Below are 62,659 nucleotides of genomic sequence, written 5' to 3'. Positions count from 1 at the left end.
CGATTTATACAGGAAAATCATGGCGATTAACAAGGTTGCCCAAACCTTCGCATCCCGCTGTATATAGCACTGACATCTCTGCAGCACTTTGCAGAGTACATAGTCATGTCACTGACTGTCCTCAGAGGAGCCCTCAATCTAATTCTACTCTGGTTTAATTTTCTACCATATTATTATTATTATTATGTATTCATATAGCACTGACATATTCTGCAGCACTTTACAGAGTACAAAGTCATGTCACTCACTGTCCTCAGAGGCGCTCACAATGTAATCCCTTCCATAGTCTAATGTCCTACCATATTATTATGTATTTATATAGCACTGACATATTTTGCAAACACTTTACAGAGAACATAGCCATGTCACTGACTGTCCTCAGGGGGGCTCTCAATCTAATCCTGTCATAGTCTGATGTCCTACCATATTATTATTTAGAATTTATATAGCCCTGACATCTCCTGCAGCACTTTACAGAGTACATAGTTATATCACTATCTGTTCACCCAGATTACACCCCAGTTCTCCCCCCCCCCCCCCCCCACTTTTTACAGGCATTTATTGTATGCTTATCCTGCCCTGTCCTCACACCACAGTCACCCTCCCTTTACACATACTAAAAATCACGATCGGATTTACATCACAAGAGCCTATAGGCACAGACGTCCTGGCACCTTAGACTTCTTCCCCCATGAACCTAGAAACCCCCACAAAACTGCACCGCAAGTGTGCCGGCTGGCCCCGCTGTCACTTCTCCCTTACTTCCCTTACCAGTCATAGGTAGCTACAGGTGCCCTTAGTATTAGGTAGCCAGAAGTACCCTCAATACTAAGTAGCTAGAGGTGCCTCCAGGTATTAGGCAGCTAGAGGAACCTCATACCCCCTCCCATAAGGCACAGTGAGGGGCATTGCAAGGGTTACTGGCAGCATTGGGAGGGTGTCTGGCAGCATGGGTCATATCCCCTCCCATAAGGCACAGTAAGGGGCAGTGCAAGGGTTACTGGCAGCATTGGGAGGGTGTCTGGCAGCATGGGTCACACCCCCTCCGATAAAGCACATTAAGAGGTGGTGGGAGTGTGACCAGCGTGATAGGTTTTGCCGCCTTCCACAAGGCACCGTGAGAGGGGGAGAGCAGATTCAGGAGCCCAGCGTGTAGTCTTACCTATTAGTAAAGAAAAAATCGAATTGACATTTGTCCACGGCTGTGGAGTTGGAGTCGAGGAGTCGGGGTCGGCAATTTTGGGCACCCAGAGTCGGAGTTTGAGTCGTTGATTTCATAAACTGAGGACTCTGAGTCGGGAGTCGGATGATTTTTGTACAAAATCCACAGCCCTGTTAAGTATTAGAATAAGGAGTTGGAGTCGAGGAGTCGGAGCCATTTTGGGTACCCGAAGTTGGAGACGGAGTCGTGGTTTCATAAACTGAGGAGTTGGAGTGGAAAGATTTTTGTCCCGACTCCACAGCCCTGCATTTGTCATGTGATCACTGGCTGCTGAAAAGAAAATGTTACTTAACCTTGAGCTGAGCTCATTCAGTGTACTTTCTGTGGAGACAGCTCTATTCACGGGAAGGCAGCGGGTGTGTGGGAGTCTATGGCAGCCAGCACCAGAGTGCTACTGCACCAATCTACTAACTAAAGGTGCATACATAACTTTGGCTGATGTCGCTCATCGGGAATTGGGACTTGATCTCCTTGGGCGGGGCTGCACACACGAGTCAGCTGTGTAGCTGATGAAACGCTGTGTTGCTATGGGGGGGGGGGGGGGGGGGAGGAGGGAGAGAACAACAAGCAGCGTGTGTGAAGTCACTGAGAAGCGTCGCTGGGGGTGAATAGACCCACCCAGTGGATCGCTCACCAGTTGGTGGTCCCTCGCTGCCCTACACATGCCTGATTATAGGCTGACTTGGATGTTATTGGCCACCGCAGCTGACTTAAAGAGGAACAGAAGTGAAAATAACATTATAAAACTGCTTATTTTTTACAATATTAATTGAAGTCTGGCGTGTGTACGGACCTTCAGCATTCCATGTTGTTAGTTTCTCCACTCACTTGGTAGACGCCCCTTTCAACCATTCTTGTGGACCCACAATTGTTTCAAAATGTTTCTGTGTCCGGCAGTACCCCGATGTCCACACACCATTTAAAGTGGATCCGAGATAAACTTTTACTCATTGCATAATTGTGTTCCTTTCCTATTGTTTTTAGGGCATTTCTCAAGCCAAATACTTTTTTGTTTTAATACTTTAATTCCCTATAAACTAAACAAGCCTCACCCACAGCTTTTCAGGGTGCCTTGGCATTTTCAGACAGTAGCAAGGGCTCATGGGAGCTCAGTCTTGGCAGGCAGGAGGAGGGGGAGGTTACTAGCCAGAGATTTCAGAGGGGAGGAAGGAGGAGGAGGGGGAATTAGGTTTTCACAGGCTGAGTGCTGGAGATGCAGATCAGCTTGCCTGAGTGTAATGTTTACAAACAACACGGCTGCTCTCATTGTATCCCAGGAAGAAATAATCCTATTCTGTTGAAGCTGTTTGCAGCTAGATTTGCTGTGTAAATTATCTAAACTTTAGATAAGCTATATAGACAAGTTACTTGTTATAGTTAGTTTTTCATCTCGGATCCGCTTTAAGACCTGCGGCTAGTTTTGCCTTTTTCTGTCTTGACCTTTTTCTCTTTTTTTTTTTTTTTTTTTTTTTGCAGGGACTTATAATACATGACTTCTGATATTTGCATATTCTTCGTGTCGTCTCCTGTGAATTCCTCAGCTGGCATGTGATGACATGTCTCACGATCGTCAAACACTGAACTTATTCTGGAGAAAACAAATCCTCTCAGAGCCTTTCAACTTTTTTCACAGAAGAACTTAAAACATCTAAACTTCCATGGGATGTGGACACAAGTTGCTGTGTAAAGAATCTTTTAAGTGAACAATAAATTGTGCCAAAAGCAAAGCAGGTTTTGGACCATCAGACTGTGTCCTGTTGTCCTTCACGGTTCACCATGTGGCCAATAACTGCTCTTTGCCTTCGCTTGTTCGTCATCCACCGCCGTCGCTGGTCTTCAATTTTTGTGGTTGTCTCTTCCCTTCTTCTGCTGCTTTTCCTCTCTCTCTCTGGATATCTCGAAGTGTTTTTTTCTCGGACGCTGCCCATTTTCTACCCTAATCCTACTCAGTTGTCTCCTTCTCGGCTCGCTAATGTTCCGTTGCCGCCTTTCCTGCTTTCTCCTGCCAATGCTTGCTCACCGCCACCTTTGCTTCTCATCTTAGTGTCTAGCGCCCCATCTCATAGAGATAGACGGGACGCCATTCGGCAGACCTGGGGCAGCCTGTCCTCCTCCACCGCTTCTTCTTCTCTTACGCTCTTCCTCCTGGCGGTTCCAGAAACGGCAGAGGAGCGATCTGCCCTGGTGCACGAGGCTGTCACACACGGAGACATCATTCAAGCCAATTTCACAGACTCTTACCGAAACCTGACGGTGAAAACTCTGACTGGGTTCACCTGGGCTTTACAGAAGTGCCAAGGGGCTCAGTTCTTGCTTAAGACCGACGATGACGTGTTTGTCAACACCTTAGCCCTGGCTACCTTTCTCAGACCGCAGAGGGGCTTGCTTTACTTTGGTCGAGTACACTGGCATGCCGCGCCATTTCGGGACCCAGAGAACCGTCATTATACATCCAATCAGATGTTCAGCAGCAACTATTTCCCACCCTACTGTAGCGGAACTGGCTACGTTGTGTCTCACGATGCTGCTGGTCACATTTTACAAGAAGCCGGAAGTGGCCCATGGATTACAGTTGAGGACGTGTATGTCGGTATCTTGGCCAAGGCAGCGGGCGTGGCACCTCAGCATGTGGCCAGGATTGCAGGCTCTGCATCAATACCTCACAACATCTGCTGCTACAAAACCATGTTTACTTCCCACCAACTGACACCACGAGGCATGCGAGAGGCCTGGAATATGCTGAAAGAGGCCAAAGACCACTGGTGTCCTCCCCTCACCCTTCTCTTCTGTAGGACCTTCGGGCAGCCGCTAGACAACGCCGGGAACGGAGACAATTAACTGCTGCTGTACCTCAAGACAGCTATGAATTTGCTCACTCCTTGCAGGAATTATATGAAATGTCTTATTTGGAAAAAAAGAAGTTTCCGTGTTGAACAGATTTCAGGAACAGGGCAGGCAGTGGAGAAACGCCCTAAGAACCCCACTGGTGACATTGGCGCCAAAATCTAGCCCCTCCCCCTTTTTACTTTTCCGTGATGTCAGTGTAAACATTTTATTGCCAACAGTAATCATGGAATGTTCTGTTTCCTATTTACTTACTTGTGTTGTTGTCCATATACACATATTGCATGCATGAGGTGCACTATTGTAAATGTGAATTATTTATAGTTTTTTTTTACCCGTGAGGACAATATCGACCATCACAACTACTGATATTTTTGGTGTCTTACTTAAATCAATCAGAATTGCTCTTGGGACAGTGAAATGGTACATTCTGAGATGATCTACACTTCGAACAAACTTTATTTATATGTATATTATTCTCAACAGGCCACCTTGGCGCTTTTATCCACTGTTTACCAATGTATAACGTATAACTGTATGCTTCTAAGAAATTTCAGCGCAGCTATGGGTACTTTCTTCTGTGATTGTTTGTAAAAGAAATTCTATGATGTTTAGTTTTGTCTGTTTGGCAATGGAAAACACACTTTATTCTGTTTTTATGATACATGTGGAGTTTGGGATAACACAAAGTACAGAACCAGTGATGGTCAATGAGATGCAAATAATTTTGAGTTGATGCAGCACTATGCACTTTTTGCATGCAAATTTATGCAGCGTGAACATGAACCAATCAATTATGTGGTATAACAACAGAGGCGCCAAGTAGAGTAAAATTAGTTAAAATTGTTAAAAAGGGGGAAGTGGGTGGACTCACCTCCCTTCTGAAAAAATGGCCAGACAACGGGCAGGTTACTTCAAGTTTAAAGTAACATTTATTATGCGCTCCAAAAGTGCAACGCGTTTCACGGGTAACAGTCCCGCTTCTTCAGGCAAACAATTTTTGGAGGGAGCAAAGTCGGGTCAAGAGCCAGATATAGCGCCTCTGTTTTCCCGCCTGCTTATCCAGTGGTTGCCTTGGAGGCGACCCGTCCTTGTGAGTATAACCATTGTGTGTTTGCATCAGACATCACCTCATTAACATACTACACCATATTGGGCTCTCGGTTCTCCCCTTTTCTTTCAAGCATAAACCAATCAAATTCTGCTCAGATAAAATTTAGTTGGTCCATTTTCAAGCAGAATCAATTTGCATACAAAATTTCCATCATCCTGCAGCACCTTGAGAATATTTGCATCTCATTAACTATTCATACACAGAACCGATGGGGTTCATTTAACGAGGCTGGGTTCACATAGGTCTTAGCGTGAAAGGCTGCATTTTATGTCATGTTTTATATGTTAATGTTGTGTGCGGTTTAATGCGTTTGCATATACAAAACACGTATGCATTTTCCATGCGGTTTTTATATTTTCATTTATGCAAATCACTTGGAAGACAACAGGAAGCGAAAATACAGTAAAAAAAATGTTAGGGAAAAACACATACCATTGCCTTCCCAATGACTTTCATTATGTGCATTTCCTGCATATTGTGCAACAAAACCAGCGGTTTTAAAAACGCATAGAAAACGCATTTGCGTTTTTATATGCATTTTTTGTTACTATTCAGTTAGCCGGGCGCATCCGGCAAGTGGCGCTAATAACTATTCCTCCTCCAGGACACCATGGATAGTAGGGAAAGATGTAACTCTGGTGGAGTTTTGTTGCCACCTAGTAGCATCCACTAGGCGCATCGCCCGGCTAACGGAAAAGAACCCATTTTTTCCTATGGCTCATAGACTTTAATTAGAGGCAAAAACGCAGCGTTTTCCGCAACACTAGCATTTCTACTAAGTGTGCATCCAGCCTAAGGCGGGAGAGCAGAAGGGATACAGGAAAACTTGGGCTCGATTTTTTTTTTTATTCAAGGGAACCTTAACTGAACGGAGGGTAAAGACTTTCAATTACCTGGGGCTATTACCAGCCCCCTGCAGCAGTCCTGTGCCCTCGGAGCCGCTCTGGAATCCTCCGGTCCCCCGCTGTCACTTAGTTTCGTTTTTGACGACTCACTAGTCGGCCGACCGCCCGCCATGCGTATTATTGGACGCATTCCCTACTGCAATTAGCGCAGTTGCGGACCGCAACACGTACAAAAATACGCGTTGCCGCATTCCGCACGCGTAGATATGTGGCAACGCGTATCTTTCTAGGCGTTGCGGTCCGCAACAGCGCTAATTGCAGTAGGGAATGCGTCCAATAATACGCATGGCGGCCGGCCGGTGAGTCGTCAAAAACGAAACTGACAGCGGGGGACCGGAGGATTCCAGAGCGGCTCCGAGGGCACAGAAATGCTGCAGGGGGCTGGTAATAGCCCCAGGTAAGTGAAACTCTTTACCCCCCGTTCAGTTAAGGTTCCCTTTAAAGGGAATACTATCGATTAATGTATTTTTTTAAAATGCTGTATGTTACAGCACACATTACCACAAGTACTAGAAGCAATTTCCTTCCTCACACAGCTCTGCCTCTCTGCTGTAAAATCCTCTGTCAGTTTTAGATACAAAAGTGTCAGGCCTAGACCATGTTTCTGCACAAGGGGGTTGCTATCAGCTATTGGCTGCCTACACTGCAAACAGATTTTGAATCGATTTCACAATGAAACCTATTCACAATCTGTGGAGCTGCCGCCGCCCACTGCATACATTACCTGATCCGGCCGACGCGAGTCCCCCGGTCTCTGCTCTGGCTTCAATTTACTTCCTGTCGGGGGAAGTTTAAACAGTAGAGGGCGCTCTGTTTAAACTTCCCCCGACAGGAAGTAAAGTGAAGCCAATGTCAAAAATGGAGACTGCACACAAATGGCTTCAGCGACAAGCTGTATTGAAAAGCATGTAGAGGCAAATACACCGTGAATGTCTCTACTTGCTTTTCAATACAGCTTGTCGCTGAAGACATTTGTGTGCAGTCTCCATTTCTGACATTGTACTACAGTTGAGCAGAAGTGGTGCACCTGCAGGAGGTTCTATTCATAGGCCTACAAGGTGGGTGATATGTGAACATTTGAGCTAAGTAAAGTGAAGTTACTCAAAGCCAAGCACGGAGAAGAGACAGCTGGGACACGCGCCGGTGGACCAGGTAATGTATTGCCGCTATCGTCGGTCATTGGAACGCCGCTATCAACGCACTCCTGACCCGCCGGCGATCGAGCCAAAATTTCCACGCGGACAGATTGGGATCGATCAGTTTCGGACAGAAATCGGTCGATCGGTCAGCGCTTGCGCATAGATTTCACAGCAGATTCGATCACAGTGATCGAATCTGCTGTCTATCGGCGGAAAATCGAGTAAGTGTATGGGCCAGTGTTGCCAACTCATCCCTTTAATTACTGACACATATAAATTATACAGGTTTCGTGGTTAGGTAGATGCAGTTAAGGCACTGATTATGTGTAAGTAGCCCCAGAACCTGTATAACTTAGATGTGTCAGTAATTAAAGGGATGAGTTGGCAACACTGGTATGGGCACCTTTATTCATATGGTGGTAAAAAGGTTAAAGATTGCAGCAATGTGTGTTCCTAGTCTTCTGTTCTCTGATCCTGATAATGCCTTTGTAAACAATGTCTCTCCCTCTCATAGCAGCCTATGAATTAGATGCAGCCTGCAATGTAACTTCTCAAGCAAGCCAGTCAGTCAGTAATAGTGTATACTCCTCTCCCTGCTAGTTACATTACAGCAATAATAATCCCCATCTACACCATACAATTTTTTGTGCGATTCGATTCAATCAGACATGTTGGATCGGGATTCGATCGGTAGTGTGATCGATTTGCCATTGCTTTGCAGTGACATTCGACCGCAGAATCAAATTCCGATCAGACATGTTGGATTGAATCGAATCGCACAAAAAAATTGTATGGTGTAGATGGGGCTTTAGAGATCAGTTACCGGTTACCTCCTCAGATCAGCCTCCTCCTCCTCATGTCTCCTGCATGCTGTGACACTTTACTGTGTATATTTGTGCTCAGTGTGATGAATATAGGATGATTTTTAAGCAGGGAGACAGAGAGAGAACTGGGTGAATAAATAAAGTGCCCCAGCACTAGTGGTAATGTGTACACTAATATAGAATATTAAAAAAAAAAAAGTTGTTTTAACCGCGGTGTTAAAGTGAACCCAAATTAAAAATACAAAATTTCAGAAATAAAATCTATTTTCTAAATTATAATAATAAATAGCAGCCTTTTTTCACCTGCATGATGACAAATATAAAATATTTTACATTTACTGGAGAAACCCCTCCCTTCCTTTCATATTGCCGGGACAGAATCCGGCAAACTGGTGGAGTAGATGGTGTCCGGCAAAGGAGGAATTGCTAATGGCTGCCACCTGTATAACCCTAGTTATGCAATGAGGAGGGTGAAAAGCATGCCCTGAAATGCTCATAGGCTTGAAGGAGTGTTTATGTATCTTTGTATGTGTCAGAATGGTGCAACTAAATATTTTGAATTAAAAAAAATGTTTGGTTTGGGTCCGCTTTAAACCCCCCTAGTGGTCAGGCCATTTTTTTTTTTTTTTTACAAAATGGGCCACTGTAGCTTTAAGGCCTCGCTGCAGGGCTGTACAACTCAGCACACAAGTGATTCCCCTCCCCCTTTTCTGCCCACCAACAGAGATTTCTGTTGGTGGGCTAGATCGCTCCCAGGATGTTTATTTATATAATTATTTATTTGTATTATTTTTTTTTAAATAACTTTCCCAATTTTTTTTTTATTCTTTCCCTCCCCCAGCCGGCCGATCGCTCTGTCTCCCAGGGGGACAGCCGTGTCACGCAGCTGTCCCCAGTATAGCGCTGCCTTAGATCGCAGAGCTGTACACAGTAAATAGACGGGTCTCCTAGTGGCGATCGACACTGGGAGGCTGATAACGAAGTGGAGCTCCGTCATTCAATCATGTATGCGTGCACATCGGCGCGCGCGATCCCCTGCAATCTCCGCCCCTAGGACTTGGCCGCCGCTATTACACCAATCAGCGTGGAGCGGTCGGTAACAGGTTAACTGATAGTGTTCCTTTAAGTGGAAAGTTTTTTTCACCATCGACATAGTTGTGCTTGCGGAAAAGTTAGTAAATAGACTGCATTCAATAGTGAAACCTTTTTAAATAACCCTGAGGGCCCATTCACACTAGAGCGTTTTGCATCGATTTCAGCAAAATGCTCAATCGCTAGCGCTTTTAAAAGCGCTTGTGTAATGAAACCCTATGGGCCCGTTCTTACTTGGGCGATTTTCCCTAATGGCCACAAATTGCCCAAAACCGCTAAACGCAAACGCGTAGCCTGTACTATTTTCAGCAACATTGCAGAATCGCTTTTGTGGTGATTTTAGAAATCGCCACCGTTTACAAAAAAATTGAAGATAGAAAAGTATGAAAACTGGAATGACTGTTTCTGATCATGTGATTGAGATTTTCAGAAAAATCGATCACAAGTGTATGGTTCTTCTGATTATTTGATTAAGCGGAAAAACTGAATAGATTTCATGCTGCAGCTTGCATGCAAGCTAGAATTGTTTCTGCTAGTGAAAAACAACAGAGCAGCTGGAATAATGAAACAATACCAGTTGCCCGGCAGTCCTGCTGATCTCTTTGGTTGCAGTAGTGTGTGAATCACACCAGAAACAAGCATGCAGCTAATCTTATCAGATTTTAAGCAATACCAGTTTCCTGGCTGTCCTGCTCATCCTCTGCCTCTAATACTTTCAGCCATAGCCCCGGAACAAACATGCAGCAGATCAGATGTTTCTAATATTATTGTCAAATCTGATTTTTTGGATTTGCCAGAGATTTAAAAAAAAAAAAAAAAAAAATTTGCTATGCCAATGAAAATGGATGGAGATGAGCCCACTGGAGCAATTAGTGATTCAATGTTAAAAGATATTTAAAGAGGCACTACAGCGAAAAACTGTAAAATTTTAAATATTTGCAAACATACAAATAAGAAGTAATTTTTTTCCGGAGTAAAATGAGCCATAAATTACTTTTCTCCTATGTTGCTGTCACTTACAGGAGGTTGTAGAAATCTGACAGAAGTGACAGGTTTTGGACTAGTCCATCTCTTTATAGGGGATTATCATGGATATATTTATTTTCAAAAGCACTTAGTGAATGGCAGTTGCTCTGTCCAACTGCCAAAAAACTGTGTTGGGAGCAGGGAAGCTGGCCAGCATCATTGTTTAAATCCTTTTTAGGGAATATCTTTATAAAGAAAAAAAGCCTTGCTGAGAATCCCCTATGAAGAGATGGAATAGTCGAAAACCTGTCATTTCTGTCAGATTTCTACAGCCTACTGTGACAACATTATAGGAGAAAAGTAATTTATGGCTAATTTTACTCTGGAAGAAACGTACTTCTTATTTGTATACGTTTGCACATATTTAAAATTTTACAGTTTTTCGCTGTAGTGCCCCTTTAATGGATAGTGTCTTTTGTAAGCTACATTTCACTGTATAGCACTGCACTATGGCTGGTATATTGGTTGAGGTTATAAAATGTGTATTGTTTTTATTAATAAAATTATTCTAAGTACAGTATGGTCTTCCATGAATGTGAATTAATCAAAACATTTAAAATTCAAGCTTTCGGGTATCGAAGTAAGGCAGATCTGCATCTCTTTTCCCAATTAGCTGCTGCTTTCCCATATCTGACCCCCCCGTCTCTCTTTGTGCTCCTTCTGGGTCTCTCTGTGCCCCAAACTGCAGCAGAGCTGGATATACCTTGTAGCAAGAGTCCAGCAATACCAGTCTATCCAGTTCACCTCCTGCAGGCTCTAACGCACGGCATGCTTCCTGTATGTCATGTGACATACAGGAACCAGGAAGTATGCCGTGCACATGAGCTGGCAATAGAGAACGGACAGTGTTGGACTCGTGCCGGAAGGTATGTCCAACACTGCCGATGTTGTGGGCCGAACGTGCTAGGACTTGGGGGAAGTTGAAGCCGCTTCTTCAAACTTGCCCCACGCAGAAAACGCCGCTTTGACAATTCTGAAATCGTGAACACTGTAATCGCAATTTCGATTTAAATTCAATAAATCGGTCAGGCCTAGTGTGTAGTAGGCCTTTGTCAACTATCCAATGTGAACAGAACAATGCCTATTCAATGGGAAAGGCGTGGCATAGGTGGAAGGGAGGCGTGGAATATTGTCCTGGACTTAGTAGATGTAATAAAGATAGCACAATGCCTTTTAGCAGTACAGCAACCAACTTGCAGGACCAGTTTAATACAGAATGTATTTTCCCGACAGCAGTACAATAACGAGTCTATGCTGGCTATGACGTCACAGTGAGAACTTCAGCAAAACTGAAAAGCTGTAAATAAAAAAATAAATGGAGACTAGTGATAAAAAATAAATACTAGAGATCGAGTAAAAACAAGCAAGTTGGTCCATTCTCTAGTATAAAACATCATCCACAGAGCAGTAAGAATGCACTAAGGCCTCTTTTCCACGGACTGTTGATAGGCAGTGAAATGCCTCTCAAACACTCATAACTGCTCACTGCTGCCTGGTAACTGCTTGCTGAGCACACAGTTCAACTGTGGAAAAGAGGCCTCACTCTACATTTTGCATGTAAGGCACACAGCTAGGAATTGGGACAGCGCTTTTGTTCCAAACTGCATACAACTATCATGCAAACTGTAATGATTAACCTCCTAATGACCATCTCTCTAGTCATTCATCAGTCCCATAAAGGGACCAGCACTCATATACAGGTTAACCCTTTAGCAGCCAATTTATTTAAAGGCTTGCAAGTGCACCAGGCCAATTTATTTTTAACACATTTTTTAATTTCTTTATTTGTTACATTTTCTTGCTTGTAATTAGGACTGCTGTAATGTGCATTTATGGCCACTTGTCACTAGGAGGCAGTGTGAGACAAAAAGAGTACTTCTTTTAGTTTCTATATCCTCTGCTAGCAGAGAGACGTCAAAGCATTCCAAGAATTTACAGCACAAGTTCTGTCAACTGTGCGCTCATCTCAAAGGAGAGAACTCTACTAAAGCTGTGAATGGGTTAATTCTTCAGACGACCCAAACTGGGATTTATTCCTTTCAGTAAAAGGATCAGTTTTATTAAATTTGAGTTGCACAATTCAGAAAGAAGAAACAAAATTAAGAAGAGATTTATTATGAAACATATATACAAGGGGGAGGCGGGGGGAGGGATGGGGGAGTGCAGAACAACCTCACCGCCCACTGGCTCACTCAGCTCTACTGAGAGCCACACGGGTCTATAAAGACAGTACACAAGTGACACCCCCATCCGACTGGCATCACACAGCCCTCAGGTGTCACCAACTCCACACATAACTTCCTGAACCTATCTTCATGTGTCACCACACTCTACGCATCACTTCCTGAACCTATCTTCATGTGTCACCACACTCTACGCATCACTTCCGGGACCTGTCTTCAGTTGTCGGCACACTCTACGCATCACTTCCGGGACCTGTCCTCAGGCGTTATCAGTCTCTGGGGAATGTCTCTTCACCACACTCCTCGCATCACTTCCTGAACCTGTCCAGGGTTGTGCGCTGCTTCTGCTCGGTGTCTGTGGCGTTGCTCTTCTCCTTTTGCTTCCTCTCGTGAGCTTGCACGCTGCGTTTGATCACCGCCTGCAGGAATACAGTGAATGGAGTGTTATGGGATGTACAGGGCTCAGCTATTACTATTATATTTACTATGTTTATAAAGCGAACAACATATTACGCAGCGCTGCTATAGCCATATACAACATAATGACAGCAGCACAGCCTGAAAGATTGCGTAAGTTCTACATGAATTCTAAAGAGAAGGTGTATAGCACAAGCGCTAATCTTAGCAGTGCAGCTTACCTAATACCAGGCAGTCAATTGTATGAAGAAGTCAGCGCTCGTTCCCTGCTAATCTCGCGAGGGCGCCATTCGGCGTTAGGCGGGACCCAGAGCGCCACTCTCCCATCAGCGTGAGGAGAAGGTTTCAGTGCAGGACTTCCATCATTTATAATCCTAAAGACTGAATGTTACTCAGTCTTCAGACCCTGGAAATCCTCCAGCTGGGTTCAGGTAAGAGACTCAGATAGGTGTCCCTTCTATCTGCAATACAACCCCGTCTGGCTGCTGTATCTATAGCCTGCTACATACCTTTCTGATTGGCTTTCACTGACCAATTTCACCACCTCCATATAGGTTACGAGAGTTTACCTACACAATCTGTTCATGGTACAGTAGAGTCTCGGTTTTCCAGCACTGACGGGTAGGCCTGAACGATTTTAGGAAAAATTGAATTGAGCGATCACAATTTTGATTCAATTCTCGATTTCCTTCAAATCAAGCTTTGTTCCCCCTCTGTGTCTCTCTGTCCCGTCTCTCCTTGTGCCCCCTTTATCTGTATCTGCTCTGGGTCTCTCTCTCTCTGTACCCCCTCTGGGTCTCTCTCTGCGGCCCTTCTGCACCCCAAGCTGCGGTAGTGCTGGACATACCTTCCAGCAAAGTCCAACGATGCCCGCATATCCACTTCTTCTCCTGCAGGCTCTAATGCACGGCATACTTCCTGTATGTCATGTGACATACAGGAACCAGGAAGTATGCCGTGCACAAGAGGCGGCAGATGGCGACAGAAAGCGGACAGGGTTGTGTTCGTGCGGAAGGTATGTCCAACACTGCCGATGCTGCGGGCCACACTCGCCGGGACTTGGGGGAAGTAGGAAACCGCTTCTTCAAACTTCCCCTATGCAGAAATGACGTAATCGCGATACTCGCCACCTTGACAATTCTGAAATTGTGAACTTGGTGATCGCGATTTCGGTTTAAATTTGATTTATGATCAGCTGATGCCAGATAACTGTGCTTAATTGCTTGAGGCTCAAATTTAACCACTTGAGGACCGCGGTGTTAAACCCCCCTAAAGACCAGGCCATCTTTCTGCAATTGGGCCACTGCAGTTTTAAGGCCTCGCTGCAGGGCCGCACAACTCAGCACACAAGTGATTTTCCCCCCTTTTCTCTGTTGGCGGGGTCTAATTGCTCCCCACCTTTTTATTTTTATAAATATTTTTCAATTTTATAAATTAACTTACTGTTTCTCCCCCCCCCCCCCCCCCAGGTCCCTTCCTCTGCCTGCCTACCACAGGGATCGCTTCTTGTCACATGGCTGTCCCCAGTACAGCCCAATCAGACAGTTACCGCTGGGAGACTGAAGGCGGAGCGGAGATGCGTGCGATCTCCTGCTAGCCCCATAGAAGGCCGTTCACACCAATCGGCGTGGAGCGATCCTGGGGCCGCCGCCACGTTCACGCCAATTGGCATGGAGCAGTCGGCAAAAGGTTAAAAATAGGCCCAGCTAATAGAGTACTATATGCCCCACTATATACATACCATCAACTCTATTAAATGTTAAACTACAGTAACTGAATGTATATTAGCATTGGAGGAGCCATGGAGGCCAGTCTCTAAACACAGCAGAGCCCATAAACAGCCTGAGAAGTTGTCCTTCACCACGGCAAGTACTGTCGGTGATTTGTGCTGGTTGGTCGAGACTGATAATTGAGTTCCGGATAACCAGGACCCTACTGTATTCACAATCTATTGCCCCTCATATTACATGGAAGTGGTCAAATTGGCCAGTCAAAGTTGGATGTGTGTCCCAGGCTTATAATATGGTCCCTCCCTTGGAGTTTAGTAATGTCTGTGGTCAGAGCAGTGTCCAATCAGGAAGCAGCTGTGTGTCACGCATAATGGCTTCCCCTGGTGGAACCCTGTGTAATGATTGGACGCCTGTGTGTCACACACTCACCCGCATCTCCTCGTGGGCCACCTTCTTCTTCCGCTTCAGGATATTCGCTGTGGAGCTTCTGCCCTTCTTCTTATGTCGGGGAGCAAAGCGGGTCTTCTCATACGGATCAAATCCCTGAGAGGGGAACACAGTGACAAACATCAGCATTTCTCTACTGAGGATGGCAGAAATTGCTTCACACACTGAAAGCATGTACACAGTTTCCAAGACTTAAAGAAAATCTATAGGAAAAAAAGGGCCCCCTGGGGGGTACTAACCTCGGGAGGGGGAAGCCTCTGGATCCCAGCATGGCTTCCCCCGTCCTCCTCTGTTGCCCTGCCAGGACCTCCTGAATCGTGGAGAGGTAAATATTTACCTACCGCAATCCAGCGCAGACGCACTAGCCGCTTTTCCTTCAGGTGAAGGCGGAAATAGCCGGACCCAACTGATCTGCTCTAGTGCGGATACAATCGGGCTCGACTATGCGGAATTCTCCCCCCAGTGCACTCTGGAAGACCTGCTATATTTTGTACTGGCTTTAGTCCTCTCAGTAATGAACAGAGATCACCTGCCAGTACTAAAGGTGTCGCTGCCTGTGATAAATGTCAGAATGTAAATCAGAGACAGGAGAAAGATTTTTACAATGGGCAAACACTGACTAAGGTGTCAAACACAAGGCCCGCGGGCCGGATGTGGCCCTCCTTGCCATTTTATGCGCCTCCCCAGAGCTTCAAATGTGCATAATTGTAATCAGTAAAAATGACAGAACGCCGCCTTCCCGTCCAGAGGAGCTCACCAGTGACAGTGTTTTTAGTTGAAACATTGTCAGTTTGAGGTGGTTGCAGCAACAACCCATGGCACCCCCTAGCAAAATTGGGAACCACACCCCCTTGTGTGCCTGGCTCCACCCCCACCACCACTAGACTATGGGGGAAGTGAAGGCTAGTATCTTGCCTTGTGCCACACTTCATCTTGGTCCTTTTCTGCTGAAGCAGCACTGGGGCACTTAAATACTAATGTCAATGGGAATCCATTTTTCAAAAATAAAAGTTAGATACTTACCCAAGCAGAGGGAAGGCTCTGGGTCCTAATGAGCCTTCCCTCTCCTCTCCCGGTGCCCTCCGTGCCGTTCAAATCCCCCGCCGCAGGGGACTTCAGGAGCAGAGTCCTCCTAAAGACAAGCGGCTCCATACTGCGCATGCGCGTTTACACGATAGAGGGCGCTCTCGCATGCGCAGTACGGAGCAGCCTGTCTTCAGGAGCACTCGGGCTCCCAAAGCCTCCCTTCGGCAGCGGAGATAGCAGCGTTTGACCGAATTGGTTGAATGCTGCTATGGGGGATGCTGAGCTGGAACGGGCACCAGCAGAGGAGAGGGAAGACTCATTAGGATCCAGAGCCTTCCCTCTCCTTAGGTAAGTACCGACTTGTTTTTTTACAGGGATTCCCATTGACCTTAAAGTATCACTGACCTCGTTTATAAAGAAAATTATTTTAATGTTGTTTTTTTTTATTAGTTGTGCTGTGACATAAGAGAGTCACAGCACTTTTCTCCCCCAGTACTTCCTCCTCTGCTAGTCATCAGGAACTCCCCCTCCACTCGCTGCTATAAGTTCCTATCTGCACAGCGCGGTGAGATCTGCTGCAGCTAGGCACTTACTCACCTCCCAGAGATCCAGCGCTGCAATTCTCCCTCTGTCCTCCGGGTGGCGCTGTACCCCTATAGTGAGATCGTCCTCTGTCATGACAATCCAGAGCCTCTTTGCAGCCTCCGTGGAAGCGCTATCCAGCGCGAAACGGCCGTCAGGCATCCTGTGCCCAGCACCCACCACCATCCACGCCTCCTCTCACAGGGTATGTGTTTTCTCACATTCATGTTTGCAAGATGTTGCTTTATTGCATGTTACCCACGCCATATTGAACAGAACACTTGCAGCAGTGCCGGCTTTCCTGCTTCTTTTTATCCATTGCCATTTGGTGTTTTAAGCTTGAGCACGCTGAAGAGGTTCCTGAGAAGGAGTGTGTGCTTCCATCCTCCTGTGCAGTCTGCATGTCCTTTAAGCTGAGCTGTGCATGTGTTATCACTGTAGTGCCAACCACTTGCTTTCTTTTGTCTCTAATCCAGAGCCTCAGAGGACCGGAAGGAGAATGGCTGCCAGTGTCTGGATCCCAGGGGAGGTGGGTAAGAAACATTGCGATGCTGCGCTGCCTCCCTATACCTCCCCCGAGCCAGGCTCGGGATTACCGCTCCTGGCTTCTTATTTCCACCCTAAGCCTGACTCGGGGTTACCTCCGAGGAGGATAATAAACGTTATTACTTGGACTTATTGAGGCTGGAATCTTATATTATTGCCTATATGGATACGTTTTCTTTTTGAATTAGTACATAAATCAATTACATTAAAGGCACGTACACACGCCATACCGCCGCAAATGACGGGTCTGTCAGACCCTCCCGCTGGGCAGACGTTCAGCCAACAGTAGCACGTGTGTACGCGCTGTTGGCATACTGATAAGGCTGTTTCTGAACGATCCGCTCAGCGTACACACGTGCTACTGTCGGCTGAACCTCCACCAAGCGGGAGGGTCTGACGGACCCGTCGTTTGAGGCGGTATGGCGTGTGTACGCGCCTTTACAAGGCAACAGCTATTGCATCAAGAACTTCAATAAAGATAGCATTTATGTTTGTACATGTAGATGTAAATATTGTTTCTTTATAAAATACATTTACAGTATATTTACTTAAAGGACTACTGTAGGGGGGTAGGGGTAAAAAGAGTTGAACTTACCCGGGGCTTCGAATAGTCCCCCGCAGACGTCCTGTGTCCACGCAGCCACTCACCGATGCTCTGGTCCCCGCCTCCATTTCACTTCTGGAATTTCCGACTTTAAAATCGGAAAACCACTGCGTCTGTGCGGCCGTGTCTTTGTTCCCATTGACGTCACCAGGAGCGTACTGCGCAGACCGTACTGGGCCTGGGCAATACACGCTTGATGACGTCAGCGGGAACGAAGGGACGATCGCGCAGGCGCAGTGGTTTTCAGAAGTAAACTGGAGGCGGGGACGGAGCATCAGTGAGTGGCTGCGTGGGCACAGGACATCTGTAGGGGACCATTAGAAGCCCCGGTAAGTTCAATTCTTTTTTTCCCTCCTACACCCCCTACAGTACTCATTTAAGGGCTGGTTAAGACAGGCTTTTGCAGGACGGCTGCGGGCGGCTCATTTAGCCAATGCTAAACGCAGAAAAGCATTTGGCATTGGTTGCCGACGATTCATGGAACCAGTCGGACGTAGCCATCTTGGACGCTTCATGTAGTGTCTGGGATGAAACGACGGGATCTACCAAGCGTTTACGTAAACGGCGCAAAAAGGCTATCCCTGTCATTTAAAAACCCTCATATTTATTTGAATAGAACAGCAGTTGATCACCTTCAAACAACGTTTTTTCCGCCTGCTGAAAACGCTGTATTTACTGCTCATTTGCACCAGCTCTTACCTATAATGCTGAAACCATACAAGAAAGAATTATCTCTTATCCAAATAAAGTGGATATAAATTTGCATGCACCCAAGACCAAGAGCCAATTCTTTCTTTTATGATTTCAATGTAATTATTGCTGTCATGGTGCCTGCTAATAGTTTAATGAATATATTTAATAATGTAAGTGTTACTATTATTTATTGTTCTCAGACACGTGGTTCCTATTGGCAGTGATTATCTATCATTGCGCACAGCCTTGAGGTTTCAAGTTAAAGTGGAGCTGAACTCTTGCACAGGACAGAGGGAAAAAGAAATGCACCCTGTATGTATTTAGAGAGATTAGCCTGTCTAATTCCCTCTCACCTGTGACTAATCGTAACTGTAATTTGATCTCTCAGCTGTGTCAGCTGTCTGCCTCGTTAGAGCAGCTACTTTGTAAACACAGGATGTTAACCCTATGTCTGCTTCAATTAAAGCAAGAAGTAGACACACTGCAGATTTATTGCAGCATGTGTATCAGCTGTAACAAAGAAATGTTTTCCTTTAAAGGTTATTATGCTGTTGCTTATCCTTTAGAGCCGGGAGGAAGTTCTGAGTTCAGGTCCACTTTAAAGAACGAGATGAAGGAAGATGAAAGAACACAAAATTCAGAATAAGGAAATAAAATGACGAGGCAATGCGTACCATTCTCTCCACCTGCTCTTTGCGTCTCTGCTCCATGGTGATGGCGTCCACCTCTCCCAGCTGCGTTGGGTCCAGCGTGATAAGGTCCGGCTGGATCTGCGGACACAAGACAAGGTGTCAGTCCCGGGACACCAACCTGCCACCAAGCTGTGTCCCTTCAGTCTCATGTTTGCACTGTAGTCGCATACATAACAATGCAGTACATGATTCAGGATACACACTTTTACGGTAATTTTACTGGTTTCAGCATCAGAAACACTTCCTATATCTATATATTGCTGTATATTGGTATAAAGCCTCACCCTCCCAGTGATGTTTAGCCTAGGCTGTTTAGCTATGCAGAATTTTCCACCCAGAGCATTCTGGGAGACCAGGTATATTTAGTACTGCCTTTAGAACTCTCAACAGATAAACATTTTGCAGAGATCCAATGTCAATACTAAAGATGATGCCACCTGTGATACATTTTGGAATGTAAATCAGGGTGGTAAAAATGTTTTACAATGGGCAAACGGTGACTAAATCATTTACACTCTGGGGTCCGCCCCCTGGTATGAAGCCCCTCCCACAGTGATGCTGCTTGTTGGAATCTAGACTCTGGGATCCACCCCCTGGTATAGTGCCCGTCCAACAGTGATGCTGCTTGTTGGGATCTAGACTCTGGTGCCCACCCCCTGGTATAGTGCTCCTCCCACAGTGATGCTGCTTGTTCAAATCTAGACTGGGGTCCGCCCCCTGGTATAGTGCTCCTCTCACAGTGATGCTGCTTGTTCAAATCTAGACTGGGGTCCGCCCCGTGGTATAGTGCTCCTCCCACAGTGATGCTGCTTGTTGGAATCTAGACTCTGAGGTCCGCCCGCTGGTAAAAAGCCCCTGCCACAGTGATGGTGCTTGTTGGAATCTAGACTCTGGGGTCCGCCCCTGGTATAAAGCCCCTCCCACAGTGATGCTGCTTGATGGAATCTAGAGACTCTGGTGTCCTCCCCCTGGTAGAGTGGCCAATCATACTTCCTGAAGTCTCTGACTTACCATTTCCAGGCCGCATACAATTTGCATGCAAACCTGACTTCTGAGCATCTCGCTGCCCATCGCTACTCGATATATATTATACACATTACCTTCTCCAGCAAGGCTTTGACCTCCCATTCCTGCCTCTGCTTCTTGCTTTCATACGGGTTACACTCCAGACCATCGAAGTTGGCCTCACCCGCCCCTGTCACAAAGAGAAGCGGATTACAGTGATGGGAAATGGCATACAGATCCGTATAACGGCAGGTTAGGAAGAGGTGGAGGAGAATAAAGATAGTGAGAAACTCGTGATACATCTGACAAGATACGTGCAAATATAATAAGGCTTCCGCATGGTGAAATCTGTCCAGTGCATCATTATGCAAGGAGATTCTCCTGGGGTACCTCAAAGCCACAATAATGGCCATACACTAAAGGCAGCCATACATCTAGGGATGATGATGGGCAGATTCCACCAAGAGACAAATCTCTCTCTAATTGAATCAGATTAGAGAGAGATCTGTCAGCTGCCCATACACCACAGGCCAATTCCCGATCAATTTCATGCTGAAATCGAACCGGAATCATCAGAGTGCGCCGCATTTACTGCTGTCCCCTAATCTTCACTGCCCAGACCTTCGTCCATACACGCGCCCCGTGTGGTTGACGGCAATCACGTCAGGAATGAAGGATCGGTGGACAAGTAATAAATAGTGCAATGGGCACCATGGGGTTGAACATTAGGGGGGGGCAACATTGGAGGTTTTGTCGTGTACATTGCTCATCCCAATATCGATCGCCATTATCCCCTCGCACCCGATCTAGCAAGTCAGCCCTACATCTTGCAGCATGTCCAGGGCCGGATTTACCATAAGGCACCCTAGGCACGTGCCTAGGGGCGCCTGGTTGGCCAAAGGCGGGGTAATTCATGTCCCTTTAAAATTGAAACCGTGAAAAATGCAACACTAATGCAAGCGCCGCCCGCCGCCTCCTCCTTGCACTGTGATCCGGCGGCCGCGGCCACAACTACAGTGAGGGGCGGGCGGCTAGTGATAGACACACAGTCTGTCATTATGTGCCGCTCTCCCCGCCCACCCTATTCATGCCTGCACGCAGCGCTGCAAGTGAACAGCAGGCTGCGTGCATAGGCGGCGGGGGGCGGAGCGATTGTTCCTCTGTATTGCCGGCTGAAGTCCTGGGGCTGGGAGCGTGGCTAACCACGTGGGCGGCCAAGAGGATGTGGAGGGACTCACCGGCGAAATTAGCCTGCCTGGCTGTGCCCAGAGCCATGATGGAAGGGGATAAAGAGGACGAATACAGCAGCAGCAGCACAGGTAGGCAAAAAGCTCTGCCCACTGACACCTCTCCTGTCCATTAAAGCTGCCAGAATCTGTTATCAGGTGACAGACGGGGAGGGAGGGATGGGGCGGACGAAACAGCCCTGTAGGTAGGACTGTAGGAGATAGCCCTGGCCTGCACTGTATAGTTACAGCCCCGCCCCGCCCCCTGTGTATACTATCGGGGGCTTGAAGCTGTCTGCACACGTGTGTGATAGTCACAAACAGCAGTGTGTGACACAGTGCCCCGTGGTCCCTGGAGACTGGAGAGTGAGTGAGACTGACTTGCTGCGATAGGACACAGACCAGAGAGAGGGAGAAACCCACAACGTTAGTGACACAGACACTTAGCTTTTAAGCAGACAGAGTAAGTGACTGATTGCTAATGCAGACCTGACACCCCCTCCTTTTCCTAGCAGAGACTACAACAGACAGTGTCCCCTGCTGAGACAATCCTGTGATGCTTCCCAGTGTTTCCATAGGGCGATATCGCAGCTCTGTTCAGCTGTCACCTGACCTGATAAGATGTCATTGCTGCTCTGATCAGGTGACAGATGGTCAGTGCTGCTGAAATTGCCCTATAGAAACACTGCTGGATTCCAGGTTGTAGGTGTCAGATTGGGAGGGGGACTACTTGATGGTGTAAGGGAAGGATTTCGTCAGCAGGCACACAGGGGATGGGGGAGGGGAGTAATGTAGTCTCTCAGTGGGGAGATCAGTAAGGGTTAAATGATACCTTAAATATATCTTTAAATTCCTGTGTACATGGGGGTAATTGTGTATACGTTTACTGCACCTCCCTGGACGGGCGTCTGTCTCCATTTGCCTTTTATCCTCTCAATTCTAAGGGTCCTGGTCAGCGCCCTCTGACCCGGATATACTACGCTGCAAATGCACAGTATGTCTGCTTGGGCGCCTTTTGACTGCGCAAGCTCGGAAGTCTAATTGCTTTATGTGCACGCTGCCGCACCGAGACATACTCAACGGACGTATTGTGCATGCGCAGAGTATTATGTGAGGGTCAGAGGGTGCCGACAAGGACACATAGAATGGGGAGGATAACAGGCAAACAGAGGCAGAGGCTGGGCCACAGAGGTGCGGTAAGCCTGTGCATAACTCCCCCCACACACAGGGCATCAATTTGAGGCTATGTTTCAGATTAAAGTATCCTTTAAGGCTGACCTGAACTCTTGAACAGGACAGAAGATAAAACAGAGAGAAGTGCACCCTGTATGTATTTAGAGAGTTTAGCCTGTCTAATTCCCACTCATCTGTGTCTAATCACAAGTTGTAATTTGATCTCTCAGCTGTTTCCTCTGCCATAGCAGATAAGCTAATTTGAAAGCACATCATGTTAACAAAATGTCTGCTTTCATGGAAGCAGGAAGTAGACACACTGCAGATTTATTGCAGGATTTGTATCAGCTGTAACAAAAATGTTTTTCTTTAAAGGTTATTATGCTTTTTTTAATTTTTTACAGCAGAGAGGATGTTCCTAGTTCAGGTCCGCTTTAAGGACTGATGAGGCTCTTATTATAATAAGTCACAAGTAAGATCAGGTCAGCACACTGTTGTCACAATGCAGTGTTCCGTTTATTGTAGAAGTCGACAAAGACTTCTGCAATAAACGGAACACTGCATTGTGACAATGGCGTGCTGACCTGATCTTACTTGTGACTATAGACTTTAGGGTAACGTGGCTTGGCACCCAGGTCTAGCACCCAACGTACGGGTGAGGTGTGCCACTTCAAAATCCGTGCATATTATACTGTCACCTGTAAGGATCAAGCTCAATCCTTACTGTAACATCATGTGAGTACACCCAGTGTGCTGTTTCTATAAAGTGGGGAGGAGGCACGACGGAGCAGTTTCCCACTGGCTTGGAGGAGGGGATCAATGTACCAATGTACTGCCTGCCTGTCACTAGGACTGACCGATCACTACCACCCTGGCAAGCGCACTGTTCAGCCTCCCGTCTGAAAGAGACCTCACCGATTTAAATTTAACTAATCAAATGCCACTGCAGCTGATTTTGATTAGTCTAACTTTCAACCTGCAGACTATTTGCAACCAAATTTGCATCAACACACCGAGCATCCATATTGCCTACCACCACCTTCCTATCATTAGAATCTACCCATCACTAAAATCTACTTAGTACCTGCCTGTAATTGGAAACTGTGTGTTATTAGTATTACTTCCTTGTGATTTGTATTACAGGTATCTGCTTGTTGCTGTTAGTAGACTATCTTTGGTAAAATTCTGCACGCCATTGGCAAAATCTGCATATTGTTCGTATTCTCTACTTGTCTTGGGTAGTATCTTGAGTAAAAAAAGGGGCGTACCTTGGGGGGTGGCTTGTGCTGGTGGGCGGGGCTTAGGGCGACAGAGCTTCTGTGCCTATAGGCTCCTGAGCTGTAAATCCGGCCCTGAGCATGTCCAACCTATTCATGCAACTAGTTCCCGCCCCAAATTGGTTGCTTTGTTGGTCGGGCATGCACTTGGCGGTACAGTTTTTCATCCGATTATAATCCTGATGTATGGCCAGCTTAATAGGTTGCAACTAGATTCAAACATCAGATCGATCCCTGTTTGATCAAGTCTGATCTATGAGGGATTGAATCCTTCCACACAATGATTTTAGCATGAAATGTATTGAAAATCTGTGGAGGCAGGCCCACAGCCCCCCCCCCCCCCCCCCCACCTCATCAGTGGAGTCAACTCTCACCTGTCCGCCGGGGTGCCTGCCCCGCTGTCTTCTCTCCATGCCGTGGCGCCTGTGGCATGTGACAAGCGCTAGAGGCCAAACACTAGAGATCCGGTGTGTATGCTGCCCTTAGTTTGCCTTCTAGCGCTTGTCACATGACACAGGCACCCTGGGAAAGAAGACACAGGGAGGAGCACCGTGGCATAGAGCGAAGGTACGCCGGCGGAAAGGTGAGTCTTGGCTCTGCTGCCAGCACTCTGCATCGGTCAAACCCAATTGAACGCTGTGCCCCCGACCCACCGCCGATTGACGAATTTCTGCCAAAACATTTTTTTTAGCAGTTGATCACAATGATTGAATCTGCCAGATAGTGATGGAAAAAGAAAATCAGTGTATGGCTGCCTTAACTAGTAGTCATGCATGACTTACAGCAGACCCTCAAGGAAGCCACCTAGCTCAAGTACTATGGCATACCCCCCTCCCCGCCCCAATCTGAAGCCCTCTCATATCAGCACAGCACCATCTAGTGGCTGATGAAGAAAGTGCCTCCCATTTCTGCTACTGGATGCTGGGGAAGCCAGGTTTCTGTACCTTTGCAAGAAGCATTCCTGACAGCTACGATGTGGAGAGAGCTAATAGTTGTCCAACACGATGGCAATTGTTAGAACTGTGTGGACTTCAACATGTGAGATGTAACCAACCTGGTACGAGCATACTGGTGAATCCTCCGCCGTGGCCAATCCCCAGGACATCCTCGTAGGGGCAGAACTGCAGGCCATGGATTGGCGCCTTCACAGACAGACACATGTAGGGGGAGCTCGGGGCTTCGAGGTGAGTGTCCTTATACACCTGGGGACATATCGGAGCACACAGGTCAGCTCTGAGCAGCCACAGAAGACCTCTGGTTCAGGCGGGTGTTTAGTCACAAATGTAGCATTCATTTCCTTTACGATTTTCTGTTTTCAAGGTGTCATAAAAACATTGCTGACTAGTGTATAACTGACATATAATGATGCAAGAAATGTTCTGCATTTCCCAGAGAATGGTCTCAATTCATAAAAAGCAGTGCGATAAAAAAAATCTGGGAGGGAAAATACCGCACTCGGTATTTTCCCGTCGGTGTGCTAATTCATAAAGATTTTTCCCAGCTGCCTTTGAAGGTCGGTAAATAACCGCAGCCCATTGAGCGGTAGAGTAGAGCAGTGTGGCAATATCTCTCTTTTGCCCTGCACAGATGACTCACACAGACGGCTCTCTGCACAGATGACTCACACAGGCGGCTCTCTGCACAGATGACTCACAGACTGCTCTCTGCACAGATGACTCACACAGACGGCTCTCTGCACAGAATACACACACAGAGGGCTCTCTGCACAGATGACTCACAGACTTTCCCTGCACAGATGACTCACACAGACAGCTCTCTGCACAGATGACTCACACAGATGGCTTTCTGCACAGTTGACTCACACAGACAGCTCTCTGCACAGTTGACTCACACAGACAGCTCTCTGCACAGTTGACTCACACAGACAGCTCTCTGCACAGTTGACTCACACAGACAGCTCTCTGCACAGATGACTCACACAGACAGCTCTCTGCACAGATGACTCACACAGACAGCTCTCTGCACAGATGACCCACACAGACGGCTCTCTGCACGGATGACTCACACAGACGGCTCTCTGCGCAGATGACTCACACAGACGGCTCTCTACACAGATGACTCACACAGACGGCTCTCTGCGCAGATGACTCACACAGACGGCTCTCTACACAGATGACTCACACAGACGGCTCTCTGCGCAGATGACTCACACAGACGGCTCTCTACACAGATGACTCACACAGATGGCTCTCTGCACAGATGACTCACACAGATGGCTCTCTGCACAGATGACTCACACAGATGGCTCTCTGCACAGATGACTCACACAGATGGCTCTCTGCACAGATGACTCACACAGATGGCTCTCTGCACAGATGACTCACACAGATGGCTCTCTGCACAGATGACTCACACAGATGGCTCTCTGCACAGATGACTCGCACAGATGGCTCTCTGCACAGATGACTCGCACAGATGGCTCTCTGCACAGATGACTCACACAGATGGCTCACACAGATGGCTCTCTGCACAGATGACTCACACAGACGGCTCCCTGCACAGAAAACTCACACAGACTTCGGCTCCCTGCACTTTGCATTGTTAACACCTCACCAGAGGTGTCGGTATCTTGTTAAGTCATCACCAGAGGTGTCGGTAACTATCGTCAGGCTTACTGCTTGTTGAAGGCTTTATGAATTGACATTTGCTGACACTGATTTGTGTTGGAGGCAACTACACCCAAGTCAGTAATTTATCTCCCTGGTCGGTAATTGTAGCTTTTCATGTAGAAGGTAGAAAGGTAGAAAATTCAACAGAGCGTGCTAATCCCATCTAATCTGCTCCCGTTACCATTCTAGGAATAGTCGCACCAGATGGATTGAAATACGGTGAGCAGACTGACGCTAAGGATTGGTCGCAATGCTGCAGACAATATTTAATGTGACAATCACTCATCAATCCCATATTACTAGGCCACGGTTGCCATGCAGGTCTCTTGCACTATAAACTTCTGGAGGCAAATTCACTGTGTGTGCAGTAAACGGTTACGATAGGTTGGAGGTGCCCATACATGTGTAATCTCGATTGTATGTACAATCGGTAAACTAAAAATATTGATTTCACTCTGGAAATCGGGTAATTTCACTGCCATCACTCTCTCTGAAATATGACCGAGTTAAACCTTCTAGTATTAAAGTGGTACTTGGAACCTGTCTTACTTCAGTTCTGGAAGTCCGATTGGTCCAGACACCTCTCAAAACAAGTGCCACGCTCAATCCCACGACTTGTGCAGATTTGATGGGCCTAGGGGCTTGCTATGCCATGAATTATGAATAAAATGTGCAGAAAATATGAATATTGGGACTTTCTGGGTCACATTAATCAGCTGCTTCCAGAGGGACTTTGATAAGTGTCTTTTGCTGCTCTGGACAAAGGTGTCAAAAATGCAGACACCATTCTCCCAGAAGCTTGGGTTTTACCATTCCTGTCAAGCAGAAACTAGATTGATGGCATCGTCACACAGCAGGGGGACTATGTTCTTCCAGGAGCTGAAAGGGGAATAGGGCTGAATTAGCTCCTTCTGGCCTCTGATGTACCGGAAGCTACAAGTAAGGAAATGTTTGCTAGCATTTGACCAGGAAGAGGGGGACTGTGTTAACCCCCAGCTGCCCTGCTAAGCCTTTTTCCTACCTGCTGTCACTTTTTAATAGTGGCTACAGTGAAAATTGTATAAGGCTCTAACTCTCTTATTTGGAAGAATAAACGTTTATTCATCACGTCTCACAATACAGCCGTCTCCTATTTAATCCCCTTGGCGTTATGATTCTTTCCGGATTTTAGGGTCTAAAGGGTTGCAATTTATTTGCATGCTTTTAGATCCTAAAACCTGGAAAAAATCATGCTGCCAGGAAGTTCTGCAGCAGCCCAGCACTCACTAGGCTAATTATTAAGATAATAACACTGTACATACACAGTGATAGGAAAATACTCCAAGGCAGCTAAACAGTTGGACAGATAAACAAGTTTGCATAGATAAATAGTTGGACAGCCCAGCACTCACTCACCTCCCTGGGATCCAGCGCTGCAGCTTCCCTCTGTCCTCCGAGTGGCGCTGTAACCCTATAGTGAGATCGCCAGCTATCGTCATGACAACAGACGGCAATCTTACCAGGAGGAAGCAGAGCCTCGAAGAAGAGGAAGAAGAATGGCGTCCGACGTTGGGATCCCCCGGGAGGAGAGTTAAAATGCCCGCTGTGCACATTGCTCTGCACAGACCTCCCGGCGGCTACCATGAGTTCAGCTCGGGGATACCGCTCCTGCCATGTTTTTCCTACCGAGCTGAAATTGTGATTACCGCTAAGGAGGTTAAAGAACACACTGGTGGAGGGGCCCTAGATGATATGATACTATGGCAATATAACATGGATGAAAAGTGTAATCTCTTACCTTCTCGGAAGAACAAACCATTCATTAATGAAAAAAGTATTGTTTATTGCTGCACCAATAAACAATACTTTATCCATGAATGAATGGTTTGTTCTTCCAAGAAGGAAGGAGATTACACTTCTCATCCATATTATATTATATCATCAAGGGAGTCACCACCAGTGAGTTTTTTAGTATAGTCCATAACCCAAGGGGTGTTCTATAGTCCCTAGGACTCACAGGCCTCACAGCTAATCAAGGAGAGCGACCGACCAACATCTGCATTTACATATCTGGGATACCGAGCGGGGACGGTTATATTACCACAGGCTCTAACGGTGCTTGCAAGTCTTGCAACCCACCTTTATGAGTATATTACTTATATGTGTGTAAAAAAAAAAAAAAAAAAAAAAGCAATGGAAGGATTATCAATCAGCCATATGGAGGGAGGTAAGCAAATCATTGACATAACCGGTCAAGGTGTTCAAATCTACTGGAAAAAAAATTGACCCTTGTGTAACCACCTTTAAAGGACACCTGGAGTGAGAGGGATATCGAGGCTGCCGTATTTATTTCCTTTTAAACAATACCAGTTGCCTGGCAGCCCTGCTTATCTCTTTAGCTGCAGCAGTGTCTGAATAACACCAGAAACAAGCATGCAGCTATTCCAGTCAGAGCACCTGATCCGCATGCTTGTTCAGGGTCTTTGGCTAAAAGTATTACAAGCGGAGGAACAGCAGGAAAGCCAGGCAATGTGCATTGTTAAAAAATAAATAAATATGGCAGCTTCCATATCAATCTCACTATAGGTGTTCTTTAAAATCACTTTATCGTTTTAGGTTTACTCTATAACTGCTGCGAAAGGACCTGTGATTTCTGCCATTACTCATAAAAAGTGAGTTCAGTGTTCACAGCCCTAGGTTACCTGCACGATATTTCCTGTTGCTGCTGCCAGCAGACCCCGCTGACTGTGGCAAAGAGATCCCGCCCCCAGAGGCAGGCCAAAGGAAGTCAGCGGCTTGTATGTCCGAAGGTCGTAGATGGTCAGTTTTCTGTCCAAGCCGGAGGAGGCCATGTACCTGCAGGAGAGTAAAGAGGTGTATAAGACAGAGAGGAGGAGGCCATGTACCTGCAGGAGAGGAATGAGGTGTGTGAGACAGGGGGGAGGAGGCCATGTACCTGCAGGAGAGGAATGAGGTGTATGAGACAGGGAGGAGGAGGCCATGTACCTGCAGGAGAGGAATGAGGTGTATAAGACAGGGAGGAGGAGGCCATGTACCTGCAGGAGAGGAATGAGGTGTATGAGACAGGGAGGAGGAGGCCATGTACCTGCAGGAGAGGAATGAGGTGTATAAGACAGGGAGGAGGAGGCCATGTACCTGCAGGAGAGGAATGAGGTGTGTGAGACAGGGAGGAGGAGGCCATGTACCTGCAGGAGAGGAATGAGGTGTATAAGACAGGGAGGAGGAGGCCATGTACCTGCAGGAGAGGAATGAGGTGTATAAGACAGGGGGGAGGAGGAGGCCATGTACCTGCAGGAGAGGAATGAGGTGTATAAGACAGGGAGGAGGAGGCCATGTACCTGCAGGAGAGGAATGAGGGGTATGAGACAGGGAGGAGGAGGCCATGTACCTGCAGGAGAGGAATGAAGTGTAGAAGACAGGGAGGAGGAGGCCATGTACCTGCAGGAGAGGAATGAGGTGTGTGAGACAGGGAGGAGGAGGCCATGTACCTGCAGGAGAGGAATGAGGTGTATAAGACAGGGAGGAGGAGGCCATGTACCTGCAGGAGAGGAATGAGGTGTATGAGACAGGGAGGAGGAGGCCATGTACCTGCAGGAGAGGAATGAGGTGTATAAGACAGGGAGGAGGAGGCCATGTACCTGCAGGAGAGGAATGAGGTGTGTGAGACAGGGAGGAGGAGGCCATGTACCTGCAGGAGAGTAAAGAGGTGTATAAGACAGGGAGGAGGAGGCCATGTACCTGCAGGAGAGGAATGAGGTGTAGAAGACAGGGAGGAGGAGGCCATGTACCTGCGGGAGAGGAATGAGGTGTGTGAGACAGGGAGGAGGAGGCCATGTACCTGCAGGAGAGGAATGAGGTGTATAAGACAGGGAGGAGGAGGCCATGTACCTGCAGGAGAGGAATGAGGTGTGTGAGACAGGGAGGAGGAGGCCATGTACCTGCAGGAGAGGAATGAGGTGTATAAGACAGGGAGGAGGAGGCCATGTACCTGCAGGAGAGGAATGAGGTGTGTGAGACAGGGAGGAGGAGGCCATGTACCTGCAGGAGAGTAAAGAGGTGTATAAGACAGGGAGGAGGAGGCCATGTACCTGCAGGAGAGGAATGAGGTGTAGAAGACAGGGAGGAGGAGGCCATGTACCTGCAGGAGAGGAATGAGGTGTATGAGACAGGGAGGAGGAGGCCATGTACCTGCAGGAGAGGAATGAGGTGTAGAAGACAGGGAGGAGGTGGCCATGTACCTGCAGGAGAGGAATGAGGTGTAGAAGACAGGGAGGAGGAGGCCATGTACCTGCAGGAGAGGAATGAGGTGTATGAGACAGGGAGGAGGAGGCCATGTACCTGCAGGAGAGGAATGAGGTGTATGAGACAGGGAGGAGGAGGCCATGTACCTGCAGGAGAGGAATGAGGTGTGTGAGACAGGGAGGAGGAGGCCATGTACCTGCAGTAGAGGAATGAGGTGTATAAGACAGGGAGGAGGAGGCCATGTACCTGCAGGAGAGGAATGAGGTGTAGAGGACAGGGATAAGGAGGTATCTGTGTAATGGGAGTTAGCGTTGTGGTGAACTCACATTCCTTAGAAAGAAGAGCTGGCACATCCAAAGTGAATCTTTATTGGTTCCATGTAAAAGCATATGGCCAATGTTTCAGTGCCATGTAGGGCCCCTTTTTCAAGGCATTATTTGCTCGGAGGCAAAAATCTGTCTGCCGCTGCACAAAGACTCCTGTAGAGAAAGTGGGAGTCAGACTCCACTCTAAACACTCGCAGTGATGTGTACTCATCTGGAATCAGCAGCCAGCCAGGCTTTTTACTTCCAAGAAAACATTGCCTTGATAAAGGGGCCCTACATGGCTCCGAAACAATGGTCATATGCTTTTACATGCATTGAACAAATAAAGATTCACTTTGGATGTGCCAGCTCTTCTTTCTATTGAACACTACTTAGAGGGCGTCATCCCTCTTTTCCAGCTGTGGCACGCCTCTTAAAGACAAAGGGTTTGATCCTTTAGTGTGTGAGAGACAATACAACAAATGTAATGCACTTACATTCCCGTCTTATCCACGCTCAGAGCTCGGACAGCTCCGCGGTGGCACAACATCTTCACCAGAGGCTCCTTCATAGACGGGCTCCACAGAGTGACAGTCCCTGGTGGAGAGAAAGCAGAATGACAGGACAGCGGATAAGTCACACATGGGCCTGATTCGATTATAATCAGATTAAAATCAATGCCGCAAGGAGCATGCCTGATTGACGTTGCAAACAATTCAGGATGAAATTGGTTGCATGTATTGACCGGACATGCTGTAAGGTGTAGGGTGTACGTGTACAAGGGGGTGTGTGGAAGTAACAGCGTGCAATATCAGGATGAGCGACAAACATTACGGAACCCCGACGCAGTCCCTTGCAACCACGTGGGGTGTGTGTAGACAGTGGCAGTTAAAGTATTCACGCACGGGCCCATGGGGGGGGTTTGGGGGCTAGCATATTTTACAATAAGGGGACAGAACCGGGCGGATGGCAAGGTGATGTTACCAGGCCAATTCCTGTAAGATGTCATTCTGAAATTGATCAGGAATCGGCCTGTGGTGTATGGGCAGTTGACAGATCTCTCTCCACTCAGATTCAATCAGAGAGATCTATCTCTTAGTCGAATCTGCCCATCATTGGTAGATGTATCACCACCTTTAGAAGTGGAATTCTGAGCTTCTCTTATCTAGAAGTCTGAAGCAAGTGACTCATGCTGCCAGCTCACATTTTAGATCAGTGAAGGCGTTATGAGGACCTTGCCTTATCAGCAACTATGAAATTCTCATGTACACCCCAGCAGTGGTCATGGTTTCGATTTTTATAGCGACCTGCAGGGTGAGGCTACACGTCTGCTTCATTTGCATTCTGAAACCCATCACAGCTACTGCAGTAACCTGAAATGTGACATGACAGCATGAGTCACTGCTTCAGATAAGCTAGGCAGCAAACACATAGAAAAGAGGTCTAACTGCTTTTTCTGCTACATTACAGAGTAATTTATTCTTAGAACAATCGATATATGAAGCATTAAGAATTTCACAATTTTCTCTAGATCCCCCCTCCATCCCTGCATAATATAGATATAGCATTGCTATCTTTATAGAAACTATATCAACAAAATGTAGCTTAACTTTGTCTTGACAATAAATCTGAGACCGTCCCCAGTTGTGTACATCCCTCTTTCCACCGACTATCTTGTTTACCAATCATTATTCCAGTTTAATAATTCATATGCATAATCTGAGGCTTTATCACTCTCAGGTAATGAATGAAGAGATTTACATAGCAGATAACACTCGGCGTCTAGAGACATGCTTTGTACACACATTAAGGCGCGTACACACGTTGTAGTTTTGCAAACGACGAGTCCGTCAGACCCTCCAGCGGGGTGGTTGTTCTGCCGACAGTTGCACGTGAGTACAAGCTGTCGGCAGACTGATAATCCGAGCGGATTAGTCAAAAACAGTCTTATCAGTCTGCCGACAGTTTGTACTCACGTGCTACTGTCGGCAGAACGACCGCACCGCGGGAGAGTCTGACGGACCCGTCGTTTGCAAAAGTACGGCGTGTGTATGTGCCTTTAGACCGCAGTAGTCAGAAAACAAAGCAATCCCTGACGGATAAGGTGTCCATACACTGGTCGATTTTTGCCATCGACCGGCGGCCGATTCAATCGCTCTGATAGAGTTGGCCAGAATTCGATGCAGCAGAAAGCATGATTGATCAGCAGATCGATTTCAATCGATTTGCTCGACCGGTCCGGATGGAAAATCTGGGTCGATCGGCTGCTGGCAGCAGATTGATGGCCCATAGGGTTGTATTAGATCGAACAGTGCAACACTGCATTTCGATCGATTTTGAATAGATTTAATTCTGAAATCTATTGGAAATCTGGCACACATCAGATAGATTCCTGTCAGATTCTATAAGTGTATTGGGTACCTTTAGGTACGAACAAATGCTGTCATTGCATGTGTGAATTCAGCAACGGCATGACAGTCCGCTGATCAGATCATTAGCGGAAAATATGACACACACGAGTACTTTCAATGCAACGATTGTTTGTTATCCTTCAGTGTGACTAGCAGTAGTTCTCATCTGAACTGAACCGCCAGGACGGATCGGACTGCAAGGATGATAATCACTGCCTTCTACCGTTCTTAACCACTTAACGACCGCCTAACGCCGATAGGCGTCGGCGGGTCGTTAGTGGTATAGCATGGAAACGGCCGCTCGATCGAGCGGCCTTTCCATGCCAGTTTACAGAGACTGTCTCCGTGAACAGTGTGCGAGCCGCCGATCGCGGCTCGCACGCATAATGTAAACATCCGGGGAAGAAATCCCCGCTGTTTACATCACACGGCGCTGCTGCGCAGCAGCGCCGTGACGTAGATCGGCGATCCCCGGCCTCTGATTGGCCGGGGATCGCCAGCATCTGATAGGCAGAAGCCTATCCTATCAGGCGCAGGACGGAACTCCGTCCTGCGCCACTCACAGGTACAGGGAGAGGGAGGGAAAGCCGGGGAGGGCGGAAAGCGCTCCGGAGGGGGGCTTTGAAGAGCCCCCCCCGGAAAGTGCGGGTAGCCGGCGGCGATCAGACCCCCCCCAGCAGGACATCCCCCTAGTGGGGAAAAAAGGGGGGGGGGGAAGTCTGATCGCCCTGGCTATTTCCTGATCGGTGCTGCGGGCTGGAGAGTCCACGCAGCACCGATCAGAAGAAACTACCCTGGTCCTTAAGTGGTTAAAGTGAAACTGTCGGGCATGAAATTAAAAATCAATTCTTTATTTTTATCTGGTAAACAAGTAATAAGGATGCTAACCAGGCAATCCAAAAGTTAAAATCACCATTACTTTTCTTGTTGATAAATGATCATTCCCCAGTTTACCTGACTCTAATTTCCCCTCTGACTTAACTAATGCAGTCTGATTGGCTGAAGCCTCTTTCCCTCCTGTTTTCCCCTCCCACACCTCTGTTCTTCTCTGATTGGCCAATATGTCTCATTCTGAGACAATGCACTATCTATAGCGGAGGGCAAGCAATGCAAGCACAATCAGGCAGAGGAGAGTAAGGGAGGAAATAACGACAGGATTGGCTTCAAAATAGCCACAGTTAAAATGGGAAATGCTAAGAAGGATTTTCTCTTTTTTTCTGTAGAAAAATCACTCAAATAAAAACATGGACAGTGCAATACATGTTATGAAATAGAGCAAGTATTTATCTACTTATATATGTGTTTTTTTTCTCTGAGACAGTATGCCTGACAGCTCCTCTTTAAAGGGAACCTAGTCTAAAAAGCCGTTTTTCTTCCTTGGGGCTTCTACTGACCCCTGCAGTCTTCTGTGCCCGTGCCGGTCCTTAACGATCGTCCGTTCCCCGGCCGCAGCTTAGTTTCAATTTCGCCGACTGAGCCTGTTACTGCCCACTACGCGCGCGTCCTCATTTGCACTCCCGTCCTCATTTGCGCACTCTTCGCTGGGCGCATCCTGTAGCTATTTTCCCATACTGAGCCTGCGCAGGACACTCCTGGCAACAGGAGTGCTAACGAGGACGTGCACAGCCAAGGACAAGCTCAGTCGGTGAAATTGAAACTGAGCCGCTGCGGGGGACTGGAGGATTGTTGAGTACCGGGGCGGGCACAGGGAGACTACAGGGGGCCGGTAAAAGCCCTAGGAAAGTAAAACTGGCTTTTTTAAAATTAGACTAAGGGAGAGGCGGGTGTTAACGATTCTCGGCTGACCCGTCGTCTGGTTCCAAATGCCGCGGTCTAGCACGAGTACGAGTACTATACATTCTTGTGAGATTTGTCCGAGGGAAGGCTCGTATGGAAGCACATCACACACAGAGCTGCGATAGGTACCGTTGTGGTGGCCCAGGTGGATGATTGCGTTATGCGGGTTCTGACACATGACGCCCAGTCTGCCGGCCTTACAGCAGATCGCCGCAATCTCCTTCCCGACAGAGACGTCCAGGTACTGCAGGAAGCCGGTGGCACTCTGCAGGGGAGGAGAGAAGAGAGACGTGAGAGATGACGAGACACGACCTCATACACGTGCGTCTGACTAGGAACTGTCTGATCTCCCAGCAACCAATCAGACTCACTTCTCCATCCTGTAACTTGGCCAAATAAAATGGTTTAAATTGGAAATTTAGCAAAGACAGTAGTGAGGGGGGGGGGGGGGGGGGGGGGGCAGTCAATACTTTGCAAAATGAGAAGTAAAAAAATAAATAAAAAATAAATAAAATAGAAGATAGAACAAGAAATGATTGCAATTCGCTGTGCAATTTGCCCATGTCTGATCCACCGTGAGCCTGCAGGTAGTCATCTTTACTGCTGGCAGATAGTGGGGAAAAAAATACAGACAAACCCAGCAAAATGTTAAAAGTTGCTTTATATACTCATGCACAGAGGGAGATACTGCGTGCTTGGTAGTTGGAAACTGACGTTTTTCCTCACTATTCAAGAAAAGGTAAAGATTTCTTGTGGGAAAGGGGGTATCAGCTACTGACTGGGATGACGTTCAAGCATAGGTGAAAGAGAAACCGTAACCAAGAACTTTATCCCAATCAGTAGCTGATACCCCCTTTTACATAAGAAATCTATTCCTTTTCTCAAACGGATCCATCAAGGGGTCTGTATGGCTAATATTGTGGTAAAACCCCTCCCACACTGTGATGTCAGGACCATGGTCCTGGCAGTTTCCTGTCTGAGAACCTCATTGCATTATGGGAAATCCCTGTTTATAGCTTTTTCCAACTGCCAAAAAAGCAAGCAGCATCTCGTTCCACTAACATCACCTGCCAGCAGTAAAAATGTCTCCATGTGATAAGTGTCAGAATGTAAATCAGGGAGAGCAAAGCTTTTACAATGGGCAAAGACTGACTAAATCATTTATACATTCTTATCGTAAAAATGAAGTATTACATTATTTTCCTCTTTAAAGTTCCCCTATAACACGTGTCGAACTCCAGGCCTGGAGGGCCAGATCCATGCCAGTGTTTAGGATGGACTGAGAAAGAAAGGAATGTGTTCTACCTGATGGACCGCACCTTTCCTGATTCCGACCCATCAATTCATTTGAGCTGTATCAAAAATGTGTGAGGATCTCGGCCCTCGTAATCAAATCTACCAAATCTATGTAGTATAAGGGTAAAGTAAGTGAATATACTAAATGGATACTTCAGGCAGTTACCTTATATTATATAGAAATGGTAAGATTGGATGAAAAAGATTGGATCATTAGTGGCCAGCTTAACAACCAGTGAGGTCTTTATAGAGTCTATAAAGACCTCACTGGTTGTTAGGAGTACAATGGCAGACATTTCTGTGGTCAGACACGGCACATGCGAGTTTCCATTGCAGGTTTGATTGCTTGAATAACACTTACACATGTCGCTAGCAGGAAGTGGTACGGCAGGAACTCCATCCGTAAGACATCGTTAAACTTCTTGATGCAGTGAAGCTCCACCCCTAGCGAATCATATATGTACAGCCACTTCTTCTGAGCCACGGCAAACATTGTATTTGTGTGTAGCCACCTGCAGAGGGCAGCAGAGAAACAATGCGTCACTCGCTTACCGTAACCTCATGTTCATGCAAACTATACAACTTAATGTTAATGTATGTATCTTGGAATTGCAACAACCAAATGCAGTGGCTGATCATCTTGATTGGTTTAAAGGGAACCAGAGAGGATGAAGAAAAGCTTTTATACATACCTGGGGCTTCCTCCAGCCCCATACGCCTGGATCGCTCCCACGCCGCGGTCCTCCGCTGCCTGGATCCGCCGGTACCGGGTCCCGTCATTGCCGCGAGTCGGCTAGTCGGCCGGCGGACGCGGCCAATTGTCCGCATCACAGGGGGCTCCCTCCATACAGGTACGCGTGTGGCTGCTTACTGCACAGCCACATGTGTACGGGTATGGAGGGAGCCCCTGTGATGCGGACAATTGGCCGCGTCCGCCGGAAGTGACGGGCCCGGTACCGGCGGATCCAGGCAGCGGAGGACGGCGGCGTGGGAGCGATCCAGGCTTATGGGGCTGGAAGAAGCCCCAGGTATGTATAAAATCTTTTTTCTATTTTACCAAACCATTCCTCTCTGGTTCCCTTTAATGCCAAGCTGTATAAATTTGCATAAAATTTACATTAACTCTGTTAGCATCTTATTAACCATTACTTCCCCTGCTACTGATATCACTGGAAGGGGGCTGGGTTCCAACTAAAGCTGGGCATACACTCTGTGACATAAGTCCAGAGTCACACTACATTGATATTTCCCAACCAAAAATTGACCAAGCGATACGGATTTAACAAAAATCTTAACCTATCATTTGAAGGGGGTTGCAGCATCCCAAAATAAAAAAAAATGCCAAAAAATAGTGCCCCAATTATATATGGAAACCCTTTTTTTCTAAACAGGTCCCTGAATGTCCCATAATTTTTAATTCGTCTTTAATCTGGCCTGTGTGCCCTTGCTGAACTGTGCAGTGCCATCAGGATTGTGGGACTTTTTTTTAGCTACAGTAACAAGCTTATTTCAAAATGCAAATAACAGAAACTTGCCATTTCAGATAAGATAAGGAAACTATGACAAGAAGGTAATAGGAAACCCCTCTTTGAAAAGTTTACACCAGGGCTGTGGAGTCGGGACAAAAATCATCAGACGACTCAGTTTTTGAAACCACCGACTGACTCCAACTCCAGGTACCCAAAATTACTCCCGACTCCTTAAAGAGACTCTGTAACAAAAATGTCATCCTTTTTTCTACCATCCTACAAGTTCCTAAACCTATTCTAATGTGCTCTGGCTTACTGCAGCACTTTCTACTATCACCGTCTCTGTAATAAACCAATGTATCTTTCCCCTGTCGGACTTGTTGCCCTGTGTCTGGATGGCTGCCATCGCTTCCGTGCTGATCTGTTATGCACATCCCTCTCCAAGCCCATCTATGCACACTCCAGTGTGTGTGTTATTTAAATAAGCCAGCAGCGTCTCTGCTCTCTTATCAGTGAGAGAAGAGAGCTGGATAAAAATCCTCCTCAGCTGTGAAAGGAGCTGGCTGACATACTGAGGAATTACAGACAGGGCAGAGCTGTCTGCAGGAAGAAACGATCAGCCTGTCACTAGTATTCAGTGGATGAGAGCTGCAGGGGGACAGAAGGTAAACACACAAATGATCTCTTGAGATTCAAAAAAAAGGCTGTATACAGCATGCTTGTGTATGGATGTATTTTCTATGTGTGGACATACTGTACATCAACCTACTTCCTGTTTTGGAGGCTATTTTGTTCGTTTATAAACAAACTTTTTAAAACTGTTTTTGACTACTTTTAATGCGGCGGGGAGCGGCGAAATTGTGACAGAGGGTAATTGGAGATGTCCCCTAACGCACTGGTATGTTTACTTTTGTGTGATTTTAACAATACAGATTCTCTTTAAGTCTAATGCTTACCAGAACTAAGGATTTGGTACAAATATCATCCAACTCCTCAGTTTATGAAACCACCAAATCAGACTTCAACTCTGACTCCAGGTACCCAAAATTGCCCCGACTCCACAGCCCTGGTTTACACCACTGATTGGCACAAAAATACAGAATTCCCTGTCATCTGTAAAATTGTTTACAGAAAGACCTAAAAAAATCACCACATACACTTCAACCAAAACTTCACAAGAAAAGCCCACCTGACGTCATTGACAGTTTCCATCACATTCATCTCACAGCCCAGCTTCTTGGTGTGCCAGTCCAGAGAGGCCACGTGACCGCGCTGGCCGGCCAGCAGGAGGTGCCTAACCAGGAGAAGGGACACATTATTGTTAGACAAACACATACATGCCATGTACACGAGTATACATTGATCAATATAACAAAAACCATATAACCTGACTGAACAATGAGAAAGAGGAAGAATATTCTGCCCACCACTGAAAGAATCTGCCGTGAATGGCTGCGGGGAATAAGGCTGACCAATGAGAAAGAGGGAGAATATTCCGCCCACCATTGAAAAAAATCTGCAGTGATTGGCTGCTGGGAATCTGGCTCACCAATGAGGAAGAATATTCTTCCCACCACTGAAATGGTTGTAATTGGCTTCTGGGAATCTGGCTGAGAATAAACCCAAAGAAGGCACTAGGCCTGAACGATTTTAGGAAAAAAAAAATAAAAAATGAATTGAGCCATTTCTGTCCGAAATCACGATGTCGATTTGATTTACAATTTCCTTCAAATCAAGATTTGTTCCCCCTCTGTGTCCCTCTCTCTTTGTGCACCCTCTGGGTCTCTCTCTGTGCCCTCTGTCCCCCAAGGCTGCAGCAGTGCTGGACATACCTTCCAGCAGGAGTCCAGCGATGCCTGTCTATCCATTTAGCCTCTTGCAGTCTCTAATGCACAGCATACTTCCTGTAGGTCATGTGACATACAAGAACCAGGAAGTATGCCGTGCACAAGAGCTGGCAGAAGGCGAGAGAGGATGGAGAGCATTCGACTCCTGTCAGAAATGATGTCCAACACTGCCGATGCTGTGGGCCGCATGTGCTGGGACTTGGGGGACGTTTGAAGCCGCTACTTCAAATTTCCTCCATGTTGAGATAACGTCATTGCAGAAATTGCCACTTTGACAATTTTGAAATTGTGAGCTTGGTGATCACAATTTCGATTTAAATTTTATTTATCGTTCAGGCCGAGAAGGCACTGCCATTCAAACTCTACTACAGCTCAACAGATTTCAGTAGCATTCAGAACTCTTGAGGCCAAGCTATTGTTGCTATGAGGCACTAAAAAAAATGTGCCTCATTTCATCTTTATAAACAGGTCTATAACATAAGGCAGTACTGCAGACGATACACCTAGCACTGTGTGACAGGCTTGTGCTTACCAGAAATAAAAATAAACATCAGAGCTGGCCATATCCGGAGGTTCCTAAGTGCCTCATAACCTGGGTGCCGCCTCAACTCAGCCGGACACCATCTTTGTGCTCTCCCTCCCCCCAATCTTCTGCCAAGTGCTCATGCACAGTCCACTTGTGCGCACTCTTCCTGTGCACTCCCCCATAGCCTCCTGCGCATGTGCAGTTACAAATATTTGACCTGTGCATGTCCAGATTGTCCCCAGCTGAGCACAGCCGTTCAGGAGTGCCATGGAAGGGAACGCAGAGAGGGCAGAACATGCACCCTTCCTCTCTCTAGGCGCATTCGGAGCTTGGAGCCAGGGTGAGGGGTAAGGGGGAGAAACATGAAGGCAGAGAGGAGGCTGGCTGAGCGAAGGGCCACTGAGGTTATGGGGGCCCTGAAGAATCCCCAGGTATGGCCAGCTAATATATTTATTGCTCGTTCAGGTACCCTTTAACACAAAGAGAAGGGGCTGCCACATGAAGCATCATCACAGGCTGTCTAACATGATACTGCAGCGTTGCCAGCAGAGCTAGCAATCATACAAGCTTCACTCACCTTCCATTCCGGGAGTAGTTCATTCGGTATGGTCCAAACTGATTGAGGAAGAGGTTAAAATGCTGGAAAACAGACAGCAGCTGTGAGCGTCTCATAATGAAGGGAAACGGCAAATCCGACATACTTTGTAAAAGAGCCAACAATTTAATCACAAATGACAAATAATACTCCTGTTCAAAAGTCACTTAAACGACCCTGAAGCAAAAACAAACAAAAAACGTATGATATAATGAATTGTATGTGTGGTATGGATCATTAATAGAGCATTAGTAGCAAAGAAGAGAGTCTCATATTTTTTATTTTCCGTTATATTGCTTTTTTTCCCCCTCGTATACAATTGCATCATTCTGTCATATTTGCAGTTTACAAACCACCCTGTATATTAAACTATAAAACAGAGCAGAGCTAATGAACCTTTGAAATTTCCCGCAGTAAAACCTTATCTAAACCTGTCTCTCACCATTTCTTTGATGTAAAAGTGCTTCAGAATACAGGACCTTCTTCCACCCAAGGTGGGTGGAATAACTCAGAGAAGCTCTTTTGCACAGATAACTGAAGTTTCTTAACTCTTCCTGTACTGGAAACAACAGGAGACTCTTCTTTGCTACCAATGTTCTATTTCTTAGCTGTACTACACGTAAAATTCATTATATCATAAGTGTATTTTTGCTTCAGGTTTGCTTTCACCTCCTGAGCGTTACACCGCTCAGGAGGTTTTGTTATTTTGTGCCCCAGAATGAATAATTTTGCTGTAATAGCTGGAAAACCTTTAGTGAGCACTAGGCTAGCTAGTACAAGTGTCTGGCACCGTCCCGATCCAGCCAGTTTATACATTACCCAGCCTGGCTCCAGCGATCTCTGCAGCCTCCCCGCACAGCTCCGCTCTTCACTATTGGGAGGATCGCACATGACGTCAGCAACGTCATGCGCAAACTCGATCCTCCCCATAGAGAGACCGGAGCTGTGCGGGGAGGCTGCAGAGATCGCTGGAGCCAGGCTGGGTAATGTATAAACGGGGGGATAGCGGGGGATCGGGGGGTGCCAGACACTTGTACTAGCTAGCCTAGTGCTCACTAAAGGTTTTCCAGCTATTACTGCGTTTACCTTCAGACATGCAGGTATCAAATAAACAACTTTCACATTATAAACCAATTCCAGTAATTTATTTATTTAAAAGTGGAACTGAACACAGAATTTCTTCTCTAATAGATTAACCACAGCATTATAACCTTTACAGACAAAAACATTTCTTCATTACAATTTATAGAAATCCTAAAAAAGCTGACGTTTATGGGTTAAGCCTCATTGTTTACTGCATGGAGGGACAGCCAGGCAAAACTCCTGCAGTTTAATCACAGCTGCTGATAACAACTAATTAGATACTTGCGGATAAACAACACTAAACACAGAGCAGTGGATTTCTTCAGCAACTTATATGTGGAATAAAAACATTTCTGTAAGGTGAGGTAGGGTTGTGTGGGTAAAACAAGCCTGGCAGATCTCATCAGTGAGGGTCCGGGATGGGGGTCTGTACCTTGGAAGCACTGGTTATGTCCACCACATCCATTATGTCCTGCTGGGTTATGGTGCAGGTGTCCTCGCCCTGATCTCCCTCCAGGAACCTGAATAATAAAATAACATAATGGGGTTCAGAGCAAAACATAAATGTGACTATAGGACTCCAGGAAACAAGATGGCTGCTCTTACCCCGCCTCCTCTGGCAGCAGCAGGTCATGTCTGGCGGCCTGGTCCAGCGCCTTCTCCACCTTACTCTCCTCAAACTTAAAGTGTCTCTTAAAGCGTGGCAAACTGTCCATTTCCTAAAGAAGTCACAGCACAGAAAATCATTACCAGAGATGCCATGTATTCTGACATACAAGAGTACATAAGACGCTGTTAAAGGGATCCAAGCAGCTCTTGGCTTCAAATAGCTGCAAGGGCTGCCATTGTTCAGAAGCACAACCCCTGCCATTTTACTACTGCAATTATCCAGGCTAGGTGTGACATTCTTCAACTGTAACTGATGTTTTCTGTTTGAAGTACAATGGGGGTTTGTTTGTGGTCAATAAAGTCTAATGAGGTGATTTCTTATCTGTCTTCCACCATCACGGACAAAGTGGCTAATTTAACCTTAGATGTAAAAAAAATGAGGTAAAATTAAAGTTTTTTTAAATAATAAACCACATTTTTAGAATGCATTTTTAATTTGCTATAGAGCTGCCCTGGGTGTTAAAAATGATGCTCGGTTCACTTTAAGGTCACATTGTTAACCTCCCTGGCGGTTTGATTATTTCCGGATTTTGGGGTCTAAAAGCGGTGCAATTTGTTTGCAGTCTTTAAGCCCCTAAAACCAGGAAAAATCATGCTGCTAGAGAGATCTGCAGCAGCTCAGCACACACCTCCCTGGGATCCAGCGCTGCTGTTCTCTCTCTGTCCACTGGGTGGTGATGTAACCCTATAGTGAGATCACCGACTATCGTCAAGGTATCTCATCAGAGGGATACAGAGCCTCAGAGGACAGGAAGGAGAATAGCTGCTGGCGTCTGGATCCTGGGAAATGTTAAAATGAGTTAAAACGACCACTGTGCCCTATGCTCTGCACAGGGCGCCTGGCAGCTACCCCAAGTCAGGCGCGGGATTACCGCTCCTACCTGCTTTTTTCCACGCCGAGCCTGACTCGGGGATAGCGCCAGGGAGGTTAAAGAAGTTTATTGTCAAATATATAATTATTTTGTAAAAATGACCTAACCCTATGCTTACATGAGCCATCCCTCTTCTGATGTAAAACTGGCCCCCCTCCCAATGCTTAGCCCCCCCTCCACACACAGACAATCCCTGCCGATATCCGAACCACTTTCAGCACTAAATACACTCTCCCCTCTATTTATGAGACGCCAGATACAATCCCAGTATTTTCAATGAGCACCGCTATAGCCGTAGTTAGCATTTCAGTCTATGTAGCGGCCATAATACCAAATTATCTGTTTTGCTCCAGACACTAAGGGCCCGTTTCCACTAGAGCGAATCTGCATGCGTTTCCTGCATGCAGATTCGCATAGCCAATAATAGTCAGTGGGCCGGATTCCACTTGTCAGAAAAACTGAGCGTTTTATTGTGCAGGAAAAATCTGCACAGCAGAGACATCAGAATTCGCACACCGCAAGGCTAGGGTGTGATTTGCATGTAATGTAATTAATAGGAAATTCGCATGCGTTTTTCTATGCGAATTTCCATTCGAATTCACATACGTTTTTGTGTAAAATCAATGTAAAAGCGCACAGGCACTGACAAGGTTAAAATCGCATACCTACAAAAATACACGAAAACGCATGTTCATTCGCATGAAAATTCGCATACAAATGCATTTTCCGCAAAGAAATTGCACCGCACTAGTGGAAATGGGCCCTAAATGGTTACCTCTGCCTTAGAACCTCTTCTGCTAAGCAGTGGCTGCATGGTGTAATGGTTAAGGGCTCTGCCACTGACACAGGAGACCTGGGTTTGAATCTCCTCCTGTTCAGTAAGCCAACACCTATTCTGTAGGAGACCTTGGGTGAGACTCCCTATCACTGCTACTGCCTATAGAGCACCGCCCTAGTGGCTGCAGCTCTGGCGCTTTGAGTCCGCCAGGAGAAAAGTGTGATATAAATGTTCTGTGTCTTTTGACAGGAGTCTGTTACCAGAAATGGGGCAGATACATGTCCCCCTATGTGTCTTCCCTCCCATCATACTCACACTGGTCTCTTTCCTGGCCCGCTCGTATTTCAGCAGCTGGTCTTCAGGTACGGGGGCTGAGCCGGGAAATGGGTCCTCTGCCTGTCACAGGAAAATAAACAAAACAAATGAGAGGGTGATCTGACCTCTTCCTATGTATGACGTGTCTGTTAAAAAAACAAAACAAAAAAAAAAAACACAAATTTCTATTGCTGCAGTAATTTGCCTCTTACACGTTTTAGCAGACCATAGTAAAATGAAAGGGTCGATCCCAGTCGTTATAACAAACCTGAACTGAAGATAAACTTATGAGGTAATGAATTGTAGGTAATTACTATAGGCAAGATAAAACATGCACTTTCAATTTAAAGTGTACCAGAGACGAAGACTTTTCAAAGTTTTATACATGCCTGGGGCTTCCTTCAGCCCCATCCGCACAGATTGATTCCTACGCCACCATCCCCAGCCTTCTCTACAGCCAGTACCAGGTCTCATATGTTCGGCCAGCCGTGGCCAGTCTGCGCAAGCACAGTGCGCTCTCTCAGGTGGACAATAGCACTGTGCAGACGCGGTACTATTCTCTGCCAGAGGGAGATGGAGGGAGCGCACTGCGCTTGCTCAGACTTGACACTGCTGGCCGAACTTATGAGTCCCGGTACTGGCGATGGAGAAGACTGAGGACAACGGCGTGGGAGTGATCCGTGTAGATGGGGCTGGAGGAAGCCCCAGGCATGTATAAAACTTTAAAGATTCTTCTCCTCTGGTACACTTCAAGATCTGAATTTTTAAGACTGAATCCTAAACAGCAGCCATGACAGACTAAAGCAAAATCTGCTTCATTCAGCTGCAAAACAAATGATCTAATAATTTGCATAGATAACAGAAGTGTTTTTTTAAACACTTGTTGTACAAAAACAGGAAAGGATTTCAGAAAATGTTTTGGACTAGAACTTTATGTACCTGTGCTTGTCTCATTAGGTCACTTCAGGTACCTTTAAAGCGGTCTGAAACTCAGCATTTCTTCTTTGGTCTAAAAGATTACTTACAGCCTTATGCTAGGTACACACAATGGGCTTGATTCACTATTCCAGTGGTTCCCAACTTTTTCCGGGCCGGGGAACACTTTCTGACCATATTTTTCTCCGGGGAACGGCGGCGGGGGGGGGGGGGCGTTAGCGCGGGTGTTTGCGCGACCTAGTGGACAGTGCCGTGCTATGGGGGGGGGGGGGGGCGGCTGCGTAGCTAGCATAGTTGCCCCAGTATAGGGAGTTTAGTTGCCCCAGTATGGTTAGTATAGTTACCCCAGTATAGTGCCCCAGTATAGCTAGTATAGTGCCCCAGTATAGCTAGTATAGTCCCAGTATGGATAGGTAGTGCCCCAGTATAGCCAGTAAAGTGCCCAGTATAGCTAGTATAGTACCCAGATAGCTAGTATAGTGCCCAGTATAGCTAGCATAGTGCCCAGTATAGCTAGCATAGTGCCCAGTATAGGTAGGTAGTGCCCCAGTATAGTGCCCAGTATAGCTAGTATAGTTGCCCCCAGTATAGCTAGTTTAGTTGCCCCCAGTGTAGGTAGTTTCGTTGCCCCCAGTATAGCTAGTTTCGTTGCCCCCAGTATAGCTAGTTTAGGTGCCCCCAGTATAGCTAGTACAGTTCCCCCCAGTATAGATGCCCAGGAGGGGGGGAAGCAGCGCTAGAAGGAGGGACAGTGGAGGCAGCGGTGGGGAGGGGGGAAATATCCCCCCCCCCCTCCCTCACCTGGGACCCCTCCTTCTGCCTCTCTGCCCCTCCGTTTAGCGGTGGCAAGTGCGGCTCGGCGGCGGGGAGGCATACGGAGAATTACTCACCACTTCTGCGTTCCAAGCGCTGGCAACGTCATGTCGTCACACATCTCCGCCTTCAATACCGCCCACTGTGCTTCCGCTAATCAGGAAGAACAGTGGGCGGCATTGAAGGCGGAGATGTGTGACGACTTGACATTGCCGGCGCTTGGAACGCGGAAGTGGTGAGTAATTCTCCGTATGCCTCCCCGCCGCTGAGCCGCACTTGCCACCGCTAAACGGAGGGGGAGAGAGGCAGAAGGAGGAGTCCCAGGTGAGGGAGGGGGGGGGATATTTCCCCCCTCCCCACCGCTGCCTCCACTGCCCCTCCTTCTAGCGCTACTTCCCCCCTCCTGCACCCTTAAGTAGGTACAGGTCTGGCGAGAGGCCAGACCTGTACGGCACACCGGGCAACATGCCGCGGCACACTAGTGTGCCGCGGCACACTGGTTGGGAAACACTGCACTATTCCATGCTAACCTAGTTAGCTAGGGTTTAAAAGGTGAAATACAGGCGCTGTTCCAATTCACCAATAGCCTCTATAGGATATTTCACCCGCTGCTCAGGACAACCGTATCCACAATAGGTATCAGAAATGCCAAGTAAATATCCACAGCGCTGGGTGATCAAATAAATATCTGCAGCACCACAGTGTACAGACAAGTTCTCAAACAGTGACCATCACCAGGGATAAAATCATCAACAGGTCACTAGGGTAACTAGGGTGCTACGTCATTAGCACCCACCAAGGTGAATCAGATCGGGCGCAAAGCCCGGTGCGCGCAAAATAGTGCACCCTATGCACCTATAAGGTCGCATTGGATGCGCCTTAAACGTCGCATGGGTGTGACGTTTAGCGCGCATCCAATGCAACCTTATAGGCGCATAGGGTGCACCGTTTTCATTTTGCGCGTGTTACTTTGCGTGCGGGCGCTAATTAGTGCGCGCAAAGTTGGTTTACACGTGATAAGGGGCTTTTCACAACCGTGCTAACAGTTAGCACTGCTTTGTGAATCAAGCCCATTGCAATTCTACTGTCAGATCAACTATTTCCAGCATGTCCGATCTGATTTCTGATTGCTTTTCCACTCTGGAAATAGTCTGACAGTAGTTCTGTCTGAAAATTGCATCGTGTGTACCTAGCATTAAACCTACTACCACAAAAAAAAATTGTAGCAGAACAACATTCAAACAGTTAAACACAGCACTTTGTTCTTCAAAGGAAAGCTCCTTCAGCTTGTTATCCACATCCGAAGCGGAAATAACATTATCTTTTGTTTACATTCTGATGTTGTTACATTCTTAGCTGTGCAGAAAAAGAGCTCTGTCTGCTTCTAGCATGCACACAGTTGCGAAGAGCTCACTAGAAGATTTCAATATATAACTATAGAAGCAATGATTAAAATGCAATAGCAGCTTTCCGAGCAGATAAACTGTACTTTGGGAATTTGTAGTCAGACAATATTAGGTGTGCACAAAAGCAAATATGGTATCTGCATTGGTAATAAAAAGTAGGAAAACACATTTTTATTGAATGTTATGTCAGAGTTTTATCCCACTTTAAGGGGGAAAAAAAACACACTCCAAAGAGGACTTGTGTGGTTTACATGTGTTGAATGTTTTGCCTTATGGAAGAATTGCTGCCTTCCTGAGATACGGTATTCAGATCATTTTATGGAAGAATATAGCACAGTAGCCTTCTGCTGGAAGGGAGATTATAGGAAGATGCTCTTCCTGGTTCCAATGGACTTTGCAAGCAAAGTAAAGGTACTGACTGTAGTTTTTAATACCATGAAGAATATGCAGTATCAGTTATGCGAGAGTAATAGAGAGGAAATTACAGTTTTCTCCGTAACAAAAATTGCATCCTGTTTTTTATCATCCTACAAGTTCCAAAAGCTATTCTAATGTGTTCTGGCTAGGTCCGGAAACGTATCCGTGGCTGCGTTTTTCAAACCTGATGAAAAACGGAGTCCCGGATACTAATGTTTAAAATAGAAGCCAGTCTCACCCAAGTAAAAAACGGATCCGTCTGCGTTTGCGGGGATCCGTTTTCAAAACCTGAACGGAAGGTCCGGACCTGCTGCATTTTCACGCAATGGATCAGGACCACGGATACACGCAGGGGGTAGTGAAAGCAATGAGAAAACGCATCTCCAGCTCCACAGGCAAAAAACTGATGTGAAAACGGATAGCCTGAGCTTTATGATTGGCCCAAAAAATCCTCCCACTCCTTCCTAATGATAGAGACGTTTTCTGTCAGGGAAAAACCTGAACGGAAACTGATGCAAAACTGATGCACTTTCATCAGTTTGCAGTACGGTGGGTACTTCCCCTGATCCGGACTGCAGTGTCCGTCCTGCAACCGGGTCTAGTGTGGACCCAGCCTAAATCAATGTATCTTTCCCCTGTCAGACTTGTCGGCCAGTGTCTGGAAGGCTGCCAAGTTCTTCAGTGTTGTGGTTCTGCTATGAACTCCCCCTTTCAGGCCCCTCTCTGCACACTGCCTGTGTGATATTTAGATTAGTGCAGCTTCTCTCTGCTCTCATATCTTTTACAAGCTGGATAAAGTGTCCTCTGAGCTGGCTGGGCTTTCACATACTGAGGAAATTCAGACAAGGGCAAAGCTGTTTGCAGGAAGAAAAGAGCAGCCTGAAACTTCAGTGCATGAGAGCAGAAGGGGGAAAGAAACACACAAATGATCTCTTGAGATTCAAAAGGAAGGGTGTATACAGCCTGCTTGTGTATGGATGCATTTTCTATGTGTGGACATACTGTACATCAACCTACTTCCTGTTTTGGTGGCCATTTTGTTTGTTTATAAACAAACTTTTTAAAACTGTTTTTAACCACTTTCAATGCGGCGGGGAGCGGCGAAATTGTGACAGAGGGTAATAGGAGATGTCCCCTAACACACTGGTATGTTTACTTTTGTGCGATTTTAACAATACAGATTCTCTTTAATGCGCTTAGCTGTCAGCCAATCAGGGAGCTTCTTCTGGGACAGAAACCAGCTCTGTGACTCAATGTAACACAGATCTAGAAGATCACTTGTAGGAGGAGTGGGACACCTTCAGAACGAGAGCAATTTTCACATACCAGCACTGCTCCCATGCATTCGCCAATAACTTTACTACTAATCACACCTAAATCATCTATATATTGTTTTTTCAGGAAAAATTAGGCTTTTAGTGAGTGATATTTTTGTTTTGTAATTACCTTATTTTCTATGAATTTTAAAGGGAAACCAAGGGAAAAATTAGAAAAAAACACTATTTCTTCATAGCTTTACAATAAACAGTGCTAACTATAAGTTAAACCCACAAATTTTATTTATTTATCCATCCTGGTTATTACAGGATTTAGATTATGTTCCTAGCACAATGTATGTTGACAATATTTCATTTTGAAATTAATTTTTGCATTCTCATTGTACATAGTGGATGATCACAAGACCTTATTTGCAAAATTAACAGTAATGCACACATATTTAAAAAGCCTTTCCTAAGATAACAATATATTTTCTTTTATATTCTGTCACTTTGTTTTCATTTTACAAGTCTTGGTTTTGGTATAGACTATATGAAAATGTTATTGCTTTTGATTCAGTTTTGTTACTAAAAGAATACACAAGACATAGCCCTTAACCACTTGCCGACCGCCTACTTCATATTGGCGGCGGCAAAGTGGCAGCCCCAGGACCACGTAACGCAGATTGGCGTCAGGTCCTGGGGCACTCTCTGGCCGGGGATCGCGCGCTGGGATGCGCGCGCATCCACCGGCAATAGGCTCCGCCCACCCGCGACGTCAACCCGCCGGCCAATCGGAAGCGCCGGCGGGTTGTTAACCCCGCGATCGCCGCTACAAAGTGTATAATACACTTTGTAATGTATACAAAGTGTATTATACAGGCTGCCTCCTGCCCTGGTGGTCCCAGTGTCCGAGGGACCACCAGGGCAGGCTGCAGCCACCCTAGTCTGCACCCAAACACACTGATCTGCCCCCCCCTGCCCCCTGATCGCCCACAGTACCCCTCAGACCCCCCCCTGCCCACCCCCCAGACCACCATTTGCACACAATCACCCCCTAATCACCCATCAATCACTCCCTGTCACTATCTGTCAACGCTATTTTTTTTTTTAGTCCCTAAACTGCCCCCTGCTCCCTCCTGATCACCCCCCCACCCCTCAGATTCTCCCCAGACCCCCCCAGACCCTCCCCCCCCCCCTGCGTACTGTATGCATCTATCCCCCCTGATCAACTGTCAATCACCCGTCAATCACCCGTCAATCACCCGTCAATCACCCGTCAATCACCCCCTGTCACTGCCACCCATCAATCAGCCCCTAACCTGCCCCTTGCGGGCAATCTGATCACCCACCCACACCAATAGATCGCCCGCAGATCCGACATCAGATCACCTCCCAAATCCATCGTTTACATCTATTCTCTCCTCTAAACACCCACTAATTACCCATCAATCACCCCCTATCACCACCTGTCACTGTTACCCATCAGATTAGACCCTTGCGGGCACCCAATCGCCCGCCCACACACTCAGATTGCCCTCAACCCCCCCCCCCTTATCGATTCGCCAGTGCATTATTTACATCCGTTCTTCCCTGTAATAACCCACTGATCACCTGTCAATCACCCCCTGTCACTGCCACCCATCAATCACCCCCTGTCACTGCCACCCATCAATCAGCCCCTAACCTGCCCCTTGCGGGCAATCTGATCACCCACCCACACCAATAGATCGCCCGCAGATCCGACATCAGATCACCTCCCAAATCCATCGTTTACATCTATTCTCTCCTCTAAACACCCACTAATTACCCATCAATCACCCATCAATCACCCCCTATCACCACCTGTCACTGTTACCCATCAGATTAGACCCTTGCGGGCACCCAATCGCCCGCCCACACACTCAGATTGCCCTCAACCCCCCCCCCCCTTATCGATTCGCCAGTGCATTATTTACATCCGTTCTTCCCTGTAATAACCCACTGATCACCTGTCAATCACCCCCTGTCACTGCCACCCATCAATCACCCCCTGTCACTGCCACCCATCAATCAGCCCCTAACCTGCCCCTTGCGGGCAATCTGATCACCCACCCACACCAATAGATCGCCCGCAGATCCGACATCAGATCACCTCCCAAATCCATCGTTTACATCTATTCTCTCCTCTAAACACCCACTAATTACCCATCAATCACCCCCTATCACCACCTGTCACTGTTACCCATCAGATTAGACCCTAATCTGCCCCTTGCGGGCACCCAATCACCCGCCCACACGCTCAGATTGCCCTCAGACCCCCCCCTTATCAATTCGCCAGTGCAATATTTACATCTGTTATTCCCTGTAATAACCCACTGATCACCTGTCAATCACCCATCAATCACCCCCTGTCACTGCCACCCATCAATCACCCCCTGTCACTGCCACCCATCAATCAGCCCCTAACCTGCCCCTTGCGGGCAATCTGATCACCCACACCAATAGATCGCCCGCAGATCCGACATCAGATCACCTCCCAAGTGCAGTGTTTACATCTCTTCTCTCCTCTAAACACCCACTAATTACCCATCAATCACCCCCTATCACCACCTGTCACTGTTACCCATCAGATTAGACCCTAATCTGCCCCTTGCGGGCACCCAATCACCCGCCCACACCTCAGAACACCCTCAGACCCCAGCCCTGATCACCTCGCTAGTGCATTGCTTGCATCTATTTCCCCCCTCTAATCACACCTTGAGACACCCATAAATCACCTCCTGTCACCCCCTAGCACACCTACCCATCAGATCAGGCCCTAATTTGCCCCGTGTGGGCTCCTGATCACTCGGCCAAACCCTCAGATCCCCCTCAGACCCCCTTCCGATCACCTCCCCAGTGCATTGATTGCATCTATTTTCCCCTCTAACCGCCCCCTGAGACACCCATCAATCACCTCCTGTCACCCCCCTAGCACTCCTATCCATCAGATCAGGCCCAATACATCCTGTCATCTAAGAGGCCACCCTGCTTATGACCGTTTCCACAAAATTTGCCCTCTCATAGACCACCTGTCATCAAAATTTGCAGATGCTTATACCCCTGAACAGTCATTTTGAGAAATTTGGTTTCCAGACTACTCACAGTTTTGGGCCCGTAAAATGCCAGGGCAGTATAGGAACCCCACAAGTGACCCCATTTTAGAAAGAAGACACCCCAAGGTATTCTGTTAGGTGTATGATGAGTTCATAGAAGATTTTATTTTTTGTCAAAAGTTAGCGGAAATTGGATTTTTATTGTTTTTTTTCACAAAGTGTCATTTTTCACTAACTTGTGACAAAAAATAAAATCTTCTATGAACTCACCATACCCCTAACGGAATACCTTGGGGTGTCGTCTTTCTAAAATGGGGTCACTTGTGGGGTTCCTATACTGCCCTGGCATTTTAGGGGCCCTAAACCGTGGGGAGTAGTCTAGAAAACAAATGCCTCAAAATGACCTGTGAATAGGACGTTGGGCCCCTTAGCGCACCTAGGCTGCAAAAAAGTGTCACACATGTAGTATCGCCATACTCAGGAGAAGTAGTATAATGTGTTTTGTGGTGTATTTTTACACATACCCATGCTGGGTGGGAGAAATCTCTCTGTAAATGGACAATTGTGTGTAAAAAAAAATCAAAAATGTGTCATTTACAGAGATATTTCTCCCACCCAGCATGGTTATATGTAAAAATACACCACAAAACACATTATACTACTTCTTCTGAGTACAGCGATACCACATGTGTGACACTTTTTTGCAGCCTAACTGTGCTAAGGGGCCCAAAGTCCAATGAGTACCTTTAGGATTTCACAGGTCATTTTGAGACATTTGGGTTCAAGACGACTACTCACGGTTTAGGGCCCCTAAAATGCCAGGGCAGTATTGGAACCCCACAAATGACCCCATTCTAGAAAGAAGACACCCCAAGGTATTCCGTTAGGAGTATGGTGAGTTCATAGAAGATTTTATTTTTTGTCACAAGTTAGCGGAAATTGATATGTATTGTTTTTTTTTTCACAAAGTGTCATTTTCCGCTAACTTGTGACAAAAAAAAAAATCTTCTATGAACTCACCATACTCCTAACGGAATACCTTGGGGTGTCTTCTTTCTAAAATGGGGTCACTTGTGGGGTTCCTATACTGCCCTGGCATTTTAGGGGCCCTAAACCGTGAGGAGTAGTCTAGAATCCAAATGCCTCAAAATGACCTGTGAATAGGACGTTAGGCCCCTTAGCGCACCTAGGTTGCAAAAAAGTGTCACACATGTGGTATCGCCGTACTCAGAAGAAGTAGTATAATGTGTTTTGAGGTGTATTTTTATACATACCCATGCTGGGTGGGAGAAATCTCTCTGTAAATGGACAATTGTGTGTAAAAAAAATCAAATAATTGTCATTTACAGAGATATTTCTCCCACCTAGCATCTGTATGTGTAAAAATACACCCCAAAACACATTATACTACTTCTCCTGAGTACGGCGGTACCACATGTGTGGCACTTTCTTGCACCCTAAGTGCGCTAAGGGGCCCAAAGTCCAATGAGTACCTTTAGGATTTCACAGGTCATTTTGCGACATTTGGTTTCAAGACTACTCCTCACGGTTTAGGGCCCCTAAAATGCCAGGGCAGTATAGGAACCCCACAAATGACCCCATTTTAGAAAGAAGACACCCCAAGGTATTCCGTTAGGAGTATGGTGAGTTCATAGAAGATTTTATTTTTGTCACAAGTTAGCAGAAAATGACACTTTGTGAAAAAAAAACAATTAAAATCAATTTCCGCTAACTTGTGACAAAAAAAAAAAATCTTCTATGAACTCACCATCCTCCTAATGGAATACCTTGGGGTGTCTTCCTTCTAAAATGGGGTAATTTGTGGGATTCCTATACTGTCCTGGCATTTTAGGGGCCCTAAACCGTGAGGAGCAGTCTTGAAACGAAATTTCTCAAAATGACCTGTGAAATCCTAAAGGTACTCATTGGACTTTGGGCCCCTTAGCGCAGTTAGGGTGCAAAAAAGTGCCACACATGTGGTATCGCCGTACTCAGGAGAAGTAGTATAATGTGTTTTGGGGTGTATTTTTCCACATACCCATGCTGAGTGGGAGAAATATCTCTATAAATTGACAATTGTGTGTTAAAAAAAGAAAACAATTGTCATTTACGGAGATATTTCTCCCACCCAGCATGGGTATGTGTAAAAATACACCCCAAAACACATTATACTACTTCTCCTGAGTACGGCAATACCACATGTGTGGCACTTTTTTGCAGCCTAACTGCGCTAAGGGGCCCAAAGTCCAATGAGCATCTTTAGGCTTTACAGGGGAGCTTACAATTAGGTACCCCCCAAAATGCCAGGACAGTGAACACACCCCACAAATGACCCCATTTTGGAAAGTAGACACTTCAAGGTATTCAGAGAGGAACATAGTGAGTCCGTGGCAGATTTCATTTTTTTTTGTCGCAAGTTAGAAGAAATGGAAACTTTTTTTTTTTTTGTTACAAAGTGTCATTTTCCGCTAACTTGTGACAAAAAATAAAATCTTCTATGAACTCACCATGCCTCTCACTGAATACTTTGGGATGTCTTCTTTCCAAAATGGGGTCATTTGGGGGGTATTTGTACTATCCTGGAATTTTAGCCCCTCATGAAACCTGACAGGTGCGCAGAAAAGTCAGAGATGCTTGAAAATGGGAAAATTCACTTTTTGCACCATAGTTTGTAAACGCTATAACTTTTACCCAATCCAATAAATATACACTGAATGGGGTTTTTTTTATCAAAGACATGTAGCAGAATAACTTTCGCGCTCAAATGTATAGGAAATTTTACTTTATTTGAAAACTGTCAGCACAGAAAGTTAAAAAATTCATTTTTTTGACAAAATTCATGTCTTTTTTGATGAATATAATAAAAACTAAAACTCGCAGCAGCAATCAAATAGCACCGAAAGAAAGCTTTATTAGTGACAAGAAAAGGAGGTAGAATTCATTTAGGTGGTAGGTTGTATGACTGAGCAATAAACCGTGAAAGCTGCAGTGGTCCGAATGGAAAAAAAGGCTCTGGTCCTTAAGGGGTTTTATGACTGCAGTCCTTAAGTGGTTAACCCCTAAAACACCTTAAAATCTATTCTTCTACTTATCACAGCTAAAATGTTACCACGTCTTGTGTAGTTTTACTAATACTTTCTCAAGTTTGATCATAATTTTGAAAATTCATTTTTATGTTCGATTGAGTTTGTCCCTACCTATTTCTTATGTGACATGCGTCCAAGCTTTAAAACACACCAAAACATTCTACAGCTCATTCCGGTTAAAATGATACCTCATTAACTGGTGGTGCACCCTCCACAATTACACTGGACGTGTATACTCATCTAGTTAGGCTGAAGTGGTTAAAGATTATAAATTATTTTTGGCTTGTTCCAAATGTGAAGGCAATCAAACCCAAAAACTACAAAACAGACAATGATCACGTTTATCTCACCCCAGATATGAGATTTCTTCCCCCCATCTTTCCTCCTTTCAGCGGTCGTTCCTTCAGTATGCTCTGCTTCTTCTCCGGGGGCTCCGCCTGCTGCTTTGCAGGGGCCGGCTTCTCCTCACGTTCCTCCTCATAGTACCTCTTCGCTTTCTGCAGGGAGAAGACATGCTGGAATCTGTAGTGCTACAACAGCTGAGGAGTCATTATCACCTAATAAACAGTTACCTGTGCATCTGGGTACTACTAACACAGCCTGGCTGGCAGGCTTCCTCGGGGGCGTGTGAAGAAGAACCTGACTGGCCAGAATGGAGTGGGTGGAGCTACAATACAGGAAGTGTATGGCCAGAAGGAAGTAGTTCCATACACAGTAGTAGTAACATGTAAGCAGGTACCAAAATAAAGGATGTATATATATATATATATATATATATATATATATATATATATATATATATATATATATATAGATAGTTAGATAGAGAGAGAGAGAGAGAGAGAGAGAGAGAGAGAGAGAGAGAGAGAGAGAGAGAGAGAGAGAGAGACACACACACACATAGTATAGTCTCGTTGCAATAATCTCTGGTATAGTAAACATTCGGGCATAGTAAACCACCTCTCCAGGTCCAGGCCAATCTCCATTATAAGTCTATGGGAGCAAAGAAAACCTCTGTTATAGTAAACATGTTTTTGGCCCCTACATGATGCTGACTCTGGATATAGTAAACAGTGGGCGGAGCATGTGTCATATGTCAGTGTGAAACCTGTGGTCTGCTGCTCTCTTCAGGCTGGTTGCAGGTGAGTTAATGCCTGATAACATTTGTAAGACAAGAAGAATGGCACCGATGCTGGATATACAGTACTGTATAAATAAGCAGCCTGGGGAAAATGAGGCATAATGTGAACATAAACAAAAGAGGATGCAGAGTTACCACTTCCACTTTGCAATCACCGATAAAAGTATTGTCACAGTCCTCCCACGGGATTGTACACACTCCCAAGTGGTAGCGTATTGAGCGCAGTACAGCTACTTTCACTTGTAGTGCAGATCAGAGCGGGCCTACTGGCCACAAAACTAAGGAGAGTGGAGAAGAGTGTACTAGGTCCCGCCCATTGAGGTATCGGAGCCACTCACAGGAAGCGAGTGGCTGCCTCTATTCAGTGACGGCTGCAATTTTTAAGAAGCTCTGGATACTGTACCAGCAATTTGTCCAGCTATGCGGCCCTAAGGTGTACTTAACCACTTCACCACTGAGGGGTTTTACCCCCTGAGCACCAGAGCAATTTTCACCTTTCAGCGCTCCTTCCATTCATTCGTCTATAACTTTATTATTACTTATCGCAATGAAATGAACTATATCTTGTTTTTTTCGCCACCAATTAGGCTTTCTTTAGGTGGGACATTATGCCAAGAATTATTTTTTTCTAAATGTGTTTTAATGGGAAAATAGGAAAAATGTGGGGAAAAAAATAATTATTTTTCAGTTTTCGGCCATTATAGTTTTTAAATAATGCATGCTACTGTAATTAAAACCCATGAAACGTATTTGCCCTTTTGTCCCGGTTATAAAACCATTTAAATTATGTCCCTATCACAATGTTTGGCGCCAATATTTTATTTGGAAATAAAGGTGCATTTTTTTCAGTTTTGCGTCCATCCCTAATTACAAGCCCATAGTTTATAAAGTAACAGTGTTATACCCTCTTGACATAAATATTTAAAAAGTTCAGTCCCTAAGGTAACTATTTATGTATTTTTTTTAATTGTAAATTTTTTAATTTTTTTTTTAATTACAAAAAAAAAAAATGGGGAGTGTGGGAGGTAATGAGTTAATTTTATGTGTAAAAGTCATTTATTTGTATGTGAAAAATGTGTAGGGTGTAGTTTACTATTTGGCCACAAGATGGCCACAGTAACTTTTTGTTTTAATGCGACCTCCAAGCTTCCTTCCGGAAGCTTGGAGGAAGAATAAGGAGGCTGGACACGTGAGTTTTTTCTCACAATGATTGCGCTGCCCATAGGAGAGCAGCTGATCATTGCGGGGCTTAGATCAACGAACGGGAATGGATTTTCCCGTTCATTGATCTCTGGGCGAGCGGGCGGCGGCGTGTTTACGAGCGGGAGCGCGGGCAGCGTCGGGAACGCGGAAAGTACGTGTTTCTCCGTCCCTGGTTTTTAAAGGATGGAAAAAGGGGCGGAGAAATACGTACGCGCGGGGGTAAAGTGGTTAAAGAGAATCTGTATTGTTAAAATCGCTCAAAAGTAAACATACCAGTGCGTTAGGGGACATCTCCTATTACCCTCTGTCACAATTTCGCCGCTCCTCGCCGCATTAAAAGTGGTTAAAAACAGTTTTAAAAAGTTTGTTTGTAAACAAACAAAATGGCCACCAAAACAGGAAGTAGGTTGATGTACAGTATGTCCACACATAGAAAATACATCCATACATAAGCAGGCTGTATACAGCATTCCTTTTGAATCTCAAGAGATCATTTGTGTGTTTCTTTCCCCCATGCACTGAAGTTTCAGGCTGCTCTTTTCCTCTTGCAAACAGCTTTGCCCTTGTTTGTAATTCCTCAGTATGTGAAAGCCCAGCCAGCTCAGAGGACGATTTATCCAGCTGATTAGAGCAGCTTCTCTCTTCTCTCTTATCTAAATAACACACAGGCAGTGTGCATAGAGGGGCCTGGAAGGGGGAGTTCATAGCAGAACCACAACACTGAAGAACTTGGCAGCCTTCCAGACACAGCCTGACAAGTCTGACAAGAGAGAGATAAGTTGATGTATTACAGAGACTGTGATAGTAGAACGAGCTGCAGTAAGCCAGAACACATTAGAATAGCTTTTGGAACATGTAGGATGATAAAAAACAGGATGCAATTTTTGTTACGGAGTCTCTTTAACCTTGTAGTCCACCAAATGCGCAAGTGCTTATACTGTGCTCTACTGTTGCTCTATTGCAGCAGAGAATATACCAGGGCATGCTGGGTCATTTCTAGCTCCCTTGGAGTTTCCTATAACAAGATTATACTGTATATGCATAACAATCCACACTCCTGCACATAATGCAGAGTGGCAGTGGAGCATGATACAATACCTTCTAGCAGCGGCAGGACAGGTCCTCTTCACTGTGCAAGTACGGCCAATCACCATGTGGCTTCTGTCCCCGTCAAATGAGTCTATATTGTGATTGGCTGTCCGATGCTTGTACATTGAAGAGAAATGATATAAAACCTCCACTTTACATACAGGACTGTCCTTTACCCCCTTTAGCTAAATACTGTGACGCATCTGAGGACAGAACAGGGAAGGGGTGTGTGTGTGTGTCCAAGTCTTTCAACACAATTAAGAAAGCTCTGCATTGCATAGAGTACACTTAGAACACTTTTTCATTGGAAATTGCTATCACGATCACAAACAAGGTGTGATCTGATAGCAGTTTGCAACTATTTAAACAAAAGCAATTTTCTGTGCACTGGGATTTATAGTGCAATCTTTATTGACTGCAATTGCACTCACGATTTCATGATTTCTTCATACTGCATAGGGAAATCGCAAGATTGCATGGAGGGGGTGTTTATAATGCAGGGCACACTCTGAGGCTGCCAGGCAATGGGCACTTCTGTTACATTATTAGCATTATTTAGTATTTACATAGTGCCAAGATCTTCTGCAGCGCTATACAGAGTGTATTGTCTTGTCACTTAACTGTCCCTCAGAGGAGCTTGCAATCTAATCCTACCATAGACATATGTATGTATGTATGTATCGTGTGTATGTATGGTGTAGTGTATGTATTGTAGTCTAGCCCCAATTTAGGGGGAAGCCATTTAACTTATCTGTATGTTTTTGGGATGTGGGAGGAAACAGGAATGTCCAAAGGAAACCCACAGAGACATGGGGAGAACATAGAATTCCGTGCAGAGTGCCCTGGCTGGAACTGGAACCAGGCACCCAGTGCTACAAGGTTAGAGTGCTATCCACTATGCTGCTTGTGTTGCATGGGGAGAGGGTGTAATGTAGGATGGTGTGGCACTTCAGTTGGGGATGCCACATCAGAACAATTTATTTTAGTTGCTTCCCTATAAACACCCTGCTTACCTACCGGAAAAAAAAGTGAGCAGAATAAGACAGGTACTATTCAAAGGGTGAAGCAGCTAGCTATGTTCATAGACATAATGGCCACATAATAACAATGCACTACCTATGAAACGCCCACAGTGCAGCACAATTTTTTTGAAAGAATATTCAGAGCAATACAGTTTAACGGCATGTGGCATCCCAACACACTGCATACAGTGCACAATGTTAACAGTGAAACGTATTTTTGACTGGCTGTATGCAACGCAGTGCTTGGATAACTTTCAGCATGACTTTCCTGTTCCATTGCATGCCTGAATAGGAAACCCACTGGGAACCCAGCCTTAAATGAGTACTGTAGGGGGTAGAAGAAAAAGAGTTGAACTTACCCAGGGCTTCTAATGGTCCCCCGCAGACACTCACCGATGCTCCTATCCCCGCCTCCAGTTCACTTCTGGAATTTCCGACTTTAAAGTGGGAAAACCACTGCACCTGCGTGGCCACGCCCTCACTCCCGATGACGTCACCAGGAGTGTACTGCGCAGGCTGTACTGGGCCTGCACAATACACTCCTAGTGTCGTCAGCAGGAGCGAGGGCGTGGCCATGCAGGCACAGTGGTTTTCTGCTTTGATGTCGGAAATTCCAGAAGTGAACCGGAGGCGGGGATAGGAGCATCGGTGAGTGGCTGCGCGGGCACAGGACGTCTACGGGGGACCATTAGAAGCCCCGTGTAAGTTCAACTCTTTTTCCCCTTACCCCCCTACAGTACTCCTTTAAAAGAAAATGGATTTGTTAATTGTGCCATGTCCAAGCATATTTATGGGGAAGGGAATTACTTACATAATAAATATGCCCATAAATCATTCAGAGTCAATCAGCACTATTACAATATCATCAGTAAGCAGCAATAGATAAATTATGAGACCCGTGAGAACTGGCAAGTTCTAGCACAAGCCTAGTGTGACATGCTGGGACTAGTAGTCCCCCAGCAGCCACAGAGACAGCTGCAGGTAAAATACAGTAAACAAGCTACAAGTCCCAGCACGTGTTGGCTGTAGCCCCCTCGTCTGTCTGGGACTTGTAGTCCTCCAGCAGAGAGATGTGGCTGAACAGATAAGCTATGAGCAGCAAAACTTTCCCACACGTGTGTCTCACCCGCTTCTGAGGCTTCTCCTGCGCCATGCTGGATTGGTCTGCCTAACCGGAAGTGAACAATAAAGTTACAACAACCAGCTTGAAACGCACGGGCGGATGTGAAGGCTCGATACAAGAACATAAAGTAAGCTGAGGTACTTCCTGTCTGACCAGCGCTGCGCGGGCGGCCATCTTTACTATGGGCAAGATGGGAATTAAACTTTTCCTCATGGTGTTTTCAGTCCAGACTCCAGAGCTCCCACTTTTGGAACCCAGTACCTCTGTGCCTGTATCTTCCTCGTTTGTCTCTCTCTGAATGATGTAAAGCTCTAGCTAATTGTATGTATGTTTCTACTGAAAAATGTATTCTAATTTTCCATAAACTTTATTCTCTTTAAAATTGATATAATTCTTATTTTCAAATGTTAATATAGAAAAAGTAGTGATGATGACTCAAAATATGTAATTTTATAATTCAAACCACACTGGTCCTCTCGACCACACCAGTGTGGTTTGAATTATAAAATTACATATTTTGCTTATGAATTATGACCCCTATTCAGGTATGTGTGTGCGCACACGCACGCACACACACAAAATCTGACAGAACCAACAGGCTTGGACTAGTCCATTTCCTGATTCTCAGGGTTTTCTTCGTTTTCAAAGGCCTTTATTAGCAGTTTAAGTGCTAAAATAATAAGATTCCAGTCAGCCTCCCTACTCACATTATTTTGGCAGTGAGACTTAGGAACTGCCGTTCAGGAAATGCTTTTAAAAACAAAGAAACCTCCTGAGAATTTCCCATGAGGAGATGGACTGGCCCAAAACCTGTCAGTTCTGTCAGATTTTAACTGCTTGCTTTTTTTCACTGTAGTGGTCCTTTAATGTATACCTGACTAGGGGTGTGCCCTAAAGGTGTTCCCGCTTTTATCTCCAAATGTTGGCAGATCTGCTAGTCCAGTGAAACATCAGCATGTCTACATGGGAGACAGCTCTCAACGCTCCAGTACACAGTGTGACTCGTGATTACCAATTATTCAAAGAAAAAAAAATGTCAACCTCTTGCAGACCCGACAACTCTGGCCGCTTTAAGACCAGAGCATTTAGTGCCCTTGTAAAGGAATCATCAGGCAACATTAGCTTTACTTACCCGGGGCTTCCTCCAGCCCCTGGCAGTCTCTCACCGCTGTTCCCGGTCCCCTCCGTTGCAGATGCCGACCTCAGCAGGTCGGCACCCACTGCGTCTGCCCCTTGCGGTGGCGCTGACGTCATCAGTATTGTACTGCACAGGCCCTAGCTACAGAAGAACACTGTCTGCGCACGCGCAACTTGAACTACATCCGGTTCACAGGACTTGAGCCGGCCTGCTACAAAATAGACAACGTTTGTACTGTAGGGGACACTTTCAATTATGATTGGCCAATCACTGACCAATTTTACCACCTCCAAGTAGTATGAAGGTTTACCAATTGTCATATATAATAATTTCCAAGTGTCTATGTGTCC

The 62,659-nt window shown here is 46.1% G+C and overlaps 2 protein-coding genes across 4 annotated transcripts in view; one reads left to right on the top strand and one right to left on the bottom strand.

Moving 5' to 3' along the window:
* The window catches only part of B3GALT4 (beta-1,3-galactosyltransferase 4), a 14,535-nt gene extending 10,245 nt beyond the window's left edge, over positions 1–4,290 (top strand). For both annotated transcript variants that reach the window (XM_068250184.1, XM_068250183.1), the window contains exon 2: positions 2,699–4,290. In XM_068250184.1, the coding sequence (XP_068106285.1) occupies positions 2,999–4,060 (1,062 nt within the window). In that variant the 5' untranslated portion in view covers positions 2,699–2,998 and the 3' untranslated portion in view covers positions 4,061–4,290. The remainder of the gene's footprint in view (positions 1–2,698) is intronic.
* Positions 4,291–12,190: 7,900 nt separating this feature from the next.
* On the bottom strand, positions 12,191–61,244 carry WDR46 (WD repeat domain 46). Of its 2 annotated transcripts, XM_068250182.1 has the most exons (17): positions 61,175–61,244; positions 55,944–56,090; positions 44,603–44,683; positions 42,575–42,687; positions 42,402–42,489; positions 40,868–40,929; positions 39,107–39,211; positions 36,810–36,960; positions 35,282–35,417; positions 31,442–31,541; positions 29,079–29,232; positions 24,822–24,969; positions 20,187–20,281; positions 19,069–19,164; positions 14,926–15,039; positions 12,671–12,768; positions 12,191–12,516 (listed from the first exon to the last, which is right to left on the bottom strand). In XM_068250182.1, exons 1-17 carry the CDS (start codon positions 61,199–61,201, stop codon positions 12,504–12,506), a joined length of 1,728 nt encoding a protein of 575 aa, XP_068106283.1. In that variant the 5' UTR covers positions 61,202–61,244; the 3' UTR covers positions 12,191–12,503. The 2 variants fall into 2 exon arrangements, with proteins under 2 accessions (XP_068106283.1, XP_068106282.1); XM_068250181.1 differs by having other exon boundaries at positions 12,191–12,768.
* Positions 61,245–62,659: the final 1,415 nt, after the last annotated feature.

The sequence above is a fragment of the Hyperolius riggenbachi genome, chromosome 8 (assembly GCF_040937935.1).
Source record: "Hyperolius riggenbachi isolate aHypRig1 chromosome 8, aHypRig1.pri, whole genome shotgun sequence".
Taxonomy (NCBI): Eukaryota; Metazoa; Chordata; class Amphibia; order Anura; family Hyperoliidae; genus Hyperolius; species Hyperolius riggenbachi.
The sequence above is the reverse complement of the archived record's forward strand: the minus strand, read 5'-3'. Positions and strand labels throughout refer to the sequence as shown.

Excerpts from the sequence above, each read along its gene's own strand:
- WDR46 (XM_068250181.1), bottom strand. The coding sequence starts at position 61,201 with ATGGCGCAGGAGAAGCCTCAGAAGCGG. Across the intron at positions 39,212-40,867 it reads AACTACTCCCGGAATGGAAG|GCACCTCCTGCTGGCCGGCC; the intron begins GTGAGTGAAGCT and ends TCTCCTGGTTAG. Across the intron at positions 24,970-29,078 it reads CAACAGGAAATATCGTGCAG|GTGTATAAGGACACTCACCT; the intron begins GTAACCTAGGGC and ends ATATGTCCCCAG.